Source organism: Musca autumnalis, unplaced genomic scaffold, assembly GCF_047663935.1.
Source record: "Musca autumnalis isolate F117 unplaced genomic scaffold, ASM4766393v1 scaffold_3, whole genome shotgun sequence".
NCBI classification, from domain to species: Eukaryota; Metazoa; Arthropoda; class Insecta; order Diptera; family Muscidae; genus Musca; species Musca autumnalis.
Genome location: NW_027411866.1, coordinates 84,081,446 through 84,153,534, shown reverse-complemented (window position 1 = coordinate 84,153,534; position 72,089 = coordinate 84,081,446). Strand labels below are relative to the sequence as shown.

The 72,089-nt window shown below is 36.8% G+C and overlaps 3 protein-coding genes across 4 annotated transcripts; 1 reads left to right on the top strand and 2 right to left on the bottom strand.

Moving 5' to 3' along the window:
• Positions 1-36,813: 36,813 nt before the first annotated feature.
• Paics (PAICS bifunctional enzyme) lies at positions 36,814-62,108 on the bottom strand. Its single transcript, XM_073972281.1, has 6 exons — positions 61,913-62,108; positions 61,641-61,844; positions 61,418-61,562; positions 57,309-57,421; positions 57,123-57,248; positions 36,814-37,656 (listed from the first exon to the last, which is right to left on the bottom strand). The coding sequence occupies exons 1-6, from the start codon at positions 61,920-61,922 to the stop codon at positions 36,965-36,967; spliced, it is 1,290 nt and encodes a 429-aa protein (XP_073828382.1). The 5' UTR covers positions 61,923-62,108; the 3' UTR covers positions 36,814-36,964.
• Positions 47,698-49,283, top strand: LOC141396652 (neuronal acetylcholine receptor subunit alpha-2-like). Its single transcript, XM_073972276.1, has one exon. It carries the CDS (start codon positions 47,884-47,886, stop codon positions 49,177-49,179), a length of 1,296 nt encoding a protein of 431 aa, XP_073828377.1. The 5' UTR covers positions 47,698-47,883; the 3' UTR covers positions 49,180-49,283.
• A 3,080-nt stretch (positions 62,109-65,188) lies between the features above and the next one.
• LOC141396654 (N(G),N(G)-dimethylarginine dimethylaminohydrolase 1) lies at positions 65,189-68,326 on the bottom strand. 2 transcript variants are annotated; one of them, XM_073972279.1, is made up of 6 exons: positions 68,156-68,326; positions 66,713-66,932; positions 66,528-66,630; positions 66,366-66,463; positions 66,075-66,299; positions 65,189-66,011 (listed from the first exon to the last, which is right to left on the bottom strand). In XM_073972279.1, exons 1-6 carry the CDS (start codon positions 68,188-68,190, stop codon positions 65,886-65,888), a joined length of 807 nt encoding a protein of 268 aa, XP_073828380.1. In that variant the 5' UTR covers positions 68,191-68,326; the 3' UTR covers positions 65,189-65,885. The 2 variants fall into 2 exon arrangements, with proteins under 2 accessions (XP_073828380.1, XP_073828379.1); XM_073972278.1 differs by having other exon boundaries at positions 66,075-66,463; positions 68,156-68,309.
• Between the last annotated feature and the right edge of the window lie 3,763 nt (positions 68,327-72,089).

The following is a 72,089-nucleotide window of genomic DNA, read 5'->3' as shown; positions in this document are numbered from 1 at the left end:
ATGTTACAAAATGTTGCAAACATATATTTGTTTGGACACAAACAAATTATGTTTGGATCCAAACATATATTTGTTTGCAATCTGTCCCAAACAAATATTTGTTTGGATCCAAACATATTTCTAACATATATTTTTCTGTGTGTATCACTGCGAAATGCATGTTTTTGAAGTTAAAATCACAGCATCACAGAGTTCTTAAGTCGAGTTCCATATTAGAGCAATATCATGAAGTTGATGTAGTGGGGAACTCGAACTAAGAATTCCTAAAAGTTTAAATGAAACCACTCTAGTATGACCTTCGACATAAATGGCAGGGTTAAAAAATCCACGTCCTTGAAAAACACAAGGAAAAAAGTGTTGTCACGGCGTGTTAGTGTTCAGAGCCAAACTCATAACTTTCGAAGACTACGCTAAGCGTTTGTCATGAAAACCATACAATTACTGAAGAAAACATTCAGAATTGTAAAAAACAAATTGCATTTGAAAGAGTAAAAGTTAGATGATAGCGAAGCCGTCCCATATCCGATATGTCTGAGGAGCCTTCTTTACCAATAGGCGAAACATGTCATGTTGTGGGTTCGAGTCGTCGGCTTTCACTTTTCAGATGCATTATTGATCATAAAGCGCGATTTCCAACGAGAAATTAATTTAAAAAAAAATCTCTTTGTTTTCATATTTATCAGTTTATCACTGTTTCATGATGTTTCCACTTTGAAAATATAAACTGGTTATTTCATCTCAAATTTGTTTTGTCAGCAAAAAAAGCAATAACATCAATAATTCGCTGGGATGAATAATCAAAATTGAATTAAAAAAATGTGCAACTAAATCGTCCTCATCACGACATCACGATTCCAATGATTCTGTCAGTGGTTTTAGAGGATGATGCTTATGCTGATGATGACTTGGTCCATTTATTTAAACATTATAAAGTCAAATCGATTCGAATCAAATCAAATCAATATAATGACTGGCAACATAGTCAAATTAAATGATTTGACAATGGCAAAAGGTAAGTAAGAAAAGATAGGTGAGGAATCTACATTAGGCAGGGGCGATTTGAAAACCTTCATGGGCCCTTCGCGTTCCTTATTCCTGGGATTGAACTGAGGAAAAAAGTCCACTGGACCATATATCTACCGTGAAAATCGAGCCTCCCGATTTTGACTTTAAGTTTTTTATTGACGTTTTTTGGATATTTTCGCATATAACAGCCAAACCATTGAGATTTTCGATCCAACACAAAGACAAACATTGTAGCCAAGACAGTAATTGAAAACTTTCTAATACATCGCAAAAACATTGGAACGCTTCTTCAGTCAGTTTTGGCCTTAAGAATGTGCAAACTTTTCGGAAAATGTCGATAAATGACATTGTGCTATAAAATTTGACCCGGAAAATATTCAAGTGTTCTGATGCAAAATTATATCGTGTTGGGATCCATGGACAACGACAATGCCTTTATGAGAAATTCAGTTATAGTTTTTTTGAGGGGGTTTTCAGACTTAAACCACTATAACTTAGCCATTTGTTAACCGATTTAAACAAATAATAAATTGTTCTAAAGATATTATTCATCCCTATATAAGGAAGAAGGATCACTAGAAATCCGTTGTGAAAAAAAGAAGATATGTCCGTTTACATTTGAAAATGTAAGAAACCCAGATTTTCACTACTTTTACCGTTATAAAAAAATAAAACGAAGTGACCCAAACGAACTAAAGGCATTGTCGTTGTCCATGGATCCCAACACGATATAATTTTGCATCAGAACACTTGAATATTTTCCGGGTCAAATTTTATAGCACAATGTCATTTATCGACATTTTCCGAAAAGTTTGCACATTCTTTAGGCCAAAACTGCCTGAAGGAGCGTTCCAATGTTTTTGCGATGTATTAGAAAGTTTTCAATTACTGTCTTTGCTACAATGTTTGTCTTTGTGTTGGATCGAAAATCTCAATGGTTTGGCTGTTATATGCGAAAATATCCAAAAAACGTCAATAAAAAACTTAAAGTCAAAATCGGGAGGCTCGATTTTCACGGTAGATATATGGTCCAGTGGACTTTTTTGCTCAGTTCAATCCCAGGAATCAGAAACGCGAAGAGCTCATTAAGGTTTTTTTCCTTCCACACAAATCGCCCCACCCTAATCTACATACACATACATATAAAATGTTACGATCTCCCAGTCAGCATTTTTTGAAAATTTTAATCAAATTCGAGTCTTTTTTGATCCGACTGCACGATTAAAAAGCTAGAATATGAGCTCATTTTCTGATCATAAATGACTCCTTTGTCGGTAGGAAAACATAACCTCAGGCGACTCTTCTAAACAAATCACAAATGAGTCTTTTTCGAGTCGTATTTCAATCATTTATTGGTGTTTTGTTGATTAATTTCGGACCCTTTTCCGAGTCTTTTTAGAGTCATGTTTATAATCATTTATGAGTCTTTAGGGAGTCATTTATGAGTCTTTTTGTTAGACGAAATAAATATAAAAAAAAATTCTTTTTATTCTTCTTTGTTTCTTTCCTTTGTTTTATAGTCTTTTCTGCTTTGTTATGTCTTTTAATTATCCTTTATGTTGCTTGGTGGTTAGTATACTGCTTCTTCATTTCACTTGGCAAAACCTGTTGTGTTGTGTTTGTCTGTACCTTTAATATTATACGTTACATTTATATCAAAATTTTGTAGAAAGTGTATATGAGAATTTTATTTTTTTATTTACAACCAAATAAAAATAAAACAAAGCAATCAGTTTTTAATCACCTAACTGTTCAAAATATGATCAGAGTATACATAATTATGATCACTTTTCAAACACCTGTATGACCCTTTTTTGATTAAGCATTTTTCAATCTTCCAGATGATCAAAATGTGACAATAAATAACAAAAAATTGTCACATTTTAAACACCTCAATGATTTATTTGTGATTGCTGCACATTTGTTGTTGTATTTTAAATTGAACTCTTTTTAATCATTACAGGGAGTCACTTTCGAGTCCCTTTCTGATCACACAAGCGACTTAATCAATTTTTGATCACCAAAAGGACTCTAAAAAGACTCCTCAATGTGATTTTTGAAAAAACAGTCTTCTAAATGCTATCTGGGCTATTAAAAATAACAAACTCGTTTCCAATCGAAGTGGTATACAATGCAATGTTGGGCTCGCTCAATCTCCATCAGAAATATACAAAATACACAATGCCTGTATCGCATGATCCTCCACACATTAAGGACAATGATGACAATGTTCTAAAAACCGATGAAGAACCAAAGGGCAGTGTCATAAATTCTTTAAAGATGCAAATTCACCACTGTTGAATAAAAGATCCTTGAGTAATTTCAAAGCAGCTGGGAATGAATATTTATTTATTGCAAATTAGAATTTGCTATAAATAATTACGCTGTAAACTATCAAAATGAAACGACCACAGCTTGGCAGTTGGACCGGTGAATTAGATCATAGCAAAACAAAGAATTTAACTTTTGAGAATAGTGAACAACCTATTGCAACGTTAAGGGAAACGGAGGTATAGCATTTATTTCCAAAGCGATAGATGCCAGTCATTACAAAATTCACCGGCAGGCTTGCAACTCATCTTTTGTATATTTTTCCAGTGTATTATAAAACAAGACAACGATGAAACTGAATCAGCAATGTAAATATTTTAAACTGAAAATAATGACCAGTTCCAGTGGTTGATAAAGATGTTCCTGTGGACCGGTATTGTTAGCAATTGTAATTTCAATAACAGGGATCTTGAATCGTGAACGAGATACGCGTTTTGTTGTGGGCAGAAGCTTGTTGTATTTTGTACTTATTTATGGAATTTTAATGACCAACAGCCATTAGATTCAGTTTTAAGCGGGCTGTCAATCCAGCTCTTTTGCCGACATGTGTTTCTACTGCGATGCATAAGGTTCAAGATACACGGAGAGAATGCAGTTAGTGATTGAAGTGGAAAAAGTAAAAGGTAACAATTTCACAGGTGTTGTTGTAACATGATCGTTTCCAGCTTAATATAGCTCACCAGGTCTATGAATGTGACTCTTTCGAGGGGTTATAACCACATAGCTACTCGGGTTATTTGAGTAGGTTTGACAGGGCAGTTAAAAAGGTGCAGCGTGTCGTGCGAGCCTATACTGCATGCTGGGCAGATCTTTAGCACGGTGTCATCAAACCTTGCCATTTAGTAATCCAGAACTTAATTGAGAGAAAACTATTCTGGTTTGTCGTAGCAGCCGGCGTTCTTCGGCTGCATTCTTTCAAGTTTAAATATCTTTCCATCGCGTTGCACTTACATTCGTGAACCAAACCGGCCCCGCATAACTTACCACGTTATATCGCGTTATATGTGGTTAACAAGGGTTTTTATCTGCACCCCAAGTGCTGCCGGGGGCAGTATGTGGTTGGAATTTTGCAAATCTCTTCTCACCTGTGCCGTCCATGTGGTGAACAGAGTGGCCGTAGATTTAGTGGCAGATATTTGCATATTTCTAATGTATACACATTTAAAATTTAGATGTGGGATAGTCTGCTCAATGTGCTCAAACAGCGTGGAGTGCTTGATAGTATCAAAGTGTTTTGATTTGTCGAAAGCCACCAACACTGTCCTATCGCAGGGCTTGTTCTGGCTGAGTCCTCGACTAATATGTATGTATGGAAATGGAATGCAGTGCTGTTGTCGTGCTGTGCTGCTTACGAGCTTACGATACCCATGCTGATGATCGGCAATTGGATAGCTATTTCTGACGCTGGGGAGAAGTAAAGCCTAATGTGTCTTTGCTAAGGGCGACAAAAGCCAAATCAGTCTGAACGATTTACCTTTGCTAGCATCCTTGTCTGGCTTCATTTGCCGGACCACCCTGCCCATTTTCTAGACTTATCATACTCTTCTCCCGATTAATTTAGCTGTTTCAGCATTACCATGAAGATTTCACCAGGGCGTAATACTTTGGATGATTTAGCGTCCTGGTGGCATTCGCAACATCATCCATTATAAACTGTGGTGGTTCCTCATTGATCAGAAGGATATCTAATGCGACGCAGTACTCATAGTCTGCAGTAGCCAATGCCACTGTCAACCCATTTTGAAGTTAGAAATCTCACTCTGCAGTGATCTGTTACAAGTCCCACCGCGATTTTCATTCCTAACATATCAAGTAAGAGGAGGGAGGTCGTTCTACGACGAGAGACCACAGGCCAGATTGCTTTGGATATCCTGCAACCAGGTTACAAGAGCCATCTTTGATGTGCCCTCTCGTTGAAGATCTCACGAAGTTTGGCTATGTAGTAGCACATTGGTGGGCGGACAGTTTCATAAGGTGGAAGGTCTATAGACTTAGAGCCACCTCGAACTAGTTCATCTGACACTTCGTTTCCTATTATGTTACTATGGCCCGGAGCCCAACATAGTTTTACGATATCGCGTATGTCATGTAAAGCCTTCCTGCAATTATGGTTAGCTCGAGAGTTAATGGTTCATGACTAGAGAGCCTTAAGGCCTCCTAACTGTTGACATATGTAGTCACCGGTACTACAAGACTACCTTCAAGCCTCACCAGTTATGCTGATTTCCTGATAGCAAGAATCTCCGCCTGAAAAACGCTGCAGCTATCGTTAAGCTTGTATGCGTTTTACATTAGTGGGTTCTCTCAGTAGTGCCTTCTTCCATCTTTGAACCGTCTGTGTATATTGCCAGACCGTTCAGATGAGATGCGTCCCTACTTGGAAAGATATCGGATAAGAAGTCAAACTTGAACGAATTTGGCATATAATCGCTTACGCAACACCTGTCATTTAAGGTCTCGTCACATAAGAGGATTTCTGGCTTAATTCATTAAGTTGCATGTTCTTCCGGCTTTAAGTCAAAAGTCAAAGCATACGAAAATCGTGTTTCAACACACATTCAGACGCGTAGAGTTGCTGCATATCTACCATATCCTGCATATCTACCATGCTGCATATCCATGCATATCCAGAATTGTGCCGAGGTATTTTGCTTCCGTAGAAAGTTCCAAGGCCACTCGCTTAGCCTCAATAAATATATTCTTTCTCATGATGGAATCTCTCAAATAAAACGCTTGCAGTTAAATTATAAATGGTGGCAAAATTAAACGGCAAGCGTTTTATTTGAGAGATTCCATCATAAGAAGGAATATATTTATTGAGGCTAAGCGACAAATTATTTCCTAGTTTTAAGTGCATTTCTAAATAAAACATTGATACTTATTTTTTTAAATTATATTTTATTCTCGATGTGGCCGACCACCTCATGTGTTCTAATTTCCATATCCAGTAGCCTTTCTATCATTGTTAATAGAAGCGAAGAAAGACTAATTGGTCTATAGTCCTTGAGTAATGTGTGACTTGGCTTCCCCGCTTTGGGGATATAGGTCACCTTTACTTCCTACCACAGACCAGGTACATATATGCGATAAACGAAGACAGGCCTTAAAAATTTCCATCAGGATTGATAGTGTTGCCTCTGCCACATTCTGAAGCATTGCCGGTATAATACCATCTGGTCCCGCTGACTTATAAGGCTGAAAGCAATGAAGTCTTGAGCGGCTAGTTAGTCTGCCTATCAGATGCTCATCCTCGATAGTTCAAACTCGACTGTGACTTACTGTAGGCAGGACACTATCGAGAACCGCGCAACCGGGAAAATGAACCCCTGATGGCAGATGCAGAGTCACCAGTCCGGAGTTAGTACAAGATCCATCGTTCCGCTTCATTGACTCCTTCTATAGATTTACTAAAACTAAACCAGGAATTCCGCTTAGCTTTCCTGATTTCACTCTTGTAATTATTGAAATTAACCTTGATGGCATCCCAATCCGTATTGAGTTTCGACTTACTGGCTTTACTATAGGATTTTCTTGTTAATCTACGCAGATTGGGTAATTGTTTACCCCACCATACCGGCTGAGATTTCTTTCCCGGATAGGTGATTGGACAGAAGTCCAATCCAGAGAATCCACAGCTATCTCGACTTTTTCGAGTGTGTGGAAACTATTGCTTCCACACAGTTTTAGAGCCGTTAGAGATCCGAATTTACCCCAGTCGGTTCTCCTGGGATTTCTATGGGGGCTTTATGTTACTCCGAGTATAGAGATCTGGAATAGTATCAATTTGTGATCCGAGAACGAGCATTTTACGATAGCTTCGACATCCCTATATCGGAGTCGCCCATATTGGTTAGGGTTATGCAATTTTATATTGTGTGTTGACAGGCGTTCAAAAGCTCAATTCGAAAATTGTAAATATTGGTCCATGTTTTGGAAATATCTACGATGACGCCCCATATGAGCTCTTTTGGAGGGAAAGTAGAAAGAGGAAGAACTTAGTACTTCTGTAAACGCAAGGAAACTAAGTGTTCCCATTCAACTCAATACAGTTCGTGGTGGAGGGTATAAAAAGTTTGACCCGGCCGAACTTAACGCCTTTCTTACTTGTTTAAAATAAAATTGAAAACGCACTCACCCCTGGCGTGGCGTTTGTATCACTGCTTCTTCAATGGTGGGCATTAGCATCGCATCCGAAAATGACCCAGCCTATGCTCCCTAGTTCATCCACTAGATCCTGCGTGACTTTGCCTGGCGGTTCGGGGTCCTCATAAAGCATGTAGATCGAAGACAGTATCAAGGGTATACTCCGACATTCTTCCATCCGTACTGTGATGAATTCACCACTACTGTCCCTAAGGTTCCTGGACTAGGCAGGTGTCGATATATAGGGTCGAGAGGGGTTTTAGTAGTTCAGCAGCAGCAGCCTTGCAATGATGCAGATTTATCTACACAAAGGAGTAAGTCTCCTACCCATCGCCGCTAAAGTGTTGTCGAGTGTATTGTGCGAATGTCTAAAATCTTAGTTCGATTTTTGGAACAAAATGTTCTGTTTAGTAAAAAACCATCTAAGTATTACAAATTTTTCAGTTAAAGCCACCTTCCAATGCCCTTTCCACATTAGGGTTTAATTACCAAGATTACAATATTGAACATGGGACAAGATACAAGATAACACATTTTTTTGCAAAATGCCAGGCTCATTTCCGAGCGTTTAGGATTCTTATAAGGGATACTGCAATATGATTTCCCATATCATTAAGTTCAAACTTAAACCGGGTTGTACTTTTTGAAGAAGATTTCACTCACTAAACTATTATTTGCCCCCCAAGAGATTTTTCTCTCTGTATTATTGTACTTTCCTAAGGTGGACAGGCCGGTTACTTACTATGTCGTATATTATCTGCCTACTAGTTATTACATACACATCCAATATTCACTTACATACTTATAAGGAAAGATCAGCATTTCTGCAAAAGCCAAGTCAATGTGCAACAACGTGTCTTTATTATCATAGCCATGCCAAAAATGTTGGGGTCTTGAACCCATAAAAGGGCATGAATTGCATTTTTCTTTTTCTTCCTTTTAGTGTTTGTTTATTTGTTGTTGTTTTTGTTTTATTCAGGCCACTACATTGTTTTGATAATTTTGTGTTTGCTCTTCTGGTGGGGTGTTGTTGTTCCAATGCACTGATGGAGTTGTCCATGTCCAAGTATACCCATAAAATGCTGTTGTATGTATGGTTGAGACATTTTTGTTCAATGTTTTTGTTTTTGTTCGTTTTCCGACGTTTGGAGTGCTTGTTTTGTTGAAATTTTATTTTATAAACAATGTATGCCATGAATTAAGTTTGAAAATGGTTCAATTAATTAGGAATCACTTGAAGAGGGGCCTTTTTAGTGTAAGTGAATTTTAATTGGAATTGATTATTTGATGTAGTGGATCGATCTTAAAACGGTAGATTCTAACACACTTTTCGGTCTAATTACCCTGAAGAATCCCTTTGCATATTACAAGTTGCACAGGTTCACTAAACTAGGGTTTATACAAGACAAGTTTGTACCACTTTATGAAATTTAAAAATAATAAATGAGTTATTGTTGTGCTACTTATGCGACCTGATAAATAGATCTTGGTTTTATTATTAAAGAAACAGAAAAATAATATCGCAAAATAAGAAATTTATATTTCCGTTCACGATTTCAAAATTTGTTCCCCCAATTTTCAAGACGTTTACATCTAATAAACATTTTTAATTTTTGTGGCAATTAATACGTGTGCTCTTACATAGATCGTGACTTTTGTAAATGCAAGGCAAGGGGATCGTGAGCAAAAAACTAAAATTGCAGGCCTCTTATTTCCATGGCCTTGTCAACCTTATTCCGCTTCGGTCAAGTTTTTGCTTTATTATTTTTGTTGCAGATAACATTTGTGAGTGAAGTTAAATTATTGCCATGATCGTGTAAACAATAGAACTTTGAACCTGAACTTTTGAGTTGAATTTGCCATAAAACGTGAATACTTGAAAATGAAATTCAATAAATAGTCCGGTCAAAATAGACATTGAAATAGCAAAAATTCCCACAAAGCTGAATTTTGGTGGAGAGCTAGAGTTTGCCATTAGAAGCAACGTCCTAAAAGTCCCCATCGATCTCATGTGTGCAAAAAAAAGTATTCGGGGTCAAAGGTCAAGTTTTAAGGGTTTTTTGGTTTTCGGATTTATTTTTTGATAACGGTTGATCTAATCAAAAAGTGACTAAAGTAAATATTGTAGACAGAAAAATTATCTACAAGTTTGACCTTTATAATTTTTTTCCTAGAAGGAAGCATTCTTGAGATATAGCTCTTCTAAAAAACACATGATTTTTATGCACTTATAAGGGAAATATGCACATATTCAGACGAACCGGCTAAAATAAGCGAAGTAATCGGGTCTGTCCCCCAAAAATATATATATTTTCTTGAAGAGCGAGATTATAGCTATCTTCTAAAAAAATTCCAACAAAATCGGAGCTTGTTTAGTAGAGTTATTCAATGTTGGAGTCATTTTATGCAAAAAATAGCCCATTTAACCCACATGTGTAATCGAAAGCCCAAAGGGAACGACCCCAACGAAAACTCTCCGATTTTTTTCAATTTTTGTCCGAAGGTAGGGTTTGTTGCGCTGATTACGAAAATGTATAATTTTCAACGGTTGCGGATCCGGTTCGCCGGTTATTCGACCCGAAAGGCCAAATTTAAAAACCGGGTTAGACCCGGATATACTGAACCGATTTCTGCGAAGTGGATATCGTCTGAAAGCTTACTGAAGTATCTACCACATAGTGTCGTTACTTTAACCGGTCCGCCTCATAATGTACTTACGCGGCTAATTTTTTATTTGACCTTTAGATCGCGATATCTCGAAAATGGTAAGTCTTTTTTAAGAATCATAAAGACCATTCTTGTAGACAATTATTGAATCTACAACTTTTACTTTAGCCGGATTTTGCTAAGTCTTACCGTTTTTGAGAAAAATTAAAAAAACTGAATAATGCCTCCAAAAATGACCTTTGACCCCGAATAACTTGTTTTGCACACATGGGATCGATGGGGACTTTTAGGACGTTGCTTCTAATGGCTAACCCTAGCTCTCCACCAAAATTCAGGTTTGTGGGAATTTTTGCTATTTCCCCCTTATACGCATGTCTATTTTGACCGGACTAAAACAAAAACAAACAATTTGAATGTAATCAACATTTTTCAGGAATATTTTCAAGGGTTTTATGTCATTTATTAATTGAATTAATAAAACGTCTAAACGAAGAGAGAGTAGTAAAGAAAGTCAGCCTCTGTCATGCCTACAGTTTAAATCCTCTGGATTTCGTAAATGTAAACATGCGTTTTTAGAAGAGTTTTGTTTTAACGAAGTTTTAAAATCACTATTGAAGCGGTACAGACGTTTTAGCGGCTGACCAATCCGACAAACAATAACTTCTTAGGCAAGAAGCATTGGAGGAAGAATGTGGTAAGGGACAATCACCCAGCAACAGGACGGATGATTCGGTAATATCGCTGACCTTTGAAAATCAATTCCACGGTGACGAGTTCTTCTATATCAGTGGCTGCCACCTCAGTATATACATAATACGAGTACCCAACTAGCATTTGGAAGACTGTTTTTTCAAAAATCCTCCTTTTGTCCTTTTGGTGATCAAAAACTGATTGAGTCGCTTGTATGATCAGAAAGGGACTCGAAAGTGACTCCCCGTAACGATTTAAAAGAGTTCAATTTAAAATACAACAACAAATGTCTAGCAATCACAAATAAATCATTGATGTGTTTAAAATGTGACCATTTTTTTATTTATTGTCAGATATTAATCATCTGGAAGATTGAAAAATGCTTAATCAAGAAAGGGTCATGCAGGTATTTGAAAAGTGATTATAATTATGTATCATCTGATCATATTTTGAACAGTTAGGTGATTAAAAACTGATTGTTTTGTTTTATTTTTGTTTGGTTGTAAATAATTCTCATATACACTTTCCACAAAACTTTGATATAAATGTAACGTATAATATTAAAGCTATAGACAAACACAACACATGTTCAGGTTTTGCCAAGTGAAATGAAGAAGCAGTATACTAACCACCGCGCAACTTAAAGGATAATTAAAAGACATAACAAAGCAGAAAAGACAACAAAACAAAGGAAAGAAACAAAAAAAATAAAAAGAAATTTCTTTTAATTTATTTCGTCTAATAAAATGACTCATAAATGACTCCCTAAAGACTCATAAATGATTATAAACATGACTCAAAAAGACTCGAAAAAGAGCCCCACATTAATCAACAAATCACCAATAAATGATTGAAATACGACTCGAAAAAGACTTAATATTTCAATAGAAAATGGTCAAAAATGACTCGAAACTAATGCAGAGGAAGACTCATTTGTGATTTGTTTTGAAGAGTCGCCTGAGGTTACGTTTTCCTCCCGACAAAGGAGTCATTTATGATCAGAAAATGAGCTCATGTTCCAGTTTTTTTATCGTGCAGTCGGATCAAAAAAGACTCGAATTTGATTAAAATTTTCAAAAAATGCTGGCTGGGTATGTATGTATGTATTTTTATCCGTGCCGGGACGGAGGAAACCCCAGGACCATTTTGTATGGGCTCGGTTTGTCACATCCGCTTCCACCACACTCAAACGTCGGTGAGATACAATAAACGCCGGACTATGTTGCTGCGTGAACACAGCCCCCAGTCATCGTCATCAGAATATGCGACTCTCCCGCAGTCCATCGTTGTGGTTCCAATCCCTGAAAATGCATTCAGTTTGCAATTTAATTTCAATGGACTCCAAGCTAAGATCGAGGAAATAGTGGATTTAATGTGTCGGAAGAATATCATGCGATGGTTACAACGAACTGAGGAAGGATGACACCAGAAGTAGAGGTGGGGAATTAGCTTTCCCATTTCACCAGTCTGTTCAACACAGACCTATCTCGATTGAGCCTGGCTCTAATGACCCGTACATGGGGGTAGCAGTCAGGTGTGGAACTAACGAGGTGCAGCTACACTCAAAGTTTTAGGCCCACCATTATTAGCCAGTTTTCGGAAGGTCATAAACGTCTGATCTTGGGGACTTTAATGCTCATCATGAGTTTTGGCATTCGGTCCACCGTAATGACCAGAGTGGTATAGTCTTGGCTGAGCAGATTGATAGCGGAAAGTATCAAAGTTAGCCAGACATAACCATCGTGTCACCTGGTCTGACAAATGACGTCAACTGGAAACATGGCTCAGACCATCTCCCAATAATTGTTCCAACAGCAGTCCGCCCGATTTCATTACCTCTCAACGCCGCACATTTATCAATCACGGGAAAGCTTATTAACCGAGTTTCAGATAGTTCACTAATCACCGCTTCTGAGTTCTGCTCAACTCTTCTGATGATACAGCCGCTCGCCATATTCCTCCCGGTAAAATACCCGAAGTGAGACCAAATTTCCCAGCAGTGGCGGCGGGATTAGCAAATGAGCGTGGTGAGCTTCGTGAAGCCAAACCCAGTGACCCCAAAGTCAGGGAGTTGACACTGGAAGTTAACTGGTTAGTCGGCGAACATAAGCGGAATAGCTGCTTAAATCATCTGAAGAGTTGCAACATTGGAGCCGGAATAAGTGAATTTTGGACAACGCTTAAGTCACTCTCGAACCCTGGTAAGAAGGAAGATAGGACGTGTGTCACGTTTGGTGACGTTACGCTGACTGATCCGAAGAGGTGCGCACGTTATTTTAATCGACAGTTTGTTGAGCACCTCTGCAGTGACTTCCGTATCGTCAGTTGATTTGTGTTGTTTAAACTTCGTCAAAATATTTCAGTTGAACACTCATGCATTCTTCCTCGAAAATGCATCTAAATGCACCAGAAATAAAAATGATACATGTTTGATTTTTACCTGAGTTAAAAATGCGTATTTTGACGTTTTGAAACGCTTCGCAGTTGTTAAGTACTACGGCGTTAAGAAACATAATACTTCACACATTTGCAGTCATTTGCCAAGCAAATGACGATACGGAAGACAGCCAGGGTCAAGAGAACAGTACTACATCGCATAAGATATCTTCCTGCTAAAGTTTTCAATCTGTCTAGCAACCCACATCGTGTCCGAAATCAAAAAAATGGGCAGTGTGGTTGGTCCCTTTACTGAAGCGAGACAATATGCCAACAAAGGTGAATCGTACTGACCGATTTCGCTCGTAGCATGGACCCTTGAGGCTTTAGTCCTCCCCACCGTCAGAAATAGCTTTCTAGTTGCCGATCTTCAGCATTGGTTCCGTAAGCAGCACAGCATAACAACAGCGCTGTCCGCCATCTCCACACATATTAGTCATTAATCAACCAGAACAAGCCTTGTGACAGGACAGTGTTGGTAGCATTCGACTTATCAAAAGCCTTTGTTGATACTGTCAAGCACTCCACGCTGTTCGAGGACATAGAGCAGATTAACTTCCGGCCAAGTTTGAAACATTGAATATTCAATTATGTGTGTTGACGTCAGTCAACGTGGATTTCAGGAGCAAGAAGTCGAAGCGTTGTAGAGTGAAACAGGGGTTTCCCCAATGTGGTGTGATATCTCGTCCCTCCAGACGTCATTGAGATTGCAAAATGTGCGGATTGTACGATCTTGGCCTCAGGTACCTTCCCTGGAGTCATTTCTGAAAGGCTGAACTCCCATTTGACTAATCTTGCCACCTTTTTCCACTCGATGAATAAGTATGCAAATACATATCTGCCACTAAATCTACGGTCACTCTGTTTACCACATGGATGGCAGAGGTGAATACTGAGTTAAAGGTCATGGTCAATGGCAGCAGAATTGCGACCAACAACTACCCCAGCATGTTCATGTTGTCCGCATATGCCAAAGCTATCTGCGACATGTTGAGAGGTATGAACAAGGTCCTAAGGTCTCTAGCCGGCAGAACTTATGTCCAGACAAAGAAACCTTGTTGACCACATACATCGTTATAAGCCAGGTAGCCATCTGTAACCGACATCAAAATTTTCAAAATCCTAAATTCAACCTTTAGGCAAAACGGCAGGACATTGATGATGAGTCAATCAGTCAGTCACTCGTCACTCAACCCTTTTATTAATATAGGATACGTAAAAAATCATAGCATCTTACAGGGCATCACTTTTGATAAAAGATTTTCGTTACTCGCCATGAATGTGCATATTATGAATTGGAATTTACATCAACACCTAACACGAAAGCATTTAATAATAATGGAAAATGAAATGTAAACAGAGAGAATCGAATAGTTGTTATGTTGTATTTGAGAAAATATTCCACAGAAAAGATTCATCCATCGACCCACTCTAAGAGACTTCCTTCCATTCCATCCACATGCGACAAAGTACACATGTTGCACGAAGAAACGAACGGTACATATTAAGATAAAAAAAGAAAATATATTTTCATGTTAATGGAGCGAACCGTGAGCAATACCGAGGGGATTAATTTAAACAATGCCGAACATTGTTGTTCGACATGGAACATTGCGTTTTTCTTGTCTGTTTCTACCACCACTGATGACTGTTGCAGCCTGCCGACCGATATTGTTAGTGAAAAATAACTTGCAAAGATTTTGCTCCAAAGTGTGGAGTTGTTGTTTGTGGTGGCTGAATGGCTGGTTGGCATGTTGCAAAAGTGGTTGTTGTTGTTCGTTTTGTTGCTGCTGCTGCATTTGTTATTGCAGTATAGAAATTACTCAAGTTACGTATCCAGATTTTATGCCGGCTCGTAATGCAAGTGAAAGACACAACAGAAAAACCACAACAGATACATGTAACCATGAGGCTACGACAGGCAAATAAATATAACAACAATGTTACTGGGACCATACATATGATACTTATGGTTGTCGCTGGTGTTCTTGTTGACTTTCACAAGTTTTGTGGACCTTAAATAAAATAACATTTGGGGATGATGGTTCACATTGGCTTTAATGTAGCAAAATTCAGGTGCCTCCTTCATCTGAATTGGATAGTGTATCACCGGGTCAACTATATTTACAAACTTCTTAGAGGAAAAAGAAGTCCGCACAATATCACCCCTGACTTTTGGTTTGCTAATAAAAAGGAATTCTATCGTATGTACCTTTCAGAATATTTGTGTAAAAGGCGAAAATCAGTGGTAATATGATTTGAAATATTAAAGCAATATTTTTTATTTATTTATTTCAAATATTTATTATAATAAAAAATTACAATAAATTTATATAAAAATAGCACTAGCATCTAAGGCTATCGGCTAAATAAAGTAATATTAAAGCCTAAGGATATACTCGGGTGGTTTACAGTAGAAATCGGCGTCACAAGCTGCACTAGTTACACACCGACATAGCAAAACGTATCGAGTTGCAACGATTGCCCTGACTAGGTCATGATAAACTAAAGACTCCATGTGCAATAAAGCCTCAGAACAAATTGTTGCCTGTTGATGAAACAACAGGCAATTTTGTACACACTCGTATGTATTTATGAGTAAGTTAAGTACATATCCCAATAGAAAGTGCCTTTAAGGGGTTATTCCTAGTTGTGCACACTGCACAAAAAAACTACAAATCGTCACCTGAAATGCCCAAAGACGTAACCCTTTGAGGGTACAAAATTGCCTGTTGTTTCATCAACGCCGTAGTACTTAAAACAACTGCGAAGCGTTTCAAAACGTCAAAATACGCATTTTTAACTCAGGTAAAAATCAAACATGTATCATTTTTATTTCTGATGCATTTAGATGCATTTTCGAGGAAGAATGCATGAGTGTTCAACTGAAATATTTTGACGAAGTTTAAACAACACAAATCAACTGACGATACGGAAGTCACTGCAGAGGTGCTCAACAAACTGTCGATTAAAATAACGTGCGCATCTCTTCGGATCAGTCAGCGTAACGTCACCAAACGTGACACAAGTCCTATCTTCCTTCTTACCAGGGTTCGAGAGTGACTTAAGCGTTGTCCAAAATTCACTTATTCCGGCTCCAATGTTGCAACTCTTCAGATGATTTAAGCAGCTATTCCGCTTATGTTCGCCGACTAACCAGTTAACTTCCAGTGTCAACTCCCTGACTTTGGGGTCACTGGGTTTGGCTTCACGAAGCTCACCACGCTCATTTGCTAATCCCGCCGCCACTGCTGGGAAATTTGGTCTCACTTCGGGTATTTTACCGGGAGGAATATGGCGAGCGGCTGTATCATCAGAAGAGTTGAGCAGAACTCAGAAGCGGTGATTAGTGAACTATCTGAAACTCGGTTAATAAGCTTTCCCGTGATTGATAAATGTGCGGCGTTGAGAGGTAATGAAATCGGGCGGACTGCTGTTGGAACAATTATTGGGAGATGGTCTGAGCCATGTTTCCAGTTGACGTCATTTGTCAGACCAGGTGACACGATGGTTATGTCTGGCTAACTTTGATACTTTCCGCTATCAATCTGCTCAGCCAAGACTATACCACTCTGGTCATTACGGTGGACCGAATGCCAAAACTCATGATGAGCATTAAAGTTACACATCGACATAGCAAAACGTATCGAGTTGCAACGATTGCCCTTACTAGGTCATGATAAACTAAAGACTCCATGTGCAATAAAGCCTCAGAACAAATTGTTGCCTGTTGATGAAACAACAGGCAATTTTGTACACACTCGTATGTATTTATGAGTAAGTTAAGTACATATCCCAATAGAAAGTGCCTTTAAGGGGTTATTCCTAGTTGTGCACACTACACAAAAAAACTACAAATCGTCACCTGAAATGCCCAAAGACGTAACCCTCAAAGGGTTACGTTGAGGATTACGTCTTTGGACATTTCAGGTGACGCAATATTTATACCCTACACCACTATGTGGGGAGGGTATTATAAGTTGGTTTTGGCCAAAAAGTTTGTAACGCATCGAAATAATGGTCGTAGACCCATACTTATATATACCAAAATGAATGTCTCGACGAGGTGAGTCGATCTGGCTATGTGTGTCCGTCCGTCCGTCTGTTCCTCTGTCCATCTAAACCTTCTAATCACGCTACAGGTCGCAATTTTGATCGGATCATCACGAAATTTCGGATGTTGATGGGGGTCCCGGAGGGGAAGAAGCCTATTGATTTTGGTGATGGTCGGATAATATTTAGGGGTCGGAATGGGCAAAAAACTTATGTGGATAAAAAGACAACGTTTTCTTCCAAAGCGAATATCTCAGCTTCTGTATGGGGTACACCAAAAACAAAACCTGACAATGAAAGAAGAAGATCACCTTTCTAATGATGTAAAGTAGGTTCTCGTACGTGATCAAACAACGAAGATATCACAATAGCCGCAAATAAACCCCAAATTTTCATTTTTGCGATTTTAATTATAATGACGAATATCACAGCTTTTGTTGGGGACTTTCCAAAAGCAAAGCCTGACTATGAAAGTAGAAGATTCCATCTTTACAATAATGCAAACTAGGTCGTCGTAGGTGACCAAATAACGGAGATATCGCAATAGTCGGTAATACATCCCATTTATCCATTTGTTTGGAAATCACGCTACAGGTCGCAATTTTGATCGGATAGTCACGAAATTATGAGGGTTAATGGGGGTCCCACAGAGGAAGAAGCCTATTGATTTTGGTGATGGTCGGATAACATTTAGGGCCGGAATGGGCAAAAAACTTATTTGGATAAAAAGACAACGTTTTTTCCAAAGCGAATATCTCAGCTTCTATAAAAGGTATACCAAAAACAGAACCTGACAATGAAAGTGGAAAATATCACCTTTCTAATGATGTTAAGCAGGTTCTCTTAACTGATCAAACAACGAAGATATCACAATAGTCGCAAATAAAACCCAACTTTTAATTTTTGCGATTTTAATAATAATGACGGAGATCACACCTTTGGTTGGGGACCATCTAAAGGCAAAGCCTTACTGAGAAAGTAGAAAATCCCATCTTTAAAATTATGCAAAGTAGGTTGGCGTATGTGGTAAAATAATAGAGATATCGCAATAGTCGGTAATACATCTTTTTTCCACTTTTTGTGCAATCACACTACAGGTCGGAATCGGAATCGGATCATCACGAAATTTTCTCACAGAGATTGAAGCATATTGATGTTGGTGATGTCGATAGTAGTCAAATATAAAATTAAATATTAATTATTTTGGTTCAGTTCGCCTTAAGTCATTTGGTATAAAAGCCAGATAGGTGAAAACTTTCGTATCTCCCTAAAAGAAATGTTTTCGATTGAAAAGATAATGCACAAAGGTAGTGGTGTAGGGTATCACGTAGTCGGCCTCGTACCGACTATAGCCTTTTCTCACTTGTTTTTAAGTAGTTCTTTCTTTTGTATGAAAGGGCACATCTTATACTACTTTTGGAATGTTTGTTGTTGAAAAATATTGCATAGTTTTGTTGTAAATGGCTACCTGCGAAACTCTTATTTTGTAGAAGTGTTTTGCGGTGCCAACGATAGCTCGAAAACGGAATGGGCCCATCTGCGTTTATTTTTGTGGGCGTTTTAAGAACCTAATAATTTTGTCTTTAAGCTAAACATAATTTTAAAATATCTTTTTTTTTTTTAAATTGTGATCTGTCAAAGTCAACATTTTGATTTTAACGAAAAAATTGACCGTTTTTGGTAAAAAAATCGACAAAAAAAATTAAAAAAAAAAATCTGTCTCGCTTAAAGACAACCTTTTTATTTATTTAATAGGCTCACCAAATCATAAGACTACCGGTCAATTCGTTTTCGAGCTACCGTTGGCACCGATTTCAAAAATGTAATTTCGAGAAACACGCGTTTAAAGTTTCTATGTTTCATACAAATCACAATAAATTGTTCCTTTCCAATGCTCATATCTCAGCCAAATTTGTAACGACCGACTTGAAATTTTGACTACCTTTACTACCTGTTCTTAAAAATAAGCCAATAATTTTTTTCCGGATATTTGAAAGTGACAAGTAAGACAACATTGATGAATCGTACAGATATTTCCAATACGTTCACTACTCTTTGAAGACAGCCCTTTGGGATCGTTGACGACTTTTTCACACAAGTGTCCCAGTATTCATGCACGACAACATGGGCGACAAGGTAAGCGAAGCTGTCGTCGATGACGACTTATAAAACAAAATTCCCTTATTTCGTTGACGACTGTTTCACAGACACTGTCTTGCTATTTGTTATTGATGACCAACTAAAGACAATTTCATTTATGTTGCCGTGTGCCAATTTTTTATTTTTATTAAATTACTAGCCGGCCCGGTCCGCGTTGCTGGCCCTTGAAACAGTTTTATGTTACCTTTTCTTAAGAAAATTATATTTTTCTTGCGTCGCAAATTAGTCTGCAAGTGACTATAAATAAAACATCTTCAGAAATGATGGTGTCTGTATGAAATTTGGCGGTATGTTAACTTATGACTTGAGGCATGCATTTATTTCATCTGCTGGAATAGTATAACTGGCAGTGTTTGTCTGAAATCTGAACATGAATTGATCTTAAATCCTTCAAGAATCGTTCTAAAGCTTCTTGGGAATTTTTATGTGCCATCGCACATTCGTTCCAGATGATTATTTCCATTTAATATTGCAAGTGTGCAATTCAATCAATAGAATGTCCAGTCCTTGCACCTTATTATTATGTATGCCTGATGAAGCTCTAGCTATCGATATGTTGCCTTCTAATCTAAAGACTTGCTTTCCAATAAGACCAAAGCTTCGTTATGTATAACATCTGTTATTTCCATTGATTTGTAACATATTTCAGAAATCGGGAGTGGTCGGGTCTTACGGCTAAAATATGTCCCCAGGGTTGTGGATACGGACACGTTCGTAACATTATATAGCATATTTCCACCAGGGACTACCCCTGTACATTATCTGAAAATGACATGGAAATCGGTTCAGAAGTTTGGAGATATAACGTATTTAAAAAATGGGCGTGTAAAATGATTTTAAAATACCCTATTTTCACCACCGGTGTTCATGATGGCCATCGCTGTAAATTCTCTGAAATTGGCTCAGTAGTTTCAGAGATATAACATATTTAAAAATGTGTGCATGGTCGGGTCTTTTAGCCCTAAATAAGTACCTAGGGTCGGAGACACAACAACCATTGTCTCGCAAATTAATTTTCTGTCCGATACGTTCGTCAATTTTGTTAAAAGAGCGCTTTTAAAAAATAGGGCATAGGGGAGGTACCCCGCCCCCTCCGAAATGCAAAAAAATAGATAGCCTATTTTCACCACCGGTGTTCCCTGTACATTATCTGAAATTTTCAAGAAAATCGGTTCAGCCGTTTTTGAGTCTATTCGGAACATACAAACATACAAACAAACAAACATACTAACATACACACGTTGCCTTTTATATATTAGAAGACAAAATATATGTCTAAAAACTTTATGTTAAATTAATTATACTTAATTCCCGTATGATCTTCAAGCCACCACTTTCTTCCAGCCGACTGAGGAGGCGATCTCCATTTTTTGTGGATTCTGCAAAAAGACCAGTAAGGAAAGGATCATAGTCGGGCGGGGCCGACTATATGATGCCCTACACCACCGTGAATATGTAAAATATATATAGGAGATATATATCAATTTGAACTGATTTCTATATAATATGATACACTTATTACTTCATAGACAAAATTTCGTCACAAATTCCAAATTTCATCAAAATTGGACAGGTATAGGGTGTTTGGTGCAGCAAATACGTTAACTCCGTCGAAATATATGGGAGGTATATCCAAATCTGAACCGATTTCGATATAATTTGGCACACTTATTTCTAGACCGAGTTCAGTAACACAATCCAAATTTGATCAAAATCAGACGTATGTATATACCATGTTTGGTGCAGCAATTACGTCAAATCGGCCGAAAATATATATGGGAGCTACATTCAAATCTAAATCGATTACGATGTAATTTGGCGCATTTTTAGACCGAATTCAGTCACACATTCCATATTGCATCAAAATTGGACCTACACAGCGTGTTTAGTGCAGCAAATACGTCAAATCGGACGAAAATATATATGGGAGCTATATCCAAATCTGAACCGATTTCGATATAATTTGGCACACTTATTGCTGGACCGAGTTCAGTCACATATTTCAAACTTCATCAAAATCGGACATATATAGCGTGTTTGGTGCCGCAAATACGTCAAATCGGCCGAAAATATATATGGGAGCTATATCAAAATCTGAACCGATTTCGATGTAATTAGGCATATTTATTTTCAGACCAAATTAGGTCACATATTCCTAATTTCATCAAAATCGGACGTATATAGCGTGTTTGGTGCAGCAAATACTTCAAATCGGCCGAAAATATATATGAGAGCTATATTCAAATCTGAACCGATTTTCACCAAAAGCAATAGCGTTCTTCTTATGGCTAAACAAATTATATTCCCCAATTTTCAGCTGAATCAGACAAAAAATGCGACCTGTACGTTGCGAACATACATACAAGGACAGACGGACGGACATGCATAAATCGACTCAGAAAGTGATTATATGTATATCCCCAAAAGGAACTATGGGTCTATTTCGTTTCCTTTTGTATGTTACATACAAATGCACAAAGACATAATACCCTTTACCACAGTGTGGTGTAGTGTATAAAGATTATTCTAAAATCTTACCATAGACGTGATTCAAATTTTGATTTTCAAAGTTCACATGCCTTCAACCTAACTAAAGAGGTTTTGATATAGCTTCCATATAGCCGTACCACCCGATTTCAGGTTTTTAAGGATTTATCTTCATTTTTAGCCCCGAATTGGCTGAAACTTGGCATTTGGAGTTCCCAATGGTACAGAAACATTCCCACCAAAAATTGTGGACATAAGTTCAAATTTTGGTATAGCCCCCATATAACGCTATTTTAGAGTTTTTATCTAAATTTTCGGTCTAAATTGGCTGTAATTTGGTTATGGGGTTCTCAGTGGCCAAAAAAATTTATGTACTAAAATGTTTAATAGTAAAAATAATTAATTAATAATTAAAAAATAAAGTTACAGTGTTTTATTTATAAATGCACTTAAAACTAGAAAATAATTTTTCGCTTAGCCTCAATAAGTATATTCTGCTTCATGATGGAATCTCTCAAATAAAACGCTTGCATTTAAATTAAAAATGGTGACAAAATTAAAGGGCAAGCGTTTTATTTGAGAGATTCCATCATGATTCCATCGAAGGACTGTTTTCTGATAGTATATAAAGTCTTCCTCGAGTCGTCATGTGGTCATATGAAAGATCTTTAACCCTGCGTTTACAAATGCCAGTATTGGCAAGACAATAGCAAAAATACAAACCTTTTTCACAAATACATTTATAAATGTTTAAATACCCCCCATACCAAGTGCGGATATTATTCGAATGTTCGGCACAACATTCGAAAACGATATCACATTCGAAGGATTGGCAAATGTTTTTCGGGTGTACACAAGCACGTTGTTCTTTTGTTCGTCAAAAGTTTAAAAACGATATCGTTTTCGAACATTTGGCGAATGTTTTTTCTTCACAAGAAAAATTGTTTCGAGAAACATTTTTTACTTTGAAAATTTTTTTCTTTCAAAAAAAAAATTTATATTGTTTGTAAAAAATTCCCATTTGCTTTTTTCAAATAATTTCGATATAAATGCTACGTATAATGTAGACAATAAGTGTTGATAAAGACAACATATGGGTAGGTTGCCAAACACAAGACAACAATGTTTATCAACAGTTACATATCGAGTCGCAAACATAAAGAAATAAAAACGGAAAAGGTACATAACAGAAACATCAAGAAACTCCACAAAAAATGTTTTTCGCCACTATCGCAAAAACTATCATCTTTCATTCGCTAATAATATTATTAACGATATTCGAATTCGAAGGTTTTCCTGCCACAAACTGAGCGACGAATGAATCGTTTTTAATTCGTTCTCGTGTGTCGTTTTCGAACAAAATATCCGCAAAACTATCGAAAAACATTCGAAAACGAATCGTTTGCGCCCCCCATACCAAGTGCGGATATTATTCGAATGTTCGGCACAACATTCGAAAACGATATCACATTCGAAGGATTGGCAAATGTTTTTCGGGTGTACACAAGCACGTTGTTCTTTTGTTCGTCAAAAGTTTAAAAACGATATCGTTTTCGAACATTTGGCGAATGTTTTTTCTTCACAAGAAAAATTGTTTCGAGAAACATTTTTTACTTTGAAAATTTTTTTCTTTCAAAAAAAAAATTTATATTGTTTGTAAAAAATTCCCATTTGCTTTTTTCAAATAATTTCGATATAAGGCCATGTTTATATTATAGCCTTTTGCAGGGTTAACCTTCTTAATGAGGATTTATTTGGCGTATACGCAAAGGAATTGACATTTGAAACCCAGTGGGTTTGTTAAATCCGGTTATATATAAACGTACTATAAATGCTACGTATAATGTAGACAATAAGTGTTGATAAAGACAACATATGGGTAGGTTGCCAAACACAAGACAACAATGTTTATCAACAGTTACATATCGAGTCGCAAACATAAAGAAATAAAAACGGAAAAGGTACATAACAGAAACATCAAGAAACTCCACAAAAAATGTTTTTCGCCACTATCGCAAAAACTATCATCTTTCATTCGCTAATAATATTATTAACGATATTCGAATTCGAAGGTTTTCCTGCCACAAACTGAGCGACGAATGAATCGTTTTTAATTCGTTCTCGTGTGTCGTTTTCGAACAAAATATCCGCAAAACTATCGAAAAACATTCGAAAACGAATCGTTTGCGATAGCAATGGTATGGGGGGCGATAGCAATGGTATGGGGGGTATGTATAGAGAAAAGTATGAATGTATTGGTGAAAATGGTTTGTAACTTTGCTATTGTCTTGCCAATACTCTCTGTGTGTAAACGCCTAGTAAAATAAGAAAATATCAAGAAAAAATTTAAGAAATTTTCTTTTTTATTCTTCTTTGTTTTTTGTTTCTTTCATTTGTTTTGTATTTTTCTGCTTTGTTATGATTTTTAATTATCCCTTTATGTTGAGGTGCCATCGATCTGAATACCTGAAAACGAGCGGTACCGTTATATGAGGGCTAGACTAAAACATGAACCGATGTAGCCTTCATAGAACTTAATATAAGTTCAGACCAAATATATGTGTACAAATTTTCCGCCCTCTATCTCTATCCTTGGGAAGATAGCGCGATTATAACAAACGGAAGGGCAGACAATGCTAAATCAACTAAGAATTTTACGCTGAATGTTTACTTCAATGCGTTTCGTTTTTGCATCGAAAATTGGTATTACCTAAGCAAGAACTTGGTGTAGTCCTCTTCGCCTTATCACTCTCGGGGTGTTCTACAAAATGCTGGTTAAAATAACCCGCGCACCTCTTTGGGTCAGTTACTGTCACGCCGTTGAAAGTATCAGCCGTTCTATCATCCTTCTTTACCAAATTCGAGAGTGGTTTAACCGTTGCCCACAATTTGCTTAATCCTTAGCTTAGCCCCTTTTTTCGCTTATGTTCGCCTACCAACCTGTTGACTTCAAGAGTAAGTTCCCTAACTCTTCGTACGACGAAGCTCATCACGCACATTTGCTAGTCCCGTCGCATCTGCTGGGAAATTTGGTCTGATTTCGGGTATTCGACCAGCTCGCTACCCGAGGATCTGAAGCGGTGGCTGGTAAATTCTCTGAGCCATTGCCAATCAGCTTTACCATGGTTCAGAACAGTACGATGTTCAAAGGTTATGAAGTTGTCTGTTTACATAGACGATGATGGGAAGGAGATATAACCCCCCATACATACAGAGGTATGTACACATTCAGCAGCTCTAGCACGGCTGTGGCAAACTTTATTGCAATCGGGTGACTCGTAGCCCTTCCTTGACTAGGATTCGCGGGATCGTTAAATTCGTTATTCTCTCTCGAGATTACCCTTCAATCAGAAAACCCTTGCGGGTCACTAAATCAAGCTAAGGCGAGATAGGTCTGTACTGGACAAATCGGTATATTGGGAAGGCAAGTCCCCCTACTCCGCTTTTTGTGCGATCCTTCCGCAAAACGTTGTAACTATCGCGCTTTGTTTTCTGGATAGCAGCTACCGTGATGTTTTTCCGACTTATAATATCCCCAATTTAGCTGACCTTATTGATCGTTACAATTGAATTGCAGGAATGGTGCGCTTACGAGGCGCTGAACAATAACTTGTGGTGTTAGATGCTGGGTTTGCTACAGTTGGGGAGATAGTGTGGGCGTCTCGTATTCCGACGACGATGAAGTTGGAAATACGCTGGGAGATGTTCTGGCGCAGCAAGCAGCAACATAATTCCTATCGCAGTAATCCTGGGTGCAACTAAGGCCAGAGTACCCTCGGCCCTACATCCATTTTATCTCATCGATACTTGCATGTGACTGGTGAATTCTCTGAACCCTTGCCAAACGGAACAGGAACAGATCCATGAACCGGTGCTTATCTCTATCCCGGCAAAAACCAAAGGTAATCGGAGCTGGCATTCCGCTCTCATGGTGACAAAATACACGATCACAAACACTTAATTGTTGATCTGATGGTCGGTCCCTGGTCAAAGATTCCTCCGAGTCAATTCGTGGCATTTTTAGCGTACATTCACAAGCAAGTACCACCACTGTGCAATGTTAGCAATGTGTGGCGAACAGAAATAAATACATATTTCAAGAATTTTTACATATTTTCCTTCGCGATGTAGTTTTTTCATACTGTACAGGTACCCCACATAAGAGGCTGTTTATATTAGAGCTTTTTGCAGGGTTATCCTTCTTAATGAGGATTAATTTGACGTATACGCAAAGGAGTTGACATTTGAAACCCAGTGGGTTTGTTAACTCCGGTTATATACATTTAAACGTACTATAAGATACATGTGCAGTTTCCGAAGACACCTTTTTTCAAAAATATGTAAGATTTTTATGAGATGCAAAATAACTTTCCTATTTTTCCCTACATTCCCATTATTTGCTCTCATATTTCCTCTCTTCTTTGGTAAATGCTCTCAAATCTGTTCTCTTTTTCCTTTGAATGGTCTCATCATCTCACCATCACATTGACACTGTATCAACAAACCACAAATGCTCTCAAATCTGTTCTCTTTTTCCTTTGAATGGTCTCATTATCTCACCATCACATTGACACTGTATCAACAAACCACAACACAACAACCTGACTGAAATACAGCTATACGTGGTTTTTCTAATCGTCTAACCATCACATTGAGACTATATCAATAAACCACAACAACCTACCATTTTTAAATTTATTTAATATAAAGACAACATCTAATATCTCAACCTAGTGCTGATAGACTCAACATGTATGTACCACCGACGTAGCCAGGGGGGTAGCCGTAGCCGTATTGATTTTAGTTCCCATAGGATATTAGCTTATGTTACACATTTTTTAATTTTTGAGTAACATTTTAAACTGTTTTAAATTGTTCAAGAAATATGTAAAGTAGTTGGAAGCATTTCAGAGAATTATTTAACTACATTGGTATACTTTTTGTTCAACATATTTGAAAATATAATAAAAAATAATTTAAAAAAATCAAGTTTCAGTGTTTTATTTAGAAATGCACTTAAAACTAAAAAATAATTTTTCGCTTAGCCTCAATATATACATTCTTTCTCATGATAGAATCTCTCAAATAAAACGCTTGCATTTAAATTATGAATGGTGGCAAAATTAAACGGCAAGCGTTTTATTTGAGAGATTCTATCATGAGAAAGAATGTATATATTGAGGCTAAGCGAAAAATTATTTTTTAGTTTTAAGTGCATTTCTAAATAAAACACTGAAACTTAATTTTTTTAAATTATTTTTTATTTTTAACTTTTTAGTACTTACTTAGCTGGCCCATTACAGAACATTTGTTCTATAGGCCGAACTAAGAAGAGATCTCCATTCCTCTCTATTTGTTGCTTCGCACTCTGGAATACCGCGCCTTTTCATCTCATCATCCACTTGCTTGCGCCATCTATTCCTTGGCCTGCCAATTCTGCGTGCACCGCCAAGCGGTCCGTATTTATACTCCTTTTTAGCGGGTTCATCATCGCTCATTCTTATGATATGGCCTAGCCAACGCAATCGCTGCATCTCGATACGTTTAACAATATTGTATCGTTTTATAGCAGATACAGCTCGTGGTTCATGCTTTATAATCGACAAAAAGGTGGTAGGTGTCGATCTGCATCTCTTGGGTCTTCCCCAGGATTTGCCGCATGGTAAATATCTGGTCAATGGTGGAATTGCCAGGTCTAAAGCCGCAATGGTATGGTCCAATTATCTCGTTGACCATAGGCTTTAGTCGTTCGCACAATATCCCTGAGTAGACTTATGCCCCTATAGTAAGAGCATACAGTCAGATTCCAATCGCCGGGTAGTCGTTCTTCCTGCCAGATGTTGCTAATTAGCTGATGAATACACCTTATCAGCGTGTCACCTCCGGTTTTGAACAGCTCGGCTGGTAAGCTGGTAAGCCCTGCTGCCTTATTATTCTTCAGCCGATTTATTGCTGTCTTTACCTCATATTGGCTGGGCGGTATACATTCAATACCATCTTCTGGGATCGGGACTGTGGTATCTTCGTCGTCTTCGCTGCTATTGGATACCAACAGAGTTGAAAAATGTTCATTCCATATCCTGACTACACTATCTGTATCAGTTACCAAATTACCTTGCTGGTCTCTACAGGAGGATGTGCCTGTACCAAAGGCATCAGTTTGATGCTTGACTCTTTGGTAGAATTTTCGGACTTCATTCTGGCTGCTGTACATATCGATTTTTTCACACTCCCGCTTTTCCATCTCTCTTTTACCTGTGGAAAAGACGTTTCTCCTCTCTCCTTTTCTCCCTGTATCTCTCTCTTGCGCTACGCGTTGCTACGGATTGTAAAGTAGCCCTATATGCAGCATTTTTCTCTTCGGTGGCAGCACAACACTCCTGATCATACCATGGATTCCTTGGTGGAGGTCTCTGGTATCCAAGTATGGATTTTGCGGCTGTTTGCATGGAGTGGGCAATGCTGTGCCATTGCGCTGATATGTTATCGGGATGAGGAGTGCTTTGATTAAGCAATTGGGCTAGTTGAGTGGAATATGCTGTGGCGATCTGTTGTGACTGCAGCTTACCGATATCTAACTTTCGTGTTGTGTCTGTTCGTACTTTGTTTGCTACGTTTAAGCGGGTGCGTACCTTTGTGCAACAAGGTAGTGGTCCGAATCAATGTTTGCGCCTCGGAACGATCGTACATCCAACACGCTCGATGAATGTCTTCCATCTATCACAACATGATCAATTTGGTTTCTTGTTTTCTGATCTGGAGACAACCAGGTGCCCTTATGAATATCGAGATGATTAAATCTGGTACTGCTAACTACCATGTTTTTTGCAGCTGCAAAGTCTATCAGCCTCATACCATTGTCAGATGTTTCACTGTGGAGACTAAATTTCCCGACTGTTGGGCCAAAGATATTCTCCTTTCCAATTTTGGCACTAAAATCGCCTAGAATGATTTTAATGTCATGGGCAGGGCAACGGTCATATGTTTCTTCTAAGCGCTCGTAAAATATATCTTTGGTCTGTTCGTCCTTTCCTTAGTGGGAGCATGAGCGCAAATAAAGCTGATGTTGAAGAATTTAGCTTTTATTCGAATTGCAGCAGGTCTTTCATTCATTGGGGTGAAGCTGGATACCAGAATCCACAACCAAACTCATGCTTTACGTCATGGCAGCTATAATACAGTGCGTCACCTTTAGGTGTTGTTGTGACGCCTTTTCCAATCCATCGTATTTCCTGTATGGCAGTAAAATCGGTCTTGTACTTTTCAAGTACGTCTGCCAATGCGAAGACTGCACCTTCTCTATAAAGAGTGCGAATATTCCAGGTGCAGATTCGCAGATCATGGTCTTTAAAACGTTTGCGGGGTTCGTCAACTTTAGAGGGGTTTGTTTTTCTTTTCTTTCGTTTTTTCATAGTAGGCTGTTTTTTCTAGGGGAAGGTTACTAACCCGACGCCCAAACCCAAGTTTTTAACGTTCTTATGGGTGAACGCGCGGCACATGTTAGCTCACTACCTTTAACGGGTGTTAAAGGCAGTTCCCTAGGTGACATCACGGGGAAGTCAGTGTCCACTTGGGATGAAAGAGGGACCAAGATAAATCCTGGGCTTTGCCATGTTAAAACCGGTCAGGACCGTCGATTGGTATCTTCCATCCTCTACTTTTTAGTAAATATATTTTTTGACCACTGAGATCCCCAAATGCCGGTTTACAGTCCATTTGAGCAGAACATGTAGATTAAAATGCTTGAAATTGGGTGGTACAGTTATATGGATGCTATATTAAACCTTGACCTACGTCCACAATTTTTAGTGGGGAAGTTCCTGGACTATTGAGAACTCCAAATGCCAACTTACAGCAATTTCGGGCTAAAAACGAAGGCAAAATCCTCAAAATACCAGAAGTCGGGCGGTACCGTTATATGGAGGCTATAGGAAAAATGGACCCATATTGGTTTTGGTTTCATATTAATGTATTGTCATCTAAATCTGAAAAATTTGAAAAGTGTTTGTTCGATTGGTCAACTGCAACCGTGCTAAAAATCAGTTACCAGATTTTAAAAGGGGGTCAAGTTAGACACCGTAAAAACACTGTAAGAATGGACCAATATCAGTTTTGATTTCATATTCATGTATTGTCATCCAAATCTGAAAAGTGTGCAAAGTTTTAGTACGATTGGTCACCTGCAACTGCGTGAAAAACGAGTTACTAGATTTGAAAAGCAAAATACGGAAATCGGGTGGTACCGTTATATGGGGGCTATAGGAAACAATGGACCCGTAATTGTTTTGGTTTCATATTCATGTATTGTCATCTAAATCTGAAAAGTGTGCAAAGTTTTAGTTCGATTGGTCAACTGCAACCGTGTTAAAAATCAGTTACCAGATTTGAAAAGGGGGTCAAGTTAGACACCGTAAAACCACTTTAAGAATGGACCAATATTAGTTTTGATTTCATATTCATGTATTGTCATCCAAATCTAAAAAGTGCGCAAATTTTAAGTTCGATTGGTAAACTGCAACTATGTGAAAAATGAGTTACCAGATTTGAAAAGCAAATTAGATAAAACACTGTAAAACAGTGTAAAAATGAGCCAATATTGGTTTTGATTTCATATTCGTGTATTATCATCCAAACCTGAGAAGTGTGCAAAGTTTTAGTTCGATTGGTCAACTGCAACCGTGTTAAAAATGAGTTACCAGATTTGAACTAAACACACGCCAAGGCAAGTTAAATAAAACACTGTAAAAATAATGAACAAGTTAGGCTTTTTGAGCAATTTTATGCATAGTTCTTGTTAAGTTTTAAGGTGTTGTTTAAGCGTTTAATCGGAATTTTTAGGCTGACGGTGTTACTGAGTTCAGAACAATACGTTTATTTGTATTTATTGAACGTTTGTTTGTAGGTCGAGTACTTTGGCTTGGCAACATCCAGAAAAAACATTTTTGCGACATTTTGTTTTTGAAATTTTTTATAAGAGCAATTCAACAATAAAATGTAAAACTGTTGCTTAATCTTTGTAGTTTTAATTGTTTGTATATTTTCTCTAACACGTTTTTATAATGAACTATTTTGAAATTCATAACAATTACAAATTCTTTATTATGTTTGAAATTTGCAATAAAAAACTATGTATATCAACCATTTTTTACGATATAATTTCTGTTCCACCGCAGTGTCGTAAATGTCTATTAGACAAAAGGATTTTTCTGTCGATTTTTTATGTTTTGTTCGACCTTTCGAATGTTAATAAAATCAAGATTATTAAGCTTGAGGTCAATGTTTATATTTTATTAGCTGACCCTGGTGCGCTTCGCTACCCCGAATAAGGTAAAATATATTTTGAAAAATTTATTTGTAGGCCAATTTTCGTCACTCATTTGCAACTTTCATTAAAATCGGGTATATAAAGCGTGTTTGGTGCATCAAATACATGACATCCGCCGAAAAATATATAGGCACTATATCCAAATCTGAACCGATTTCAATTCTAGACCATTTTAGACCGATTTATTTCTAGACCAAATTTCTGCACACATCCAAAATTTGGAGACTGTTACCTTTTATAGATATTACCGTTCTATAGATATTTGCATAAAAAATCTAAATTTTTTGGAGGTACCTCCGATTCTGATGCTATATCTCCGGTTTAACGCTGAATTTCAGAAATTTTTATAGCCTATGTTACTTTCAGGCCATGCAGTGATATACTCTGAAAATTTCAGGAAGATCAGTTCAGCGGTTTTTGAGTCCATAAACTTCAAACAAACAAACGTACAAACATTTTTCTACTTTATATATCGTCACCATAAATGCCGGAAGACGTAACCGACATGGAAATGGAAATTCGTTTTTTGATGGAATCTGATATATTAAGCTAAAATACATGCTCTGGCAAAATTTCAAGCTTCTACGTTTAAAAATAACGATCCTATTCAAGAAATGCCAATAGACGTAACAGCATACTGTAATTTTCATAGAACACAAAAGGCGTAACCCACATTATTTCAAAACTAAACAGCAGTACAAACAATGTATTCTTTGATATTTGCAGCAATTATAATGCCAGAGGGAGGGCTTATTGAATTAATGTATAATTTCCACGGGGCGGATTCGGTTAACCGGTTATTTGACCCGAAAGTCCAGGTTCAAAACCGGGTTAGACCCAGTTCTACTGAACCGATTACTACAAAATGGGTAAGGTATGAAAGCTTATGGAAATACCTATCACATGGTGTAGTTACTTTAACAGTTTTGTCTTTTACTCGGCTTATTTCTCCATATGTGTAATTTGACTCTTAGGTTATCATATCTCAAGAATGGTAGCTTTTTTCAAAAATCACAAAGACCATTCTTTTAGTTAATTTTTAAGGCATAACTTTGACTTTAGACGGTTTTTACTGGTCTTACAGAAAAAATCCATAATTGAAATAATAGAAGATGATGACAGAAGACCTATGCCCTGATTTAAATAAACATCTAAAACGCACGTATGGAAAACAATATGTTAACCGGACAAAAGGAAGTGGTTATTCGGAAGGCAATGCTCGTCCCGATATTGTTCATTTTTCCAAGAGAAAGAACGAACGGAAATGTTCAAAATTTGAGACGTTGATACGAAAACGTGTAAGTGGTCAAAATTCACGTCGTTCTAGTACAAAGATGTATTCTTTAAATACGGATACGATTAGGCTGTAAATTTGCAAAAGATGGTCTGGTCAACTAACCCATGGTTTAATAGAGATCAACTGATTGTAATAATCGAATAGGTCCAGACAAAAACGCAAATTTTCTGTATTGGTTTGGATTATACAAAAAGACAGGAAATCCTACAGTCACTGCGAGCATTGGCTTTTGATCATAGCAGTATAATCTTTTTTAAACTTGATATCAAAGACGAGTAGCAGATTCTACCATAGAGAAGTCCGACAAATTTTGAGGCAGTGAATCCTCCTCAGATGTACACACAAAGGCTAAAAGTTTCAAGAAAGAAATTTCAACACCTGCAAGACTTAAAACGCTTAATTCCAAGTGATTGTCATTACTTTTATGACAACATTCCTTATGACAATTACAAGTTACATTTAAACTGTTACAGATCACTTAATTTATATGAACTATATTCTGTCAATAAATTGACTTAAATACAACAATAAATATAATATTCCAGATTTAATATCGTCTAATACAATTGAAATTATAAGTAATTATAGTGATGGTTGGAATAAACAGTTCACCTAATTGTGGTCCATTGAAATATCAACGTCAAGACTGGGAATTGAACCCAACACCGATCAGATCAGATGGCTAGTTTAAAGTTCGCTTAACCGCGTAGGCCAATAAACCAGTCCTAATTTGTTTATAATTTTTCATTTATACTAGTTTCTTCAAATGTATACTCAATAAATTGTAGGTTACGTCTTTTAGTATTTCAGAAAAATACAATACCAAAAGACGTAACCCACACAGCTTCTAACATTCTGGAAAAAAATGTAATTTTTTTCAAAAAATATATTTCTTCTCTGTCTTAAACCACGATACTAAAATTTTTCGATATTTTATAACACCGTTTTCATTTTATAACGTTTTTTGCTTCTCCTGTAAAGTTTTATTTTTGTGGGTTACGTCTTCCGGCATTTATGGTGACGATATGTATATTGATTTATTACATATTATTTCCAATATTTCAAAATTACAAGAATTTCATCTTCAGAGATTTTTCTGTCGATTACTCTTTGAATAAAACCAGAAGAAAACGTCATAGAAACCCACAGCAACTGTATTTTGGGAAGTACTTTCAATGGATGCACATTTCTAGAAATGTTAATTTTTACTGCTTCGGTAAAGGACCTTGTGACGACAAACGAAATCTAAAAACTGATCGGAAACAGGTTCTTCTTCGTCAACATCTCAACAAGTACCACTCGATTTTGCGGACAGGAATATACCCTGAGCCTGTGTGAATTGAAACTTTCATCTGTAGACAGATCGAATAGCCGCTACACAGCCAAAATCCTTAAACCCAAAAACTATGCATTAGGAGCTTTTCAGAAATTTGTAGCCATTTCGGACGTATGAACTTGCAAACAAAATAGGGATTTGTGTCATTGATCACAAGTGTTGCGTAGGAGGTATGGAGAAATGGACCGGACCGACATAGTTAATTTTTGGAGTAGATCTTATTTTGGGAGTCATTCCTTTTAAAAGGTATAATTTTCAACTTTTGACTCTTATGTCAGGAAATATGGACTTGCCCACGAAAAACTTAATATCGCTCTAACTGCACTTAAACAACTATTTTGAAGGTTTGTGAGGGAGGTACCATGGCCCATTTTCGACCAAAAACTAAGTTTGGAAAAAATATTACTAAATTCAAAGTTTGGACCAAATCTGTTGCTCCGTTCAAGAGGAAGTGAAGCCATGACCATTGAGGTCTTAAGCTTACACAGCTTATCCATAGAGGTCTTAAAGTGCACTTCGCTGAAAATGTTTGAAATACTCTGCGGAAGTTTGCCGAAAGAGTAGATAGATCAAAATATCACGAAGGCCAAATTTTGGACCGAATCTGTGGATCTATTTGAGAATTATTATGCTCCCCAGGCGGCTACCCAGACGAACGGACATAGCTAAGTCGACTCCAAGTTTTCTGAAACAGATTTCTTCCAAACACCTTTTGGCCCTGAATCCATTATTTCGATGAGGCACATTTTGGCTAAAGGCTGAGAGTATAAAAAATGTAGATTGGGAAAAATTGTGTTTATGGATTTTTGCTAAAAGAATGTATACATGTATAGACCTTGGATTGGGCGACATAATTTCATTTTAAACGAAGTTAAGACTGGATTCCAGAGATTCCCTTGTTCCTGATAAATTTATGAGAAGATCCAGAATTTCTATAAGTGAAGTCGGACGATTGGACGCCAAAATTAGTCTATTGACAGATGTACGATTTGGCGACAGAATTTGTCATTTACATAACCGCTATTAGGTGCTAGAATTTCTTGATGGATAGATTAACTATTGCTCAGCATTAGTTCTCGGCCTTCAGAAATTCATTGCGATATGTAGACATCGGAATTTTGCATATTTTTGAAAATTGTAATGTTAAGATATTTGAAATTTAAATGTTATTATATTTCTAAGGTTTTCCATTGTATTCGCTTTCTTTTGGCCTTACCGAAGTGATATCACTGAATTTCATAACATTCACTGTAGTTGTGAATTATTTGATAAATAATCCGCCGAAAAATTTATGGCATTATTAATATATTCATTGTTTTGACCATATATTAACTGTGAGATATTGTCAAAAAAGTTCTAAAAGATAAAATTGGCCAAGAAGTCTTGCGCCATAAGAACTAAAAAATAGTATTGAAAATTATTTCATCAGAAGAGTATGTCTAAAATAAGGTTTGCATCTTTGCTAAATATGGCCTTTTCGCTAACATGAAGTTTCAAAATTTTGGTCAGGTGAAATGAACAGAAATGAACTACGGCCTAGACACTACCTGTGAATGTCGATTTAGTGGCTCCTGAAAAATTTTATTATCGATACAAATTGGTAGTGAAGAAAAAAAATATTTTTTTATTTTGCTTTTTATTCTTCTTTGAAATAATTATTCTTTTAATTTGTATTTTTTATTCTTATAATTATTTTTCCAACGTACATATGTTTTTAAAGAACTTTTCTTAAGGCCTCGACACATAAGCCGGTTGGCTTTCTTACTTAATTCATTTCTGGTAAAGGAATAAAGAAATGTCAGAACCACATTTGAATTAGGTCGAACTTGGTCTTTGGTCTTTTACCAGAAATGAATTAAGCAAGAAAGCCGAACTTAATGAAAGGCGTTCATGAAATGCAGAAATTTGAACTTTAGCAAGACTTTATGAACACTATTCCTACAATGCAGTATTTTTTTGTGTATGCAGCTTTTTTGATTATAAAGATTTCGGCCTGTATGAAAGCCGTAAGTTGAGGGCATCGCTATAGACGTAAATTTGGCGTCTACTTTATTCCTCCGTTTATTTACATAACACCCACCACTGAAAGCAAAAACTTTCGCGGAAGTCACCAAAAAGTGTCGCCTAGTCGATAGTAACAGTCGCCTAAGATAATCGCTTTGTTGCGGCGAGAGTTACCCCTTCGGGAAGAAATGTTCAATATCGTCTTGGAAGTACCGGGGATATGTACTTCATGGAAGTCATTTGTTCCATAAGACAAAATACAAAATTTTTCAAGTAAAATATACCAAAAAATTCTAAAAAAACATACCATTTTGGAAGGTGCGGGTCCGCCAGTCGCCCGTGATTCTGCTTAGTTTGTCAACCTTTCAGACACCATAGGTCGGTAAGATGCAACGGATGACGTGAAAGTGTGTATTTCAGAAATTATTCAGGCCTGACCATCTGGAGAGAGTACAGGCAAGAATCGAAAACATCGTGCTAAACATTTGCCCAGCATGCGGCACAGGCCCGTACGACACACTGCTCTTTTCAGATGCCCTGCCAAACCTTCTCAACTAACTCCAGTAGATCTGTGGTTACATACCACTGAAGCAGCCCTACAACTGGACATAGAGCTACAGTCAGATTAAGTAGAAACGAACATACAAACAAACACTGTTAAAACAACAATATAAGAGCAAACCCTATGAATACAGTCCTCGGAAGAACCCACCAACCGTTGCAGCGATGGACGACATCTGCCTTGACAAACGAGTCCGTTTTGCACAGTTAAAATCTGGTTGGTGCAGCCGACTCAATTCCTATCGAAATAAGTATTTTCAATCCCCTGACTAAATTATTAGATACACAAACAAATTATTTTGATTTTTAATAAAAACTTTTTTATTTTAAGAATATAATGTCTTTTTTAAACAAACATAGGAATATATGTATAAAAATGAATATTAACGAATTCATCAATATATGAATGTGATATGGCAAAAGATTCGCTATGACACGCACGCTCGCTTTACTTGCTATTTTCTTCAGCATTACGTACACCGCGTACCTTTTTATCGGCCAACTTCAGCGCGGCATAATTCAACAATTGTTTTGTACGCAATTTAGACCAAATCATAAAGTTATGAAGACCCAAAATTTGAGCAGCATGTAGGGCGGCAGTTTCAGGATATACAACAGTGGGACAACCCAAACCAGATGGTACATTTAAGCTAGACCAAACATCCAATGCCTTATCTTCAGCCTTAAGGGGTGGACAATTAATCACCGGATAGGGGGTATTGGCAGACAACACTGGACCCAAACCATTTGATCGTCCGGCAACAGCAATGAAGATCAAATTATTCAAACGACCCTCATATTCACGTAAGATGCGTAAAGTTTCTTCGGTTCCCTTGTGAGCTGAGGTGACACGCAGTTCTGTGTTCAAACCAAACGATTTACAATGTTTGGCAATTTTTTCACAATGTTCGGTGTCAGAGGCACTGCCCATTAGAATGACCACCAAATGATCGGATTTGGGCATGATCGTTTTCAATTGATCATTGGTCCAGGTATAGTTGCGGATAACTGTGTCCAAAGATTCATCTGTAACGGTGGCACATTTGCGATACACATCTTTATCGACCATAAGACGTTTATCACCGGAAGGCCACAAACGCCAAGAGTCTGAATCGATAATGTCGGCTAAAATGATTTGACCTGAAATTAAAAGAAAATAATAAATAAGAAGAATGTTTTAAATACGTTACAACATTTTTTATTTAAATATAACAAAATGGCGCCCAATGCAATGCCTTGAATGAATTACATTTAATAATCGAACAACCCAGCAAAGAGGTGGTTTGACACAGTCCTCCAACTGAAGGTCAGAGGACTGAGAACCTGCTCTTACCAGTTCACAAATGTCTTATTTCCTTGAACATTGCAGTGACCTCTGGTACCCAACAAAATTTAACGGCTATGTCACAACTTTTTAAGATAGACCTAAAATTTTGAACAGTTTTGAATTTAATAGCGAAAGACCCTAATGCCTTTAGAGCAGCCTGGATCCACGTATAATGTGTCTTTCGATCTTTTTCATTCCGTTCCGGATCGATCTTTTTCATTCCGTTCACCAAAAAGATCCGGATCCTCCACACCGTTCTTTGGTTCTTTTTCGTTCAATAAAAGATTTCAGTCTATCATTTTCTTGTGGCTATCGTTCGTTCTCTGCATCAATAGTCGTTTTATCATCCTATTTCCATTCATTTTTTTTTTTTTTTTAAATAATTTCCATATATTTTTAATTTATACTATAAATTAAAAAATCACTACACTCGACACACAAGATGTTTGTTTTGTTAATTCATTAACGCGTAGTGATGTTAACAAGAGAGAAACTAAATGTATTTATTCATCGTACGAGTGAAGCAAAAAGAACGAGAGGAGCCAGCTGAACGAGATGAGCTTAATAACATAATCTAAAAGAACGATGTAAAAGAATGTTCTCAATATGACTCCGCTCGTTCTTTTGAAAAAGTTCGTTCATGAACGACACAACTCTGCAACCCAATGCATTTATGTTGCTTGTTTATGTGCAAAGCTATTTGTGGTAGTTTTTGTTTCTGCTGAAGCAGAATGGCCATTTAGCGATCTAAATGAACGATATAAAGGAATGAGCTGGATACGGACCCGTTCGTTCTTTTCACGGAGTCGTTAATATGAGCCGGGTCGTTCACGAACGACACAACTCTAGATTTAATAGAGAAGGGCCATAATGCCTTTAGACCTGTCTGGCTATCCACGTATACTGTTACAATATCCTGTCTGCAAGGTCTGTCATTCCAAATAGTAGTTCTAAGGCTTTCCAACACTGCAAAGACTTCTGCCTGAAAACACTGCAGTTGTCGTTAAGTTCATACAAGTCTCTGATATCACTGTGCAACAAGGTTTCTGTGCGGTGGAAAATTCCTTTTGGAGATGAAAGCCCTTAGTGAGTATATTAAGAACCCAAAAGGAAATGTTCCCAATAGGTCAAGTTTCTGAGATATCGCGCGATGAATTTTTGCCTATGATGCTTGAGAAAATAGCTTTATATCTCTGTTTGTCGTTATTGTAGCTTCGTTTTGAGATTACATGTCTTCAGTCAAATCGAATGGCGAATCTTTTTGTAGAACATTTCATTCTTCTAACTCAATTCCTTTCATGTCCTTTTCGTCCTTTCTTTCTTGAACCGTAGTAAAAGTACCACAAGATGAGATTTTACAGCATCCAAATATTCGACAAAAATGTTGCTCAGAGAATTTTAGGTACGGTTCTCATTGACAACTAATCGATATTGTCACGTTTTCATCGTCTTTTTTGACATTTACCCGGTTTTTGTTCAGAAAAACCTATGTTTTGTTTTTCTGTATATTCGTTATTTGTTACGTATTGGTAGGTAGACATACCCATTGGTTATCGCTTATATTGACATCTGGGATGTATCTGAAATATTTACCATATATAGCTCCCGATATGCTGAACACGTTAATGACGAATATTCTTGGAAAATAGATCCGGTTATCTAATATTTTGAACCGGATATAGCGATATAAAACCCGGATTTCGTACCGATTTTAAGTAACCGATTAAGCTTATATATATACCATTAGGAAGCCAATAAAATTGCCAATCAGGGAAAATAAATTTTTTGACAGCATCTTACCTGAGTTCGGTGCTAAAACAAAAAAACCCGTATTCTTGAACCGTTTTTAAGGAAAAATATCACTGCGTGTAAATATGAAGATAAAAGCTTGGTGGGTGAAATATTCTTTTTTCCGATGAAAGTGGATGAAGTTTATATTATGAACCCGGAAGGACAGTTTTGCCATTGGTCAAACTTTCCGATGAAAGTGGATGAAGTTTATATTATGAACCCGGAAGGACAGTTTTGCCATTGGTCAAACTTCTGAGTTATAGCGAAATGGAATTTATGTTACGGGTTTATTGTCGTGCTCTTAAAGTTCATCAAGAATGTATGCATCACGCCATAACTCAGAAGTTTGGCCTATGGCAAAACTGTCCTTCCGGGTTCATAATATAAACTTCATCCACTTTCATCGGAAAAAAGAATATTTCACCCACCAAGCTTTTATCTTCATATTTACGCGCAGTGATATTTTTCCTTAAAAACGGTTCAAGAATACGGTTTTTTTTTTGTTTTAGCACCGAACTCAGGTAAGATGCTGTCAAAAAATTTATTTTTCCTGATTGGCAATTTTATTGGCTTCCTAATAGTATATATATATAAGCTTAATCGGTTACTTAAAATCGGTACAAAATCCGGGTTTTATATCGCTATATCCGGTTCAAAATATTAGATAACCGGATCTATTTTCCAAGAATATTTGTCATTAACGTGTTCAGCATATCGGGAGCTATATATGGTAAATATTTCAGATACATCCCAGATGTCAATATAAGCGATAACCAATGGGTATGTCTACCTACCAATACATAACAAATAACGAATATACAGAAAAACAAAACATAGGTTTTTTGGAACAAAAACCGGGTAAATGTCAAAAAAGACAATGAAAACGTGACAATATCGATTAGTTGTCAATGAGAAACGTACCTAAAATTCTCTGAGCAACATTTTTGTCGAATATTTGGATGCTGTAAAATCTCATCTTGTGGTACTTTTACTACGGTTCAAGAAAGAAAGGACGAAAAGGACATGAAAGGAATTGAGTTAGAAGAATGAAATGTTCTACAAAAAGATTCGCCATTCGATTTGACTGGAGACATGTAATCTCAAAACGAAGCTACAATAACGACAAACAGAGATATAAAGCTATTTTCTCAAGCATCATAGGCAAAAATTCAAAAAATTCATCGCGCGATATCTCAGAGACTTGACCTATGGGGAAAATTTTCTTTTGGGTTCTTAATATACTCACTAAGGGCTTTCATCTCCAAAAGGAATTTTCCACCGCACAGACCTTGAGTTCAAATTTGAGGCACAGTGTATTCAGTTCTTGGATAAGCTATCAAGGAGTGGCCTACCCTCACCCCTACCAAGGATTATTACCTCAGCTGTGTCAAAGACTAGTGCTGGAAAATTGCAGTCGGCACCTATCCGATGTAGAAAGCTTGCATATCGAAGCCGTGAACAACGCTACATGTTAAGCTCCCTGAGTGCCAAAGCACCTCTGGATGCTTGATACTAAACTAGAATATGCAGGAATTAGGTATTAAGTATAGCATACAATGCTGGTGAACTTTTAACTGCTCCAATAGTGAGAACTGCGCAGCTCGGAGCCAACCAGAAAATGCCAACATACGAGGAAAAATAGGGTAGATCACTGTCCATTACAGCCAGTATATTACATATGGTTTGAGACCCCAACTTTTACTTATCGGCTTCTTACAGGAATGAGGTGCAATTAGGTCCCACTTGATGCGCTTCTCAGTGTTCCTCTTACTTCTTAACCTCTTCTTTCCGAATGGCGGATGGGAGTTTTTGGGACATGTTAAATCAGAAATTTGAGAGGGTAGCCTCCAATAGATCTGATCCAACATGTCTTTTCAACCTTGGGACCCTCAGCTTGCTGGGAGAGAGAAGTGGCATCTAACAGTGATTAATCTCTAAACGACGTGTTCCTTCACTTTGGATCCATAAGATCCCCGTGAACCAAAAATGGATCGGAGAGGTTCCCCTAAAATAAACAACAACAGAGTTGTTGAGACAAGCCATGTGTCGTCCAGATCAAGAGATTGTGATTCGGCTGTTTTAGGTGTGAATGCCTTAACATCTACAGCTGTAGCTACTACTAGCAAAGATTAATACATATTAGGAAACAAGACGAACCGGCGGTCAACGATATAACCAAGATTGGCGCAAACCGGTATACGGTATTCGGGAACAGCAAAACCAGGACATATCCTCGGAAGACACGCTACTCCATCTGACCCTAGCAGACGACGAACTGGACACCAAGGTGATCCCAGGAAGAGGGAAGACAAAACCAGAACCTACCCCCGGAGACATGCTGCTCAATCTGACGACGAGCTGGACACCACGGTGATCCCAGTCAAGTCTAGTAGGGAAGATGAGAGTAACATGGAGGAAAGAAGTATGGACTCAGATGCTCAACTGGCAGCAACCCCAGCTCCAGCTGATCCTCGGCACATGCCGGAGGTCTTCTTCATCAGAAGCAAGCATGAGAAAATTCGAGAGAACTTACCCTCAGGTACCCGTTGCGAACTTCAGGTAGACAAAATCTTCGCTCCATCCCCAGTAGTTCTCAATCCAAAGCCTCTAAAGAAGCTGCAGCGGTAAGCTAGATGTAGAAAATAGAACTGACGAAACCTACTGCCGCAAGAAAAAAGGTGGATTCAATCTCTGCTCCGAAGCTGAACCCACACCAGAAGGGAAGGAAAAAGACTAAAGACAAACGACATCCGTAAAGGAGAACAGTTGGCGACTCAAACCCGAATATCATGGATAAAGTGGAGGAAAAAATCGGATCCAGAAACCTCCACTGGCCGTAAAGAAGTCAAGGTGGTTGGGTCAACGGAAAAACTATGCTCTTCTGAGAAAGTGGATAAAACTTCACAGCAGAAGACTGTGAAACAGGTTCGTTATTTGGAAGGCACCCAACCTTCGCCCAAGAGGTGGTCAACCCATGGACCTCCTATGCAGCTGCTTTTGCATAGATTGCCAAGTACCGAGAGAGCGGTCACCGTCTCGGAAGGCGGCACATGGACAAAGGCATAATAAATCATATGCCAGACCGGCCCAAACATCGACAGAGTTGATCCCGATATGAGAATCAACGAAAGTCACTGGTTTTTAGTAGAAACTGTCAACAGCCTTCGGTTTGGTTATCAGCCCTGGTTTTTAGTAGAAACTGTCAACAGCCTTCGGTTTGGCTATCAGCCCTCGATATCCCATCTGGATGGTGATAGTCGTATGTTACTTGGCGATTTCAACCTCCATTATGAACTATGGGGCTGCTCTCAACTATTCGCTGACTCCCGTGGAAATCCCATTGCTGATCAAATCGACTCGTCAGGATTATAGCCGATCAATGAGGACTTTTCAACCAGGATTACCGCACACTCTTCCAGCTCCCCTGTCATTAGTATAGCCAGTGCGTTGCTTCTATCATTAACATCTTGGCAAACACGGGTATCCCTTGCATCGGAAACATCCCAATACTAATTACAAGTTCTCACATTCCGATATGTGTTCGATGCAAGGGATATCCGTGTTAGAGACTTTGTGGAGTCAGAGAAACGATCGTTCATTAATTATAGCCAACTGGCAGGGCTTCATGAATGACATAGGCAATGCCATCCGTCTAAAGCCACCTCCCTTATGTGCCTGACAATGAGAAAGGATATTAAGAGCCATCATCCTAAAAGCTTTAGCCGCTGATACCAGCAAGCAGAATTCCACAATTTCCCAACAGGTGCTTTGCGACTGGCAGAACAACGAGACGAAATCCGCCAGTCATCTCCACATGGTCCAAGAATCTCCACTCTGTCAGACGAAATCAATATTCTCATCGAGCAGCATCGCAGAGAAATGGGAGAGACATTTAGACAACGGTAAAGTGGCTCACATAAGCTCTGGGTCACAGTGAAGATCTCACGGGATCCAAAACGCAGAGCGGAAACATCGCTGTAAGTTTCGGAGGTGCTGACATCATCGATGCCAAAAAAATGTGCGCTAAAGTTCTGCCAGTAATTTATTGCACTTCCAACAAAAAGGCAAAGGACAAAAAGAACAGCCCTAAAACTAAGGAGAGAGGCCACTGCCCTTTTTTCAACAACCGAGGACAATAGCACTGTCATCAGGAGAGCTAAACCATCGAAATTGTCGGTAATAGGTCAGTGATCCCAAAGATTTGGAAAGTAGCGAGTATAATTCCGCTACCAAAACCTGACAAGCCACCAATTAAAGGAGACTCATATCGCCGGATCTCCCTATTGTCACCTCCAGCCAAGGTTTTGGAATCTCTTCTGCTACCCATCATTGCCGATCTTCCTGCAGCACTTCACCAGCATGGATTCATAAAGGCACACAGCACCACAACAGCCCTTGCAGATGTCGTCAACAACATTGCAAAGGGCTTAGATCAAACAAGACCTGTCGAAAGGACGATCGTAGTTGTCAAGGGAATTTAATACAGTCGATCAAACAGTGCTTTTGACCACATTTTGAATTCCATATTGTCCAATGCGACGAAGAAATGGTTATGTATTTACTTTAATGGGAGGCAGACACATGTGAAATTCAGAGGTAAAAAGTCAAAGAGTAGGAAAGTTAAACAAGGCGTACCGCAAGGAGATGTGATCTCTCCATTGCTGTTTAACTTTTACTTTTCCAACTTTCCTTCCCCTCCAAATGGCGTAAACCTTGTGATTTATGTAGATGACTGTACCTTTATGGACACAGGAGTATGCATTAATGAACTGGAGATTAAAATCAATGCTTATTTTATAACCTTCGCAGCATTTTTGAAGGAAATAAACTTACAGCTTTCAGCGCCAAAATCAACGGCAAGCATCTTCACGTCATGTACAAAAGAGGTAAGCAGGATACTGGTCGAAGACAGGACAATATCATCAGTCCAAAATACGAAAACACTCGGCGTCATCTTCGAAAAGTATAAGGAGGTCTTGCTTACAACCTACAAAGCATTTAACAAGCTCAGTTCTGAATTACGCAGCCCCCGTTTGGAATTAATTTTTAAGCAACACCCAGTAGAAGACGTTGCAAACCACCCAAAATAACGCCGTACGAACCGCTACCGGATGTGTAAAGAAGTCGACCATCTGCATCGGGAGGCAAGGATGCTGTCAGTGTAGCAACATAATGTCATCAGCCATCGCCTCCCAACCACCATATTGTGGGACAAGATCCATCCCCTAGACACTTCCGGAAAGACATCCGGCGTTACAGTCCCGACATCCAAGATGTCATTTCATCGGACATCGACCGAGTGTCACTGGCTGCATCGCTGGGACGCCAAAGAACCTTTCTGTAGCTCCCATTTCAAACTTCTTCAACTTCACTCAATAACCATCATCTACACATAAGATCCACAACACACACTAACCACGCGGCAGGTCTCGCGGCACAATATTTTTTAGATTAATCTTTTCTCCATATTACATACTCGTATTTTGAAATGCAGGAAAATCATGGACAAATCAACCGAACTGTTACAACAACACCAATTTACTGTATGGTGAACAAGACAAGCGGTGTGACACCATCCGGTCCAAGAGATTTATAAGGTTGGAAAGTATTGATTCCCCATGAAATCCTTGGATTACTTATCAACCTATCAACAAAACCACTATCGACAGGAGTGTAGGTCCTATTCGTATCTACACACATACATACATACAGTTTGCCAAGGAAATGTTTTCAAACTGAGAAAACGAAGACTTTTCATGCATTAAGTAGTAAAAAATTACAAATAGTTGTGATAAAAATGTTGGGTTTTTTGCCAAAAATAGTTGGTCGACTTATTTAAGACCAAATTGAATAAATAAATAAGAAATTAACCCACTTAGTTCAACAATAATAACCAAAAGAATAATTAACATGTAATGCAAGGTGCCAAGAAAATGTTTTCAAAATGTAATTAAGGTTCCAAAATAACCCAATGTTTTGAATTTTATTCTTAACAAGGATTAGTTGCTAACAAGTATCAGCAATATTAGGCATGAAATATCCCCACTAAGAGGGTTACCATATGGACCAAGGGGGTACCAGATCATATTGTATGCAAACAATATCCTATATGTTTCAAACCGAGAATATCTAAAAACTAAGACGTTTTATGAGTATTTTGGTTTACCAAGATGGACTGCCATCAATTACAATGAATTTTACCTACAGCAGAACTCGATCAGGAGGGTTGTCAGATCGACTAAAAAAGTACCAGGTCTTATTAACAGTAAAAGGGGCCACCTAGGCCTACAACCAGGACCGACAGGTGGTTTATTTAACTCTGAATTAATTAAGAGGTAAGAATATTTCATGAAACAGGCGAAAATAGCACATTTGGAGACTAATATTCCTTAAAAATTTGTGGGGTACAGATTTCTAAAATTTTCGCAAATGCTTACTATGACCTACTGGAGACATTTCGTGTACTCTTAAGTAATACTGTGGCATAATTTTCTAGGTGACGGGGAAATAATGCTACAGTGTTACCATGGTTACCATCAAATCCAAAAAACACTAGAATTCCCCAACCGCGCTGTTAATAGATAAAATCGGATGTCTATAGCAAGCTCAGTATAATCTAGCAATATCTTCCATATGTATTTCTAAACGAATTTTGTAGTTCTTGGTTATATTTTTGTTTGTTTTAGTGAATGTTCTATCCCTCAAATCGATTTCAGTTAAGTTTACCAATTTTAAAATCTAATTGTGGGCCTAGATGGCCCCGTTTACTGTTAATAAGACCTGGTACTTTTTTTGTCGATCTGGCCAGGAGGGTTGCCAGATCGACAAAAAATGAGTTCTGCTGTAGTTAATATTCATTGTAATTGATGGCAGTCCATCTTGGTAAACCCAGACCCTAATAAAACGTCTTAGTTTTTATATATTCTCGGCTTGAGACATATAGGGCATTGTTTACATGCAATATGATCTGGTACACCCTTGGTCCATATTGTAACCCTCTTAGTGGGGATATTCTATGTCTAATATTGCTGATATTTGTTAGCATCTAATCCTTGTTAAGCATAAAATTCATAAAATGTCATGATTTTTTAACATTTACCGAAACATGGGGTATTTTGGAACCTTAATTCCATTTTGAAAACATTTTCTTGGCACCTTGCATTACGTGTTTATTATTCTTTTGGTTATTATTATTAAAACCAAACATTATTCTGTATAACACTGTTCAAAAAATTTGAATTGAATTGAATTGGTTATTATTGTTGAACTAAGTGGGTTCATTTTTTATTTATCCATTAAATTTGGTCTTAAATAAGTCGACCAACTAATTTTTGCAAAAAACCCGACATTTTTATCACAACTATTTGTCATTTTGTACTAATTAATGCATGGAAAGTGTTCAGTTTGAAAACATTTCCTTGGCAAACTGTATATCTGTAGAATAGTTTATTCTTATTTGTAGCTTCACAATCGCTTTATTTGAATTTTATAATTCCGGAATCTATAATTTGTTTTGAATCGCAGGAGTCTTAAAAGCCCTGAATTTATGCTAGTTCAACTACTTAGTTATTTAATTTGCAGCTTGCCCGAATATCTTGGGATTTTCTATGACCATAACCTCAAATTTTATGTATAACTGGTCATTAAGAATAAATCTCAATACCAAAAATATGTATGTAGTGGCCTACAATTTTTAAGAACTCCCCATTCCAAAATAACTGCATACACATGACATTGGAATTCTTTAGATTCATTCCGACAGTCCACCAAAAAAAAATGCCCTATAATAATTATTATCAAATGTCACCTTCAAATATTTCACTAGGCGATAGGCTCTGTAGCATACTACGAAGAGAAATTCTCTGCATTCTACTAAACAAATACAAATCTCAAATTCTAAATCCTACAACGATATTAAGAAAAGAACTATGAAAAAAAATAAATAAAGATAAATTTAATAAAAACACAACTCATACAAATACGCTGCTCAAATCTGAACAAAGAATTAATTCACATACGCTGGTCGCCACCAGTTTCTTAATTCATTTTATGAAAGTGGACTTGCAGTTTTAGTTTGAATCTCCTACACTCAGCACCATACGATTTTTTCTTCGCGCATTGTGCGGCACTTAATATTGCCTCAAACAATTCTGGGATTAATTTATTTTGTTCGCCACTTTTTCTTAGGAAAAAGTAAAAAAATAAACTGAAATTATTTTGTGTGTGATAAGAAAAAGAACCCCCTCGAAATGTTTACTTCCTGCCGTTCTACAACCACCCGCACCATCATACTCGCCCTGGCAATAATTCAGCTTGCTAAATGCCAGGAGGACGGAAATGCACAGTACAATATCACCACAATGGACCGTTTGCGTGTACAACTTTTTACAAATTACGATAAGAGTGCTCACCCCATGGTTTCACCCAAACAACGGACAAATATAACATTGGGCATATCCATCAACTATATCGATATCGATGAATTGAAAGGCCGTATGACGCTACATGGCTGGATAAATTTGCGCTGGATGGATGGTGGAAGGACATGGAAACCTGCCTATTTCGATAACATTACAACATTGCATATACGTGCCAAGGAAGTATGGAAGCCAGACATTACATTGTTCAATAGTGCTGGCAGCGAAGGTGACTATGTTGGTGATACGCAGACAATGCTGTCATACGATGGTAGCTTCCTGTGGGTACCGCCCGTCGTTTATACGGCCTATTGTAATTTGAATCTTAAAATGTGGCCATATGATCAACAAACATGCAAACTAAAAGTGGGTACATGGACCCTGACTAGCATTGATCCGAAATTTCTAGACTATAAGGAAAGCATTGATTACAAAGATTTGATCAAATCAACCGAATGGGATATAATCGATGCCACGGCCGAATATAACAGTGAGGAATTCTACAACTATGTTGAGTACACGTTTAAACTGCAGCGATACTCCTCCATGTATACAACGGTTATTTTCACCCCAGCTTCCTGCATCATACTACTGTGCCTATCGATTTTCTGGCTGCCTCCGCAAATGGGAGAAAAAATTCTACTCAATTCCGTCTTGATTGTCATCATTGCCGCTTTCCTAATGTATTTTGCCCAAATGTTGCCCATCCTGGCGGAAAATACCCCGCTAGTCGTTCTTTTCTACAGTGCAAGTCTATTGTTACTTAGCATATCGACCATAGTTTCAGTTGTGGTGTTGTACTTGTCTACGGCAAAACACAAGCAACGTGTACCCGCATTTTTGAAAAATATTCTAAATGGCGCCCTAGGTCAAATACTACTTCTGAGTGAATTTTCTCTAGAAGCTGAACCGCAAACTTTAATGAATAACGGTGTCAAAGAATTGGGTGAACACGTCTATGATGAACCAACGGAGGTCACTAACGATACGGCAATGTTCAATTCATCGAATCAAACACCGAGATCATTACAATTTGATTGGATTCTATTGGCAACTGCTGTGGATCGTATCTGTTTTCTATTCTATTGCTTAATTTTCATAATTCTGGCCATTGTGTATTCGGTTTAGAATCGAACAAGAAAAAAATCTACTATAAATAATATCTTTATTGTATTGTAAATTCTTCAGCATATGTATGTAAATAAAATTTTTGACTGAAAAGTATCGCATAAGTGTCGGCGTTGACTATGCTTTTTTATGTTAGAACAATCTTTGAGTAAATGAAAGATCCTCATAATGGGTGCATCTTCCCGGGAGTGGATGCGAAGGGGCCTGACTCAACATGTCAACCTTGGGGATCCCTTGGACCCTCATTTTGATGGGGTTATAGAAACAAAATGTAACAGATAATAAAGATGTTAGCTCCTTTTTCCTCCGCATTCTGCGAATCCTTTCGAACCCTTGTGAACCAAAAATGGATAGGGATAGTTCCCAAAAAAAAAAAAAAAAACAACTACGATGGCGAAGAAAAATGGATTGGCAAGGAATAAAGTTATGGTACAGGACATAAAAAAGGGGTGTCGTAGTGCAGTGGATAGTGTGCCAGACTACCAACCGAAGGGTCCCAGGTTTGAATCCCGGCGGAGGAGGAAAATTCTCTCAAAGTGTTTTTCGAACATTTATAAGAAGAGAATTACATCTCCCTCCAGAGGAAATTCATCCCCCTGACATTCTTACAGCCAACCTCGCCATCAACACAAGAGGATAACCCAAAATATGAATGGCAGGAAAAGCACCCCCAGAGGAAAACCAACCACTGCACAAATGCAAGGAGGCGTTGTTCCTGGGAAACGATAGGTGGTAGCAGGGACGTACACAAGTGGGGCCATGGGAAAGATGAATTCTACGCACAGCTAACATCCACTCTTAATGAAATTCGGAGAGGAGACATTTTAATTCTCATGGGTGGCATTGATGTGAAGTTAAAAACAATAACGGAGAACGTCTCATTGAACTGGTGGAGATTCATATATACAAATGGACATCACCAAGAGGCAATACTCGCAACCAGATACATCACATATGCGTGAGTAGAAGATGGAGGAGCTATCTTCAGACATCAGAAACAAAATAGGCACTGACATTAGGTCTGTACGATAACTTAGCAAGTGAAAAGTACTTGCAAGTACTCAGCAAGTTCTCAGTAACCTCTCTCCACTAATTTTACTCTCTCGAAGCTAAAAATTTGCAGATTGTTATCGAACAGAAATTTGCCAACACTTGCAAGAAGTCAGCTGATTTGATAAACAAGAAGAAGTTGTCGGAAAAGATTAAATAAATTAAATAATAAAATAAAAAAAAAATAGTCACCACAAACTACAAAATAAGTTATTTTACTTATATTATCGTTTCCCAAAATTTATTTACAGTGAGTGTCGATAATATTCGGTTTTCAATTACACCAATAATAACACCTCAGTATCCAAAAAACAAATATGTACCTAAAAATATGTTGGTCCTGTGGAAATTAAAAAGTGTATGTAACATGGATCCATGGCAACCCTATAAGCGAGAATAACAAAGAAAACGTTGTTAACCCTGTTTTATATGCGTCAAAAATATTCGGTTTTTATAACTTTTGTTAAATATTTTGCCAAAAACCCGGCCATTGTCGAACTTTTTCTGCAATATTTGTATAATTTTAGTAATTGCGAAAAGAATCATTGTTCCTGTGTGCAAAAATATTATATTTTATAGCAAATTATTAAAATTTAGGGCTAAAGAAAAACACGCTATCCCAGAAATGGGAAAGCTGGTCATATTTCACTATAAAAACAGCAGAAATAAAAGGAAATTTTGCTTATTTTTGAAAATTTAGTCGAATATAGTTGAAATAATGTGCAAAAGTCACGAAAATATAGAAATAATCGATTTCGTAAAACACATAAGCTAGCCACCAAAACCAAGATCTGGGAGGGAAGGTAGAGAAATCTCCTGAAAAATTACGGCTAAACGCCCTTAATTTTCTTGAAATTGGTCACTGAGTCCTAAATAACTTTCAGAAGATAGAAAATATGCACTTACATTCCAAAACAATCGTAAGGATAAAGCCTTTATGGCCTTGTAACACATCATAAGTCATTGATAAATACATGTCTCCTGGAAGCTACGTCGTACTTTTTGTGTTAGAGTACACAGAAAGGTCGGAAACTTGGTGGTATACTGTTTTTCCTGCTTAGGCATTCAAAACTAACTCCATTTCACCAAGTTTCTGATGTATGTACATCTAATTTTGAAGGTACATCAAGGCGAAACTTGAACTAGATTTTTGGTTACGTAAATAAGCCGATGGTTTGTGATGTGTTACAAGGCCAAGAAAGGCTTTATCCTTACGATTTTTTGGAAAGTAAGTGCATATTTTCTATCTTTTGGAAGTTATTTAGGACTCAGTGAAGAATTTCAAGAAAATTAAGGGCGGTTTAGCCGTAATTTTTCAGAAGATTCCTCTACTTTCCCTACCAGTTCTTGGTTTTGGCTAGCTTATGTGTTTCATGAATTCGATTATTTCTATATTTTCGTGGCTTTTGCAAATTATTTCAACTATATTCGACTAAATATTCAAAAATAAGCAAAATTTGCTTTTATTTCTGCTGTTTTTATAATGAAATATGACCAGTTTTCCCTTTTCTGGGATAGCGTTTTTCCTTAGCGTTAAATTTTAATAATTTGCTATAAAATTTAATATTTTTGCACACAGGAACAAAGATTCTGTTCGCAATTATTAAAATTATACAAATATTACAGAAAAAGTTCGATAATGGCCGGTTTTTTGGCAAAATATTTAACAAAAGTTACAAAAACCGAATATTTTTGACGCATAGAAATAGGGTTAACAACGTTTTCTTTGTTATTCTCGCTTATAGGGTTGCCATGGATCCATGTTACATACACTTTTTAATTGCCTAGGACCAACATATTTTTAAGTATTTGGTTTTTTGGATATTGGGCATGGGCTTCTAAAATACTGAGGTGTTATTATTGGTGAAATTGAAAACCGAATATTTTCGACACTCACTGTAATATTTTTCCCTTTTTATTTCTATTTATTTTAATAACCAAACGTTTGTTTATGTTTTTGCCAAGAAGTCCGCCACAAAGCATTCGAATTAAAATCAGCTGATCAAACTTGCAAATTCTTACAAGAAAAATTTTCCTTGCAAAAACTTGTAAATAAAACTCTCCTAAACCAAACCCGTTCGTTGGTATTGATATGGTTACGAAGTTTTTCGGCAAATCACACACACGCGACCCGAACGCAAAGTAAGAGACCAAATGTTTTGATTTTTTTTACTTCAGTTTTGTACTGAATGTCATGCAAGCAGGTTGATGCCGCTTTATTTTGGTTTTGGCAAATATGTGGAGGGAAGAATTTGAAAATGATTTTTTGTTTTGTATTAATATTTTTAATGACGCAGAATGCCTCGTCTGCAATGCAACAATAAAAAATGTATATCCATCTTACCTTAGGCGTCATTATAATACGCATACAAAATATCATTTAATGACGGGAAATGTGCGAAAAAAATAATATGAGTGGATAATTTTCACTGTGAGGTAGAAATCGATGTTATTTAACAATTTTTATTTTTTATCTAAATTTAACCGAATTTCGTTAATTTTATTTTATTATATTTAAGTTAAGACCCTAATGTAAAAATATAAAAAAGAACGAAATCGCTATCATTAATTAACTCTTAGCAATCGCAGTTTTAATAAAAGAAACTGAAGTGGATACTTTTGACTGTGATTCACTGCATATTATTTTTAGTTTTAGTCATACAAAGCGAACGCGCCAACAATATATTTTTTCTATTTGAAAATTTTGCCTTTTTAGGCGAAGATCATTTTTAGTATTAATTTTTTTTTTAATTTATTAATCGAGCTTTTTTATGATCTATAATGCAAATGAAAAAGGAAAGCCAACGATTCGAACCCACACACCTACCTCTATATTTGGCTCTGAACGCTAACACGCCGTGACAACTTTTTTCCTGTGTTTTTCATTTCATACTCAATATGAAAATCATCACCCTGTTCTGTTCTGTCAGTGTAATTTTACCCACACATAAACAATTTAAGCGCTCGCTCTTTTTGGTCGGCTATGTCCTAAACTCTCCAAAATTCTCTCACAATTGTCTCCAAATTCGCCCTCTTTTACTTTACAAGTTTGTTATCTAACAGCATTTTGTAAAAGTTTGTGCAAATTTGTACAAACTTTTGGGTTATCGTACAGACCTATTGACAGTGACCACGAGCTCATCATAGGCGAAATCTAAATAAAAGTGAAAGGCAAAAGAAGAAACACCAGACACAAAAGGCTGAAACAACTACGCCTACAACAATTCCAAAACAACATAGCCAGAAACATTCTAGCCACGGCAATACGCGAAAAGTTACCAACAAACCAACACCACACATGGGAGGAAATTACATAAAAATACCACAAAGTTGGGGAAGATACATTGGGAGTAGTCCAAAAAACAGGGAAAAATAGATATCAGACGATACTTGGAACCTAATTTCTCAAAAAGGTGAATTTAGATGCAGGTGAATGAGAACAATATCACAAGAGAGCAGTATCAACAACTAGCAAAACAAGTGAAGAAAGATGCAAGAAGAGACAAAAGAAAGTTCCTAGAAGATTTGGCAAAAACAGCAGAGGAAGCAGCCAGGCAGAACAACATGAGATAGCTACACCAGGCAACAGATAGTCTCACACATCGAAGGTGTACCATGAATACCAGGAACCAAGCAGTAAAAGATCGTAATGGTAGACTACTAACAAAGAAATAAGTAACGTCAGAAACGCCACTGAAAATAACGAAATGTAAAATAGCAGTCCAAGACAAAATACGTTGAATAACGCTTCCAGATTCAACGAAATAAAAAAAAGGCAATAGAACAACCAAAAAGTAACAAATCAGCAGGAAATGAAGATTTACCGGCAGAAGCTCTACATGTCGACGCCAGAACCACGGCTGAGATACTTCGGCCTCACATCGCATTAGCTTGGAGAAAGACTGCCTCCAAGATGGAAGAGACAGAAGAGGTAAAGGGACCCAAGAATGGCGCCTTGAAAGACTGTAACAACAGGAGAGGAATAACCCTGCTCAACACCATATACATACAAGATACTAGCAGTCACAATACTACGGCAAGTTGAAAACATTCTGAGAAATGAACAAGCTAGCTTCAGACCAAATAGAAGCTGTGTAGCCCAGGCCAACACCTTACGCGTCATAATAGAAAAATCTATAGAATGGCGCACCCTCCTGTATCTACTGTTCATCGATGCCTCAGAATCATATGCAGGATATTCTGGCCCAACACCATAAGTAACATAGAACTGTGGAACTTAACAAACCAGGAACACATACAAAAGCAGATTAGATGTAGGAAATGGAGGTGGATTGGTCACACTAAGGAAAAATGTTCATAGCATAACCAGGATGGCGCTTGAATGGAATCCCCAAGGATCACGAAATAGAGGTCAACCAAGAAACACCTGTCGACGAACAATAACACAAGAACTTAGACAAAACAACCTTACATGGGACGAAGCAAAAACAACAGCAAATATCTAACCTCCCAAGAGGAGTAACAGGAAAACCGGGCCTAGAAACCCAGTGTCGGCAGTAAGCATTGGTGGGACACAAAATTTCGTCGGGCGATAAAAAAGTTCTACAAACGTGCTTTGATGTATTTTCGCAAATTGGTGGAACGAGATCCGAATTCGCACCTAGAGAAAAGGGTATTTTTTATCAGAAGCAAGCTGAGGTATACTAGGAAAATCTCTCTCATGTACCTCGGCGCAAACTTAAGGTGAATACGATCTTCCTTCAAGACCCTTTATCTGCTCAAGCCAAAGTTTCTAAAGAAGCTGCAACGGCAAGCAAAAAAGTAAAAATGACGAAACCCACTGCCCAAGCCAAAAGGTGGAGTCAATCTCAGCTCCGAAACCGAGCCCAACCCGGCGAAGGGGTCTGCTTCTTAGCCATACTCAAATCCAAAAGGTAAGCGTAAAGCGGGTCCAGGATCCTCCCTAGACAGCAAAGAAGTCAAGGTGGTTGGTCCAACGGAAAACCATCATTTTCTAAGAATACCGACAGCAAAAAACTGTGAAACGGCTCTATTAGCCCAAGAAGACGATGTTTTGTCTGCTGGTCAACCTATTCCCATCGACTTCCTATGCAGCTGCCATTGCCCGGAAAGCCGCCAAGGTGAAGAAAACCAGTATAGAAAATATTTCTCGAGGTCTTTTGTATAGAAAAACTTTTCTCAGGTCTTTGAGGTGGGCTTTTGTTATATATATTAAATATAAAAAATCCTAAGTTCTTGAGTTTGCTTTTTCTATAGGAAAACTTTCCTGAGTTTCATGGGATGGTTTTTTCGTATAGAAAAACTTTCCTCAAGATGGATTTTTTTATAGAAAAACCTCCCACAGTCCCTGAGGACATTTATTCCGGAAAAAATCCTTTGACAGGTCTCTGAGGATTTTTTTCTATAGTAAAAAACTTTCCACAGGTCCCTGATCCTAACTACAACGAGCTGGATACCACGGTGATCCGGCCAAGTCTACTTGAGAAGACGAGAGAGGGGGTTGAGTTTGGACTCAGGTGCTTAGGGTCCTTTGGAAGGTCTTTTCTATAGAAAAAAATGTCCCCAATGAACTTTTTGTCTATAGAAAAACCATCCTCAGGACATGAAAAAACCATCCTCAGGACATGAAAAAACCATCCTCAGGAAATTTTTTCTATAGAAAAAACCATCCTCAGGTTTCTGAGAAAATTATTTTCTATAGAAAAAGCCATCCTCGGGTCCCTGAGGAAACTTTGATAAAGAATAATTTTAGGCAAGGGCGTAAACCTTGTATTGCAAGAATGCGAATAATCCCTTGTAAGAAGAATGGAGGGATAGATATTAGGATGGCTGTGGGCGGCTCCATTGGGGAAGGATATTTAAGGATGAGATGGATTCGGTTCCGTAAGGTAAGGGATGCGGCAAGCGCTACGCATCGTGCAGATTAATCTGTACCATTGTAAAGCCGCTGCAGCCGAACTACCCTTATCACTCACGAGTTCTAAAGTAGACATTGCCTTAGTTAAGGAACCATATACATATCTACAAGAATATGGTTTCTGGATTAAGCAATTCAAAGTTTGACGTCTTCGCTTGGGACAAGATGAGGACCTTTGTAGTAGGTAAGAAGAGCTTGATCGGTCTTCAGGGTGACTTTTCTGTGTACGTCTCTGATGACAGCTATGCGTCTTAAACTTGTATTGTGGATGTTCTTAGATGTTGACTGGCATTAAGAGTATGTGGCCAAATTTCATACTTATCCCATGTCATATACGAGCATGTATATTAGGGCGGGGCGAAAAAAATCTAATTGGCCGCTCCTTCAAGCAGTTTGGCCTTGTGAAAGTGGAGATTTTGGTAATTTATCAATATTTTCGCGAATAATTTGCATTTTCACAAGGCCAAAACTGCCTGAAGGACCGTTCCAATACTTCTACGAGTTCTTAACTATTGTCTTGCCCACAATTTTAGTATTAGTATTGGATCGAAAACTCAATGGTTTGGTTGTTATATGCAAAAAAAAAAAACTTGACAAAAATACTAAATTTTCTGCATTTTCGACTTTTTCCATGAAAACAAATTTTTTTAAGCAATATGTTCAGAGAAATTGTAGCCCGAGACAATAGCTAAAATTTTACTTTTGAAAATAATTGTACATTTCAAATAGTTTACGAAATATGAGTTCAAGAAAATTTGCAAATTTTCCAAAAAAAGAAAACTGCAAATCAAAATATGGAATCTCGATTTTCACCGTAGACGTATGGACTTTTTTTTCTCAATACAATCCCAAGAATCAGAAATTCGAAGCGCCCCTAAAGACGTTCAAATCACCCCACCCTAAAATATATGCACATAGAACTTTCCTCGGATAATTTTTGTTGACTCGAGAGAGTCGAAAGCCAAATCGTAGATAATAAAAAATTAATACATACCATTTTCATCCACACCAAATTCAATTTTCATATCGATTAGGGCACAGTTTTTAGTTGCCCAAGCCCTTTCCAATATTTCAAAGACCAAAACAGTTGTTTTTTTGATGACATCAACTTCGTCCTTGCCTACAAAAATTATTTATATTTAATATTTGTATAATAATATAGAATTATTTGATATGTTACCAATTTCCACGCCATTAAAATTAAATTTGGCCGAAATAATTTGTTCATCTGACCATTGGGGATCATGATTAGCATCGTCCTTGAAAAATGTTTCTTGTTTGGGTGGTGAGAAGCTGCAAAAAGAAATATAGTAAGAATTGAAGCATAAACAAGAAGCGGATAATTAGACAACTTCTCTACAATGTAACTACTGGGGACGAAGAATGACTACGTTATAGAGAAAGAAAATTCGTTATACATATAATGATACTATTTTGTGTGAAAACTCAAAAGTTCTTTAATCATCAATAGGTGAAAATGTAAACTAGATATTTTGTATTTTTTTTCAAATTGTGTTTAATAGCATTTAAATTGGTTAAATTGTGGTGCAGGAATACTAAAGTATTTCCTAATATCATCAACTGCTTCTAGACTTCAAGGACTTAAACATTTCTCAAAAAAGTGCCAGTTCATTTCATATTCATTACGTATGTACTTCTTATTGTCAGCCAGATTTCGCTAATACAATTGTGTCTGTCATTTTTTCGTTTCTACATCAATAAATGCAAGACATTCGAGTTATCTCTTATTGATTTGTACATATTTGTGATGTATATGGAGGTGAAAATGTACTAGGGGCATTAATAAGGTCACTGACGTAGCTGATAACCTGTGCTTACTTCATTATCTGAGCATTTTTTGTAAAAATACCATTTTATTACAAATCTCAATAACAGAGCACATATATAATGAAAATATTTTCGCTTAGCAATCATTTTAGTATATATTTTTAAATGAATTTCAATTATTTCTGATGTGTTTCCAAGTGTAAAATAAGAATTGGGTACATCTAAAATAATTTTTATTTAATGTTGTCTTATTAGGACATAATTTTTTCAGAAATATGGTTCTTCCAATAACAAATATGTAATGCAAAATTGAATGGCATAGAATCAGTTCTTCTCTCGAGAATGGAATGCAAATTTTTAAGTAAAATTAATACCCTGTTTCACTAAGACGATTCGAATCAAATTCGTTCGAACTACCAGCAAAAATATGTTTTTGAAAAATATTTGATTCATTTATGTTTTCAAACAAATGAAAATTTTCCACTACAACCGTAATTCGAATCGTCTTAGGGAAACAGACATTAATACTTTGTCTATGCTTCTATCTTTGGAGCAAGATATGTAAGGATGTTCCCACGAACATCACAGAATGAACGAGGTTCATATCAATAAGCGCAGCCCGATTCATTTTTATTATTACCCATTTTGTGCACTCAGTCTTTAGGATAACGCGGGTATATGCACTTTCATAGGACCAAAGTGCGCCCCAACGAAATAATGTCCAATTTTGAGTCGATTTAGTCTTGTCCGTCTGTCTGGTAGAGTTGGGCAATCTAGTTCCCGGAGCGGATCGATCTTTCTAGTTCCTTTTCCCAAAAGGAACTAGTTCCTTAATATAGTTCCATAGTTCCAAATAGTTCTGAGAGCGATATAGTTCAATAAATTTTTCTCTTTCATCGTTCTTTCTGTTCCCTTTGTTCCTAATAGTTCCGAGAGCAATATAGTTCCATGAATCTTTCTCTTTCGTCGTTCTTTCCGTTTCCTGTATTTTTAATAGTTCCGAGATCGAAATAGTTTAACAAATCTTTCTCTTTCGTCGCTCTTTTTGTTTTCATCGTTGGTGAATTAATTGACATAAAAATAAGTAAATTGCTGCGATGTAAAGAGCATGTGATTTACGTTTATTTAACAATGTGGCCGCATCTCAATAAGTAAGTGTGGAATTAAAGGAAGAAAGGAATTATATGCACGAAAGGAAATGTATGTACTAAAGGAACTATATTAACGAAAGAACTGGATATAGTTCCAATAGTTCCTTGTCCGGAATAGTTCCTTGGAACTAGTTCGTTCCGGAACTACACAACTCTACCGTCTGGGTGAAGCGCACGACAACTTTCGAACGGATCAACCGATTAGATCCAAAATTTGGCCCTCGTAATACTTCGTCCAAAATTAGATCAAGTTCGAAGATGGGTCATATAGATACACTCCCTCGGCTACCTCCCCCAATAAAATTCATAAAATGGTGCGCACGATAACTCCATACTTTGCACATCGTAATATTCTAATATATATAGATCAGCTTCGGGTACCTCCCAAATTTTCAAATACAGTTTAAAAACACACGATAACTCTAGAAGGGATCAGCCGATTCGGTCCAAAATTTGGCCTTCGTAAAATTTTGTCCAAACCTAGTTTAAGTTCAAAACTTTTCGCTAAAATGGTGCGCACGATAACTCTCGAAGGAAGTAAAAATCAAGTTTCAAGAAGGTACCAAGGTCACCTACCTCAAAATTTCAAAATTTTCGCGTAAGTGTAATTAAAGGGCAGACCGGAGACCGCTTGGGGATTTTTACCATTTTACAGCGACATAATGTTTTTCGTGGGCAAAACCATACTTCCTGACATATTGGACTAAACGTTTTAAGAACCACGGTGACCAACAAAAATGGTTGATGGACGCAATAAGGAGTGACTCACATACTCACTTAGTCGTAATATTCCTCTAATACTTAAATCAACTTCAAATATATACTATATCGAACATCTTGCAAGATCACCACATGTGGGTATACACTTAAGCCATAAGGAGGCCTGTTGTGCGCTCTAATTTGGGGTCAGGATGAGTTTGTATTTTAGAATGTAAGAATTAAGAATTAATTCCTGATTATTTTGTTGACGTTAGTTTCGGATCTCTGTCCTATTGACGTAGTCTCTTAAATTTTTAAACTCGATTGTCCTAATTTGGTCGATTTGTGAAGACGTGGCAAACGTTTCGTCGTCCTCTGCGAATGCTTTGCATTCACTGTTTTCTGCACAACCTATTTTGTGCAGGAACGCTTGTAGCCCCAAAATATCTGGTTAGCACGATAAATATGGAACGAAATGACTACCAAAATTTTAACCATTTCCAATATGGACTATTTCGGCTCATTCCTTTAGGCACCTCCTCCGCAAAGGTTTAAAAATTTTACGCCTTAATCCAATTAAAATGTATTAGCAAAATGTCCGCATTTATTCGGAACGTCCATAATTGTTAAAATAAATGCCCCAAAAATTTCTATATTTTTCGGCAAGTACATACGTCCAAAAAGACCACATAATCTGGAAACCTTGTAAGTACATAATTTTACTTTACTTTACATTTTTTCTTAAATATTTGAAAGAACTTAAGCATTAGTTATTTATACATTTCTAGTTTATTACATACGTTTCTACTGATTTTACTTCAAAAAATAAGGAAATTTAAACATATTGTTTAAATAAATTAGTTCGTACCAGTAGTCGGCATCTATTACCCAATTGTCAAATCATGGCTAATATTGCTTAAAAGTTCCTTTCAAATTGAAACTATTTTTTTATTAATTATCCTTTAAAGTATTTCTTTAGTATTTTTTATAATTTTTAGCTAAAAGTAACCGATAAAAATCAATGTTTATAACCCCATGCCGACTTCAGGCAAATTTTATATTTTTTTGTCCCTAAAGTCGGCATCTGCAAAAATTGCACAATTATAAATATTTTTTAAAAATTTCTTTTTCTGAAGTGTTCTTTTAACTGTTCTCTACCTATATAACAAAAATGTTGTGGACAATTTCTTCATTTTAAAATAATTACAGAGCTTATAAGGTTAACATCTCCACAATTTTTTCTTAAGAAACATGCATTTTCGGTTGTGGTGAAAAACCCTCACTGACAAAAACTTAAATTTCGATATAATAATTGGTCCTAGCTCAATGAAATTTTATATAAAGTTAGCTGACAATATTGTTGAAGAATTTTTAAGATTATTTTCCAATTTTGTTTTCTTAATTTTTAGTTATTTGAGTTCAAATTCAAAAGGTGCACTTACCCTATACGTCAAAATAAATCCTCATAAAGAAAATCCTCATTTTCGAAAGCTATAACAAAAGCCAACGTGGCATACAATAATGCGTCGGATTGATCCTGACAGGCAAATATTTACACTTCGTTTTTCAAGGTCATTTCTCCCAAACCTTGAAATGGGTTCTTTGCACATCTAATTGTAACACTACACAATTTTGTGAATGATTAACTTACCGATAACCTTCTGGAACACCAGGATTACGTTTTAAAAATGAACCTGTTGCTAGACGTCTTGTTACCCACTCAATGGGTATCATTGCACATTTCTTGGCAATAAATGCCTTTGGGCCAGCTGGTTTTACGTAGGCAGTATGAATACCTACACATTAATGTAAAGTAAGCAAGTAAATTAATCATGACATAGACGCCAGTCTAAAGTTTCATTTTTTTCAATTACCTGCTTCATTAAGTATTTGGAAAACTTGACCATTTGTGGCATTGGATATTTCAGCTTTGCCCACCAAGTCATGAGCACGAGCACCATCACCAGCAGTAATGCGATCCTTACTCAATATCAAACAATTGCCAGGATGTTCGGGTAAATCAAAAACCTGTTTTGTTTTACCCTCAATAATTAGGGAGCCCAGTGTGTATCCTTCAACTGAATGATGATTTAAAGAAAATTGATATATTTTCAAGACCACAATTTAAAAATGCCACCAAACCAACCTTTAGTCATTGTGATATTTTAATTTTTCTTATTTTCTAAATTCAAATACTTTTTTCTTATAACACCTCAACACGTGTTTGTGTCCGAATTAATAACCCGGCAAGATTGTTTTCGATTTGAAAACTTGAAGAGTGTTGAAAACAGACTGATCCAGATAGTCTTGTGAATGTCTTATTTACCCCCACAATCATTCCCAGCATAATGATGCCAACAACAATAACCCGATTCAAGAACAGGGATGCCACCTTTATTATAAGTCTTCTTTTGTTAAAGTTTGGATTTTATGAACAGATTTATAGCGTTCCGGTTAACATAAAGTTTAAAGTGATCATTAAATTTCAAGGAGGACCTTCTTAACATTAACTTTTAATGTGCAAATTTTTATGTTTATGTTTTTATGCCAACAAATTGGTTTAGTATATTTTCGATAAAATTTAAATTTAATTATATCGTGAATCCATTGAGTTGGCATCCCTGTTGGAGAACTAATTGTTTGCTCTCCACTGAGTCTCCTCAGTGGGCTCAGTGGGGAGAATTCCATATGATTTTCTGTGTTTTTTGCTCTCTTCTCCATGCCGGTTTTTTGCTAATGACTCGTCTGGCCTAGTGATCGGTTTGTGGTCTATGGCCGCCGTCGCAGAGGTTGTTTTTGTTAATGATCTTTTAAAAAAATTAACAAATATTTTTGTTTATTATGTTTCTTATCATGTGGGGTGTGTGTCGGCTTTGGTTCATTTGTTGTTAGATTGTTGTTGTTCATCTTATTGTAATCCCTCGCATGTGAATAAATTAGAAATTTAAATCTCTTGTTGTTACCAATCAATTACATATTAGCTTTTTTCTGAACTGTTATAGATCTAAAACGCCGTTAGCATTAGAGTTTTTTGCCGGGTTATCCTTTTGTCTGAGGATTTATTTGAAGTATACTCAATGGAATTGACATTTGAAATCCATTGGATTTGTTAAATCCGGCTACATGTAAACGTACTAAAATATCAGTGTCAGTATTATCATCATCTTCACGTTCTGAGAACACTACATCAGTTATGAGTAATCAGTCAAATTCTATGCAAATAGAATATGAACCCCCAAAGCTCTTCATTTTTGGCATTAATCGGACATCCATGAACGTTTTGCACATGCAAGTTAAAAGCATGTGCAAAAGGTTTATGAATATTCGAAACATATTATTAATTTAGATTAAAAAATAATCCTGTAGTCCAACTATGACCAAGTTCCAATTAGAAAGAGTTTGTTGAAAGATTATTAATAATTAACTTTTAATACCCTCACCATTATTGATTCCCAGTCAAACTGTTAAAACCTGAGACATCAGTTGGGCATATCCATCTGGATAGAGAAACGGTTATCCATCATTGTAGCTAAGCATATATTCAGTTGATTTAGTCATGCCCTTCTGTCTGTCAGGTGCGCACGATGACACTCGAACAGATCAACCGATTTAACAGCACGTCTCGGATCGAACATGCTTCAAGATCGAGGTGGACAACTGAATTACGACTCGTCACCTATGCCTATGGGCTGTTTTAGGGCTGTTCGAGAATTCTTTTGAAATTTTTACCGAAGGTACTTCTTGTGGTCCTGTTTACAGCGATATCATGTTTTTCATGCTTACTGACATTATGGTCTAAGATCATTAAAATCTTACGGTAACCAATAAAAATAATGTCACGAACTCACATTGCTCCAAACTTTGGACATCGTAATATTTCTCTCAAAATTTAAATAAAGTTCAAACTCTACTTTCCGGAGAACTCCTTCCAGTACCTCGTTCATGTGAAGTTTATAGGCCGTTTGACTTTAGTTTTGGTATTTGATATATGGAGACCGCAGCGAAATTAGACCCTAAGTTCGCCACGACCTCAACAAGGAAATCTCGCAATTTTGAAGGTTGCCGCTGCCGAACTGACAGTCACCCTGATATACCATCATGTCAGAAACAATGATACTCCAACCACTAGTTTTAACTAGCAACCAGTAACTATCGCCGATTCTCCCTTCGAAGTCAACTCTGTCGATGATTACAACTCGAAAGTCGTCAGCGGTCATCATTGGGCCGGCCAGGTACACATAAGGTGTATTGCGACTTTGTCACCGTGCCTTGAAGGTCACTTTTCCCGAGGGGGTGGTAGCCATCTCGGTACTGGGCTTATTCTCCTTGGCTTTTTGGGCAACGACAGCTGCATATGAGGTCGATTGGTTGACTATCTGAGAAACCATTGTCTTCTTGGGTGAAGGTTGGAGGCCATCGGAAGAACCCGCTTCACAGTTTTCTGTTGTGGTCCGTCATCTCAGAAGAGTATGGTTTTTAGTTGACCCAACCGCTTGACTTTTTGCAGCCTGTGGAGGTTCCTAAACCCGATCTTTTTCCTCCACTTTACCCTTACCTTTCGGGTTTGAGTAGAACTCTGTTACGGAAGTCATTTGATTTAGGAATCTTTAGCTTTCTCCATTCACTTCTGAGCAGACATTGACTGCACCGCTTTGTTTTGAGCTATAGGTTTCGTCAGTTCTACTTTTTTGCTTGCACCGCAGATTTTTTTGGTTTGAGCAACTGCCTGGGCTGGAAGGAATATCTTGTCCACATGACGCTACCGTCGGTGTTCTTCTGATGAAGAAGACCCTCTTCTCAGTATGCAACTTCGGACCTCATCCCACGAATTTGCGTAGATACATTACAGGACGTTTATATTCCTTTGTATATTTTACTTCTCTGGCAGATTTGTCCTTAGGGTCATTGACTGTTGTTGGAGCCTCTTTGGATACCCCATCTTTAGTCATAGGACCAGCTGGGCTTGCTGCCAGTTGAGAATGTGAGTACATCGTCGTGGTGTTTAGCTCGTCGTCAGTTAGGGTCAAATTGAGTAACAAGTCCTCCAGAGGCTATCCTACTTTTTTTCTTCTGGAACAAGTCCTTCCAGTTGGTGCAGAGTGCAGAGGAGATAGGAGCTATTAGAGATAACTCTCTTTATTATTACAATTATACAACTGAATAATAACAGACTGGTTTCCACAATGAACTACTAATCTCAAACAGAGAGTATGCAATATGCTCATAGATAAAAATGCTCACCTCGTAAGAAGTCGGTTCGGTTGAAATTTGTTTTGTTCTGATGTGGCAAGCTTTATTGGCCTTATTATCTGCTAGGAAATATACATTAAACTGTGCTCATCGCTGGATCAATACCAAATAATGAACCTCTAACAGAAAATATACAGAAATGTCTTCAATATAAACATGTTAGCCAACAAAATTCTATATACTATTTATGTTTACTGTTTATTTGCTTGATATTTCTTACAAAAACCTGTTTTTATCAGTTAAAAAATTAGTTTTGTAAAAAACGAAAATGCCAAGGAATAAATTTATTCTATGTATATTTTTATAAAAAATCACCAGAATTTTTTTCGGTTAACAAAATCGAATTATTGCTTTTTTTGTCTTAATAGCATTTACTTTATAAATATGTATTAAAGAAGAAATGTGTAGAAATTTAAATGCATTATATTCTTAATGCTGTAATACATTGTATACAACAAAACTCATACATAGAAACATATTGTCAATAGTAAAATAACACACAATTGGAAAAATAATAGTATAACATTTGTTAATATAACTATTCTATATACGTATGTATGTAATATAAGAAAACTTCTATGTGCAAAATTGTATATTTGTTATATATTTCACTAAACTATTTAATGCTAAAAAAACTATCGAAAAATTCTGCGTTTAAACTTTGATCAAAGGATCAATTACAAAAATGTTAACAGTGCTTGTGTTTGTCCAGTTGTACATTATACATATATTTATGTATCTATTCTATTTTTTAATTAGCTATTGTAATTAATCTACGGAAGAAATATGTTATCAACGTTAATGGAATTATTATTTTTGTCACAATTAAAATAGTTATTAAACCAGTCAATTTTTTGACATGCAAGGCTTTAAATGCTGCGTATTGACTTCCAACGTCTTAATAAAATACATGCCGATGTTAGTCCAGTTGAAAATTTGCTAAATTCACTAATATTTATGTTGCGCGAAGGAATGTCAATTTTTTCCTTAATTACCTAAAAATTCAAAAAACAAAAATTGCAATGAGCGTTGTCAGGAATTTCAAGGATTTTACTTGCCTTATATGAATCTAGTATTTCTTCGGGTGACCGATGTACCAATGTACCATTTATATATAACATATTGGTTGCATGTTCTTCTGGCAGTGTGATTTTGGCGTATTTGAAGCTTGCTTCTCGTTCCATACGTTTAACAATTTCCTGGCAAATAATGCTATTGCTAACACTTAAAACATCTGGTCCCGCCATTGTAACGTAATACTTCAACGGTTTTGGACCACCAACCTGAAAATGCAATAAATCAAGAAAATCATTGAAAATAATTGGACGTGTTGAGTCGTTCAAACCAACCTTTATTGGTGTAACTGGATATTCAGGAAATGTTGTTGCTACTGCCCTGGCTCCATCTTCATTAGTGAAATTTGAAATTCCAACAAAAAATTCTCTACCTATAAATAAAGAAATAACTTTATTTAATTTCTTCTTAGTTGTACAAATAGAAGTAAATGTTACCAGTAAACAAGACATCACCACCATGTAGTTGTGCATTTGGATTATCTATCACCTCGACAGGAATATCCAGTTCCTTTTTTAATGTTATCGCCATACTATTGGCCTGTTTTTGTTTTGTACATAAACATATTGGATTAACTACATAAATTATGATACATACCTACATTGTGATTGATCATAGTTACCTCTTTTTGTCTAGTTGGATCTTCCGATTTGGCTATTAATGCAACACCATTACATATCACAACAGATGTTTCTACAAAAACGCTATACGGCAATTCATCATCAGGCGGTAATTCTATGACATCCAGCCCAAGTTCTCTTAACAGGCTACAGAACTGTTTGTGTTGTTCTTTTGCTGTTTCTAGGTCGAAATCCTCTTTATTTCTTAGGGCATCGGAAATTCTGTATATGGACGAAAATTAATATAATAATTACACACATTTGAATTTTTTTTTTGGGACAATTTTTTTAATTTTAAAATAAACCGTTTTAAGTAAAAATAAATTTAAGATGTGGATTTAGTTTTGCAGTCGAATTTGATTTTTTAAGTCAGTACTATTTTCTGTATACATTACGGCGGGCTTTAACAATAAAATCTTGGGCATATCTTTCCTTTACCGACACTATTCGGAAAAATGTGAAATAATTACCACAGTTAGTGCTTTTTATGCATATTCCAACGCTGTATAATTTTTGTTAGGGAAGTGTATACTTCCCGAGATATGGGCCTGTGAAGTTCCGAAAAAACCCGAAAAAAGAAAATTTTCCTTCCGTTCCCGAGATTGGCTCATGTCCATAGGAGACAATTCTTAAAGAGGAGGAAGTCTCAAATTCCCGGCCGAAGGCCGGCTATTAAATGAACTTACAATTTTTGAAAACATTTTGCAAACTGCCGGTAAAGGAAATTTGTTCCAAATCTTGGTACTTTTATTTAAAAAAATTAATATCACATCGGGAAAGTTGTTGATCTTCTCTAATATGATTGTACAGATGAATATGTTGATAGTTGATTGTATTAAGCGCTGCGCTACAATCTTCCACCCACCCCCTCAAATTGAATAGTGGTACGAGGTACGTACTACACACAACGTTATTCTTTTGCAAAACACTTGACTGTCATTAATTGAATAGATGAATGGTGAATTATTGTGTGGATTATTTAAGTGAATTATGCTAACAATTGCTGAGTAAAATAAGGACCACCACACCCAAACTATTAACGCTAAAATAATTGAATTTGAAAATGACATAAGCGTTTTTTGTAATAAAAATCTAGTTTACTCCAAGTTTTCATTCATAGAGTCACATAGCTACATAGTGGAGTGTTGTACAACGCCCAAATGCCCTACTTTTTACAATCAAAAGGATATGTGCAAACATTTCCTTCCCCAAACAAAGGGATATGAAGCTTTTTCACTTACATTTGCTATAATATACTTCTAAATCAATTTAGTCATTTAAAATAGTATCGCTTTTATGTTGTTTTTGCTTAAAAAAAGAATTATGTCGATCCAATTTACACATTTTAGTTTGGCGTTAACATTCGCTTTATTACCTGTGTATTAAGTGTACTAAGCTCTTGTAGTTGTTTGTGTGTTACCAGCTTCATTTACTCGTTTACATACCTGGCTACAATAGCATGGCTGTATTTTAACGACATTTTAATATTCTTTTAACAAAGACTGCTAACTAAGAAATGTCCCCTGTATTTTATTTATTTTACCAATAACCGACTTGTTTACTGTGTAGCTCTGTTTACTATGTTTTTCTCTCCGTTATGAGGGTAACACGGCAACACTATTAGGGATCACAAAGTATACAATTTGTAATCGATAATTTCTAAATTATCGAAAAAATCGATAAGAAAAGAGGTGTAATATTAGTTTTGTTCCTTACGTGCAAGAATCGTTAAAATTTAAGAATTTTGTATTAAAACCAAAAAGTTTGAGTAACTTTTCGCGTTAATCGTTGACAAAAAAATACATTTTTAAAGAAAATTTTAGCTCTGTTCCAGAACTAAAAAGTTTTTACAATTTTTACCACTTTTACACATTTTGCGTTCCCGTACACAGAATTTATATGAAAATCGTTTACTACTTTTACAACTTTATAAAGTACGGGAACAGGCCATTTGTTTGCGTAGTGCGTAAACTCGACTTTTTCCGAAAACGACAACCATAAAAACAATAATGTTTGGTTTACATTCGGCGTCTTTTCGTGATTTCGAAGGCGTTTCGTGATTTCGCGCGGAATCAAGCAAAAATTATCATGATTTCGCATACAAAAATGAAATCATTTCATTTCGTGATTTCAGCGAAATCAACGTAGAAATCGCAGTACACATGATATACAACCCTGTTATTGCCTGAAAAAGTACCAAAAGTTGCAACACTTTTCACGTATCACAATAAACAAGGTAGATGGTAAATTGATGCAACAAAAAATTTTAGTATCAAAATTTGTAAACAATGTGAAAAAATAATTAATTACTTTGTTACAATGCTATTTTTCAGTGTGTTATTGCACTTTTTTAATGGTAATGTTAGAAAAAAGAGCGAATTGTCAAAAATTGATTCCCCATACAAATTTCTTAAAAAATAATGGAACGAAAAATTACGGAAATTGCAAAAACTGCATCAAATCAACGTATCAGCTATCGTATTTAGATGATAATGAACATGTTGGTAGTTTCTGCTATGCCAAAATTGTGTGGAAAAAACTGGAGAATATTGTGTTATTCGCCGCTGTTTTTGTTAAAAGAGAATTGCAAGTCTTGCTAGACTTCGGAGTACGGGAACGCATTTTTAGCACTAAACGGGAAAACTGCTGCAAGTTCTGAACACAACTTTTGTCTATCAAAATTTATTATTATGATGTCTCAACGATAAAATAATTTTTAATTTTTTTATTTGTTAGTACTATACACAATTAATACGATATATATAATTTTACGATAATTTTCCAAATAAATTTGTAAAGTTTGTCACGATTCAGTTTAACAACTGCCCCACATCTGCACTGCAGCACTGGCTACTTGTTAATTGGTGTGCGGCTTGAGCTCGTCGACATAGGGGGTGGGTGTAAGTTGCATGCAGAAGGGAGAGCATCGTGGTGAATAATTTAATACATCGAACCAGTGCTCAAAAGGTGATGCCAAATGCAAAAAGAACAAGAAGAAAATGTGGGCTACGAACCAGATGAAAATAACAAGACGAAATACAAGTCTTCAAATCATTTAACAATGTTGTCGATCAATTTTTATTTTTCCAATCAAAACAAGCGATCCGTGGTGAAAAAGTCATTGTAGGCTAAAAGTTGGTGTTTGCCCACTGGCTACACTCCCTCGGTTATCCACCATAACCTTTTCCATGGTGACCCTTGGCCTAATTTAGGTCACCCCTAAATTCATGTTGGTTACCACCAAATACCTACCAGTACCCTCTACTCAACCATGTTAAACATTACATAAGTCGCTGTGGAAATCTTCGTTTCAAAATTCATTTTATTTCACAAGTAATCATCGGCAAGTCTTAAAACTATCGTAGTACACTAAAGATAATTTGTTGAGATCTTATTTTTTTAATGTAAACATCCATCAATAATATATTTAAAACACCTAAAAATGTGATGTAATTTAATAATAATAATAATAATATCTTAAACGAAAGTTTAATTTATAATTTCGATACAACTTTGCATCATATTAACCATAAACAAAATAATTAAAAGAAACCCTATCATAGCGCTATAATAAGTTCTTTTTTTATCGACCATAATAATTTAGGCCGTACTATAATAAAACGATTAAAATTAAGATTCCGTGTACATTACACAAAATAACCTTTTCATATGTAAAGAACCCTAATGAAACGATATTTTTCTCGTTTAGATTTGATACTGCAAATTTAGAAAAAAAATAAAGAATCAAAATAGGTGATGTCAAATCATCGAAATGCTTATATTAATGCAATGGCATAAATGATTATAAAAAAACAAAATAATTATAATAAGCAAACGATATTTTGTCAACAGATCGTGTTAGCTATTTTTTTTAAAGATTTCAAAATAATAATAATTTATGTTTTGGTAATAATGAATAGCTTCAAAGTCTGCATATCAAAACGACAATAATGGCCTTAAGGTTGGGGATGTCGGGGTTCTAACTTCCTTCAGACTGGCAAGATTAATCATGTTGGCAGGTTGTATATCAGGTTCTGCTTTTCTGGCATACTCGTCTTCTCAATTATACTACTTACTTCTATGATGGCAAATCAAGTGTATGTCTTCAAGTCTGATTACCCTTGGCATAAGTTGTGTTGAAATGAGCTCGTTCTCACGGCTGATGTTTTACTGGCATACAGGCGGTTTGATACTGTCTCGAACGTGGTTGGATTTGTTGTATTGTTTTGTTGCTAGGCGCGCAAAAATTTACTTCTGGGTTTGACAAAAGTTATAAGGATGTCCACTCGATGTTTTGTTTCACAACGATGTTGGAAATCACGGTTTTTATAGAATTTGCTATTTAGTTTGGACAGGCGTTTTGCTTTTCTTATTTGATCATATCTCTTCTCAATTTAATAATTGCGTCTCTTAAGATTCGCACTGTTTTGGTATCATAACATTTCGTTACTCGTTTTGTTTTTGTTGATAGATTTCTCGTTGATTATGTTTCCTTTTTTTCTATGTTCTTTTAACCTCCTTTTCGATCAATTCTTTTCACTGTCTGTGTATGTTTATGTTTTTTGTGTTTTTCTGCGAATTCCTTGTTTTTTTATTGATATTTATTTACAAAGATTACTTTACTTTATTATTTTACCGTCCATGTTTAATTTGTTTTCTCGCTTTAGCTAACTGAATTTTGGTTGACGTTTCTATCACTGTTTATTTTTATTTTGTTTGGTTTTATATTTGTGAATTTTCTCTCACTCTCTTATTCGCTTTAATGACTCTTTTAACTTTCTCATTATCCATTGGTAATTTACTCAGCTTTTACATTCTTTAATTATCTCTTTCACTGTCTATGTTTACTCGTCATTTTTCTTAATTTCGGTGTTTCGTTGCTCATAAACACAATTTATGTTTCACGCACAAATAGACTGATGGCTGGTGCTGGACACTGGCGCTCTTAAGTGGCAGCTCTTGGGCACTGTTAGCACACACAGTTGTTGTTTTTTTCCTTTTCTATTTTGCGTTTTTGTTAAAATGAACTTGAATCTAAGCTTGTTTGTTGATGTTATACTGACTATTTTGCGAGATCTTTCATTGTTTTGAATAAGCGTACGATTATTTTCAACAGAGACCGATTGTCTTTATCACATTGTTACTGAACGCACTGTTTTCCATGAGCTTTCCTTCTTTTTATCATTTTGAGTCACTTAGATTTTGTTTTAGGGCTTTGGCTGACACTCTTTGTATTTTCAGTTGAGTATTACGAACGGCGTACACTGCTCTCTCTCATATTAACTTTACTTTGTTTTTATTTTGCATTTGTAAGAGCGAAAGTAATTTTTGTATTGTTTTGGACGATTCTTTTTGTTGTTAATAAAGTTTTTTCCAGGA

What these genes read in the sequence shown, in the direction of transcription:
- LOC141396652 (XM_073972276.1), top strand. Translation starts at nt 47,884, where the DNA reads ATGTTTACTTCCTGCCGTTCTACAACCACCCGCACCATCATACTCGCC.
- Paics (XM_073972281.1), bottom strand. An exon ending in GGTGTTCCAGAAGGTTATCG is followed by an intron (nt 57,422 to 61,417) that starts GTAAGTTAATCA and finishes TTCTTTTTGCAG; the next exon opens with CTTCTCACCACCCAAACAAG. An exon ending in TTTTAATGGCGTGGAAATTG is followed by an intron (nt 57,249 to 57,308) that starts GTAACATATCAA and finishes TAATTTTTGTAG; the next exon opens with GCAAGGACGAAGTTGATGTC.
- LOC141396654 (XM_073972278.1), bottom strand. Translation starts at nt 68,190, where the DNA reads ATGTCGTTAAAATACAGCCATGCTATTGTAGCCAG. An exon ending in AGCCATGCTATTGTAGCCAG is followed by an intron (nt 66,933 to 68,155) that starts GTATGTAAACGA and finishes GTCCATATACAG; the next exon opens with AATTTCCGATGCCCTAAGAA. An exon ending in TGGTGATGTCTTGTTTACTG is followed by an intron (nt 66,464 to 66,527) that starts GTAACATTTACT and finishes CTTTATTTATAG; the next exon opens with GTAGAGAATTTTTTGTTGGA.